The sequence below is a fragment of the Balaenoptera acutorostrata genome, chromosome 20, assembly GCF_949987535.1.
Source record: "Balaenoptera acutorostrata chromosome 20, mBalAcu1.1, whole genome shotgun sequence".
NCBI classification, from domain to species: Eukaryota; Metazoa; Chordata; class Mammalia; order Artiodactyla; family Balaenopteridae; genus Balaenoptera; species Balaenoptera acutorostrata.
The window spans coordinates 41,969,816-42,022,691 of record NC_080083.1 but is presented as its reverse complement, the minus strand read 5'-3'; the positions used below and the strand labels follow the sequence as shown (position 1 = coordinate 42,022,691).

The 52,876-nt window shown below is 45.4% G+C and overlaps 5 protein-coding genes across 8 annotated transcripts; 2 read left to right on the top strand and 3 right to left on the bottom strand.

Moving 5' to 3' along the window:
* Nucleotides 1-11,594: 11,594 nt before the first annotated feature.
* On the bottom strand, nt 11,595-12,071 carry LOC114237111 (60S ribosomal protein L37a-like). The gene is given in 2 exon segments (XM_028165337.1): nt 11,595-11,917; nt 12,059-12,071. Coding segments are annotated over 2 exon segments (336 nt in total).
* A 7,671-nt stretch (nt 12,072-19,742) lies between these two features.
* On the bottom strand, nt 19,743-29,176 carry AARSD1 (alanyl-tRNA synthetase domain containing 1). The gene is made up of 12 exons (XM_007177751.2): nt 29,020-29,176; nt 28,738-28,869; nt 26,797-26,956; nt 25,483-25,540; nt 24,917-25,073; nt 24,704-24,820; nt 24,328-24,458; nt 23,957-24,023; nt 23,669-23,760; nt 23,179-23,233; nt 21,947-22,041; nt 19,743-20,083 (listed from the first exon to the last, which is right to left on the bottom strand). Exons 1-12 carry the CDS (start codon nt 29,056-29,058, stop codon nt 19,948-19,950), a joined length of 1,239 nt encoding a protein of 412 aa, XP_007177813.2. The 5' UTR covers nt 29,059-29,176; the 3' UTR covers nt 19,743-19,947.
* A 3,019-nt stretch (nt 29,177-32,195) lies between these two features.
* Nucleotides 32,196-38,184, bottom strand: PTGES3L (prostaglandin E synthase 3 like). 4 transcript variants are annotated; one of them, XM_007177748.2, is made up of 8 exons: nt 37,836-38,181; nt 37,350-37,463; nt 37,169-37,235; nt 36,966-37,064; nt 34,097-34,186; nt 33,121-33,174; nt 32,589-32,616; nt 32,196-32,402 (listed from the first exon to the last, which is right to left on the bottom strand). In XM_007177748.2, the coding sequence occupies exons 2-8, from the start codon at nt 37,415-37,417 to the stop codon at nt 32,395-32,397; spliced, it is 414 nt and encodes a 137-aa protein (XP_007177810.2). In that variant the 5' UTR covers nt 37,418-37,463; nt 37,836-38,181; the 3' UTR covers nt 32,196-32,394. The 4 variants fall into 4 exon arrangements, with proteins under 4 accessions (XP_007177810.2, XP_007177811.2, XP_007177812.1 ...); XM_007177749.2 differs by lacking the exon at nt 32,589-32,616 and having other exon boundaries at nt 37,836-38,184; XM_007177750.3 differs by having other exon boundaries at nt 32,196-32,616; nt 37,350-37,642; nt 37,836-38,179.
* A 152-nt stretch (nt 38,185-38,336) lies between these two features.
* On the top strand, nt 38,337-46,717 carry RUNDC1 (RUN domain containing 1). Its single transcript, XM_057535796.1, has 5 exons — nt 38,337-38,876; nt 42,099-42,257; nt 43,252-43,450; nt 43,921-44,040; nt 44,433-46,717. Exons 1-5 carry the CDS (start codon nt 38,379-38,381, stop codon nt 45,296-45,298), a joined length of 1,842 nt encoding a protein of 613 aa, XP_057391779.1. The 5' UTR covers nt 38,337-38,378; the 3' UTR covers nt 45,299-46,717.
* Nucleotides 46,718-50,165: 3,448 nt separating this feature from the next.
* RPL27 (ribosomal protein L27) lies at nt 50,166-52,637 on the top strand. Its single transcript, XM_007177731.3, has 5 exons — nt 50,166-50,243; nt 50,484-50,566; nt 51,535-51,704; nt 52,327-52,437; nt 52,545-52,637. Exons 2-5 carry the CDS (start codon nt 50,486-50,488, stop codon nt 52,591-52,593), a joined length of 411 nt encoding a protein of 136 aa, XP_007177793.1. The 5' UTR covers nt 50,166-50,243; nt 50,484-50,485; the 3' UTR covers nt 52,594-52,637.
* The last annotated feature ends 239 nt before the right edge of the window (nt 52,638-52,876 follow it).

Sequence of the window (52,876 nt, the reverse complement as noted above, 5' to 3'; positions counted from 1 at the left end):
GAAAGAAAAAAATCCACCCCAGGCCAAATAGCCTTCGGATGATGATAAGGTAAAACTTCACTAGAAAAAATGACTTTAAATGATGTGTAGGGCTTCCCTGGTGGTGCAGTGGTTAAGAATCTGCCTGCCAATGCAGGGGACACAGGTTCGAGCCCTGGTCCAGGAAGATCCCACATGCCACAGAGCAACTAAGCCCGTGTGCCACAACTACTGAGCCTGCAATCTAGAGCCTGCAAGCCACAACTACTGAGCCCTTGCGCCTACAGCCCCTGCTCCACAACAAGAGAAGCCACTGCAATGAGAAGCCTGCGCACCGCAATGAAGAGTAGCCCCCACTCGCCACAACTAGAGAAAGCCCACACACAGCAATGAAGAACCAACACAGCCAAAAATAAATAAATAAATAAAATAAAAAATTTTTAAAAATGATGTGTAAACTTTAACTAATAACAATTCATTCCAGTGAACGTGTTTCCTTGTTTTCTAGTTGTTAAAAATTAACTCATACCCAAGATATATTATTAAAAAAATACTCTATACGCCCCTGAACTTGCCACAAACATCTATCCATCGCCTTCCTGTTGTTTACAGCGCCTTGATTTAATGTCCTCTTAGTTTCTTGCTATGACTGTCCAGTTTCCTATTCTGAACTCTTGCATTCCTAGTTTTTAAAAAAAGAAGTGGGAGTCTACTGTAGGCCTGAGTCTGTAAATAGTAATTGAAGAGTCTGTGTTACTTTTTGGTAAATGTTTCTTTGGCATGTCTCATACATTCTGGCCTCTGAAATCTAATTTTCTCCTCTCTCCCTGTTAAAAAAATAAGTCCCCGCCACTTGCCTGGTTATTGGTGAGCCCTCAGCAAGATCTGAGTATTGATCTGCCAGGGGTCTGATTCCAAACAGGTTTTAATACCCAGCATGTCTTTTCTGCAGCTCTTGGTGTCTCTAGATTCTAGAGCAAAGACTTCTGATGCCAGAGTTCATATTTTCCCAGGCCTTGGCACAGAACTATGAAGATGTTGCCTCTTGTGTTTCTACTGCAGGGGCAAAACAAAGCCCACTGGTTGATTTATATTACGATTATCTACCTGCTGTGCTCTTATAGCTGTCAAAAGGGTCAGACCCCAGAAGGTACTGCAATAGATGTTTGCAACTTTATGGCAGTTCACAACTTTCCAGTAATTCACATGCAGCTTTACAGCAGAGGTATCACACTCAACTCTGAACTACATTTTCCTTTCCTCAAAATTCACTTCCAAACTTTTCTGCACAACACACATTTTACACAGTTGCAAACTTTTCATTTGTTGTTCTTTGTCACTTAAAATAATTTAATCTACACATTCCCTAGAGCCAGCAGAGGCTATACTCCTGTCCTTGAAAATCGTTCCCTGGTGTCTCTCTCCTTATGTCCCTATACCATAATTTGCCAAGCCATTCCCTTATTTGGCATTTGGATTATTTCCAATTCTTCACTCTTAAAAATAGCAGCACACAAACATCTTTGCACGAGTTACATTTTTTCCCTTTTAGTTTATTTCTTTGGGGTATATTCCCAAAACTGGTAATACTGGGTCAAAGGTTTGAAAAGTTTCATAGCTGTTGTTACCCACTGCCAGAATATTCTCTAGTCAGATTGTGGTATATTTGGGCATTTCAAATGTCTAACCAGGTTTCCCACGCTATACAGTAAGATTGACTTTTATCTTCTCTTATTCTTCCATGATCTTCAGTAGGGGAGGGCAGTTAAAAAATTTCAAAACAAAACAAAAATAAGGATGGAAGCACTCTTTGTGTAGCCAGAGACGAGCTCTTTTAGGCTAACTTGATAGAATGCTACCCCACAAGTGCTGGAATGAAGCAGCTGTATTCCAGGCAGAATAGAAAATGACACCAAGGTTCTGGGAAGTAATGTCAGCTGACGATATCTGAGGCTGAGATAGTTTTGAGGAGAATTTAAAGCTGGCAAGTGACAAGCGATCAGAAAGACTTGGTAAGGAGGATAAGGAGAGAGGTGGAAAATAAAAAGAAAGGAGGTAAAAAATTTAAAAAAAAAAAAAAAAGGGAATTCCCTGGTGGTCCAGTGTTTAGGACTCCACTCTTCCACTGCGAGGGGCATGGGTTCGATCCTTGGTTGCGGCCAAAAATAAAAAAAAAGGAAGGACTTGCTCTCTTGTCTTTGCTGCCTTTGGGGTGATGGCACCAGCAGAGAGAGAAATAAGCTGATTCTGTGCCTTTGAGATTCAGATTAATCACTATCTGTAGGTGACTTCTAAGGATTGTGAATTCTTGAGGACCTTGGTCTCTTTGGTTTAAGAATCAAAACCAAAACAAAACAAAAAATAACTTACTGAGTCATCCTTACCACCTGGTTCCTTGAGCTAATAATAGTGATGATGATGATGATGATGGTGGTGATAGTGATGGTGGTGGTGATGATGATGATGGTGGTGGTGATGATCATAATGGTGATGGTGATGATGGTGGTGATGATGGTGGTGATGGTGAGATGCCTGTCACTTTTCTAAAGACTTTGCACATATAACTTGCTTCATCCTCCCAACGCGAATTATTATCACCACTTTACAGAGGAGGAAGCAGAATCAGAAAGCTAAGAAACTTCCTCAAGGTCACAGAGCTAGTCTGAGCCAGATTCAAACCCAGGCAATTGACCACCATGCCTGGGCTCTGACCACCGTACCATACTGCCTGAGGTACTGCAATAGAAAAATGGCTCATACATGGTTAAATGATGCACTAGAATATCGAATTTTTTAGGTTCCTTTTTTTTTTTTTAGTATTTATTTATTTACTTTATTTACTTGGCTGTGTTGGATCTTAGTTGCCACGTGCAAGGTCTTTGCTGTGGCGTGCAGGATCTTTAGTTGGGGCATGTGGGATCTTAGCTGCTGCATGCAGGATCTAGTTCCCTGACCAGGGATCGAACCCAGGCCCCCTGCATTGGGAGTGCGGAGTCTCAACCTGTGGACCACCAGGGAAGTCCCCAATTTTAGGTTCTTTTAAAAACTTCTGAATATTTAGAATTATTTCTGTTCCCTTCTACTCATCTAAGTTGAAACAATGTGTTATTCAAACATGTCTTATTTAAATTTAAACTATCAGTGGGTCTGTGTGTATATATACTAACATCAAATACAGTTTTTAAGTGCCTAAGAAAAATGAAAGGAAATACACCAAAATGTCAACATTGACTATCTTTAGGTGGTGGAATCATGGGTATTTTCTTCTTTCCGTGTTTCTATTTTTTCTCAGTTGTTCTATACTAAGGTGTTAGTTTTTTCCCTACTTTTTATTTTGAAAATTTTTTAAAATAAAAAATAAAGTGCAGGGCTTCCCTGGTGGCGCAGTGGTTGAGAGTCTGCCTGCTAATGCAGGGGACACGGGTTCGAGCCCTGGTCTGGGAAGATCCCACATGCCACGGAGCAGCTGGGCCCGTGAGCCACAATTGCTGAGCCTGCGCGTCTGGAGCCTGTGCCCCGCGACGGGAGGGGCCGCGATAGAGAAAGGCCCGCGCACCGCGATGAAGAGCGGTCCCCGCACCGCGATGAAGAGTGGCCCCCGCTTGCCGCAACTGGAGAAAGCCCTCGCACGAACCGAAGACCCAACACAGCCAAAAATAAATAAATAAATAAATAAATAAATAAGAAAATCCTTAAAAAAAAAAAAATAAATAAAGTGCAATGAACTTTTATACGCCCTGTGTCTAAATCACCAACTAGTCACATTTTGTCTTACTTGCCTTATCACTCTCTCTCACTAGATATATATACATATTCTTATTTTTTGGTCATTCATTTAAGAGTAATTTTCAGACATCAGGACTCCTTCACTTCTAAGTACTTCACATAGCTCCTAAGAATAAGGACATTCTCTCTTTTTTTTTTTTAAATATTTACTTTCTGTTCTGCAAATATAATCCCTCCAGTTATGTACTTTTTTTTTAAAACATGCCACATTAGGGCTTCCCTGGTGGCGCAGTGGTTGAGAATCTGCCTGCTAATGCAGGGGACACGGGTTCGAGCCCTGGTCTGGGAAGATCCCACATGCCACGGAGCAGCTGGGCCCGTGAGCCACAACTACTGAGCCTGCGCGTCTGGAGCCTGTGCCCCGCAACGGGAGGGGCCGCGATAGTGAAAGGCCCGCGCACCGCGATGAAGAGCGGTCCCCGCACCGCGATGAAGAGTGGCCCCCACTTGCCGTAACTAGAGAAAGCCCTCGCACGAACCGAAGACCCAACACAGCCAAAAATAAATAAATAAATAAATAAAGTAGCTATAAAAAAAAAAAAAATTAAAAAAAAAAACAAAAAACAAAAAAAACATGCCACATTAAAATTTTTTTTTATTTGTTTATTTTTGGCTGCATTGGGTCTTCATTGCAGCGAGTGGGAGCTACTCTTCGATGTGGTTCTCGGGCTTCTCATTGCGGTGGCTCTAGGCACACGGGCCCAGTAGTTGTGACGCACAAGCTTAGTTGCTCCGCGACATGTGGGATCTACCCGGACCAGGGCTCGAACCCGTGTCCCCTGCATTGGCAGGAGGATTCTTAACCACTGCACCACCAGGAACGTCCCTGCTCTCTTTTTTAATTGATTTCCTTCAACCCTACAACAGCCCCTTTCTTAAACTCTCCTCAAAGCAAGCAGTTGGAGCATACATCTGTTTCCTGCAGGGCCTCTGCCTGTCTCCCAGTGACTGTCAAATTATCTCCTTCCAGACCAGTCTCCACTGCTTTCTAGAGCTGTTCATTCAACTACCCATTTAACCTGTATTTCTTACAGTGCCTCAAACTCAAAACATACCAGCCTAGTATATGATGTAATAAAAAATATACGTGGTGTTAGTCCCTGGTTTTTGGCACAGAGTTCCTGAAACCCTTGGAGTTTCTAAGTGATAAGAGCAATAAAGGTGTCTTGATATTCATAACAAATCTCTTTCAACCACACCCGAGTTTATGTTAATGAGGTGACATTTGGAAAGCACCTAAGGATGGGGGCTGGTTGCTAGGGAACCAACCACGTGACGAGAAGGTTGGAACTTTCAGTCGCACCCTCCTGACCTCCGGGGAGGGGCTAGGGACTGGAGGTTGAATCAACTGCCAATGGCCAATTATGTAATCCGTCATGCCTATGTAATGAAGCCTCCCTAAAAACCCAGAAGGGTGGGGTTTGGAGAGCTTCCGGGTTGGCGAACACAAAGAGATTTGGGGAGAGTGGGGTGTGTGGAGAGAGCATGGAAGCTCCATGACTTTTCCCCATACATTGCCCTAGGCATCTCTTCTGTCTGGCTGTTTCTCAGTTTATATCCTCTTATAATAAATCGGTAATTTAGTTAAGTAAAATGTTTCTCTGAGTTCTCTGAGCCACTTAGCAAGTTAGTCGAACCCAAGGAGGGGGTCGATGGAACCTCTGATCTATAGTCAGTGGGTCAGAGGCACAGGTGACAACCCGGGCTTAAGACTACCCTCTGGGGACTTCCCTGGTGGTGCAGTGGTTAAGAATCTGCTCACCAGTGCAGGGGACAGGGGTTCGAGCCCTGGTCAGGGAAGATCCCGCATGATGCGCCGCCAAAAAAAAAAAAAAAAAAGACTGGCCTCTGAATGGAGGGTTGGAGGGGAGGGCAGTCTTGGAGAACTGAGCCCTTAACCTCAATGTCCAGGTAGACGGTGTCAGAATTGAGTTGAATTGTAGGACACCCAGGCTGTGTCCCCATAATTGCTTGTTGGATGTTTGGGGAAACACCCACATACACACATTGAAACTGGGTCCAGAACCCAAATGGGGAGAATGGGGATTACTGCCAAAGGGTATAAAGTTTCCTTGGGGGTGGTGGGAGGGTGATGAAAATGTTTTAAAATTGGTTGTAGTGATTATTTAACTTTGTGGATCTACTAAAAACCAATGAACTGTACAAGTTAAATAAATAAATTCTATGGTATGTGAATGATCTCAATAAAGCTCTTACCACAAAAAAAGAAAAAAATCTTTATATGGCCTCCAGGAGTCAGCTTGATCTGCACCTTGGGTGGTGTCTCGCCACCTTCGCCTTGGTCTGTGTACTACAGCCTGGTTCCTCGGGGCTTTTGCACAGCCCTCTTCTCAGAACACTCTTCCCCCACTTCACAAGAAAATTCCTTCCCATTCCATATCAGTTTCTCAAGGAAACCACCCCACACCCCCAGGCTAGATCAAGAGCCCCTGATAAGCCCATGCATAGCTCCCCCTTTACCCTTCCTCTCTAGCAAGTGTCAGGTGTGTGATTTATTGAGCCACGTCTGTCTTCCCCACTAGACCCTTACAAGCCCCGTGAGGGCAGCTCGTGCCTGCTCTGATCACCACCATGCCTCAGGGCCTAACACAGAGGTGGCCTCCGAAAGTCTCTGTTGACTGATACATGAAAAATAGACAGCTATTTGCTGGAAAATAGTTGGAAAAACCAGCTAACAAATTATAAATTCGAGTAGCTTCGAGTTCCACAAATGACTCAATAAAAAGACATTCTTAGGCTCCCAACGGAAAATTAGAAAGAGGTTGAAAACCCAAAGGCCAGGGTAGGCTATGGAGAAACTTTGGCCTCTGGGTTCCCAGGAGAGGTTTACTCCCCAGTAGGCGGGGAACAAACTCTTGAAGCAGCTGATGATGAGAAAGTCATGACTAAGACTTGCCTTTATTTTTCAAGATAGATTGACTCCCAAAGGTTCTAGGGTGAGGCAGAAAGTGTGAACTGAATCCTGCTTCAACCCCAGGGCTTTCAGGGTGGGACTTTATCTTTTCATTGAAGGTCACAGACCTCTTAGTGTCTTAACAGCAGTCACCACATTGCCTCAGCCCCTGTGACACTCCAGTTCCCTGTCCCCTTTATGATGCTTTGAATATCATAAAAGCAGAGAAAACATCCACAGAACGCCACAGAGATAGCAGAACTCATTATTAGGCAGTTACACTTAAGTGGTTACATAAGTCATAACACTGTGGGTGTCAATGTTCACCTTCATCATCGCTGTATATATTATTCTTACTTTCTTGGGTTCCCTTTCTAGGATTATTTGGCACTCTCGTACGCTCACAGCAATTTTTTTTCCCTATGTCTTCGTAGGGTTACAGTAATCTTCAGAACCAAGAGAAAAAAAAAAATACTATCTCTGACCAGCCAAGATTAGGTTTCCACATTCTAAACCTTCTGGATCAGGATATGGATCTGGTCGTACTTTCCAACCCAAGATCCCGTTTTCTACTTAAACTTGACTTGCTACATCAATAGATTGTACTAATTCATCCCTTGGAACCTGGTGTCTCTCACCAAAATAGTGCATTCTACAATCTTGCTTAGCCAAATCCCACTGTCTCATCATTTGGATGATATGCAGTACTGACCGGGTCTGTTGTAATTATATTTAAAATGTATGTGTGCTTTGTCATATCTCATTATGATTAACAGTGAGCTCTGGAAGTGTCCCCTCTCCCCTTTAGAATATTCGGGTAATTCTTCATCTTGGAAAACTTTGGAGTTGCTCCACTGTGAGACCCCCACACATATACTTTCTGTTTATTATGTGTGACCACTAGTCTTGATCAGTCTTTCCTGTTCTTGGTACAATTTCTACCTTTTTCCAGAACTATCTGTCTCACATTAATTTCTTGTAGTCACACTTTCCTGATTACACAGTAACAAATGTATGAGGCTACTAATTTAATTTTTAAAATCCAGATTTATTGACACTCTATTGATTAAAGTTAACATATTTTGGTATATTTATCCTTTTAAGAAATCATATATCAACTTCTTTATCTTGAGGTTTTTCACACACTCTACCCATTTCAGTCAATCATAATTGTTTTTTCTCTTTTGGTGTCAAAATTGTTGCATTTTGGTCCATGGCTTCCTTATCCTTCCACCATTACCTGTCTGAAACCCTTGTTTTCTAAGCCCATCCTAAATTTTCCTTGCTCCAAGATGCAGAATCCTCCTTCAAGAAGTCTCAATTCCTTTCAGTGAGAGTCAGGGGTTGGCAGAAGTGCTGATATTAATGGTCAGTCAGAAAAACATATTTCTGTTAAAGGTCATGAGTTCACAATGATTTTTCCAATTAAAATTACATTTTTTCTAATATAAAATCTTTTATCTTATTTTATTTTACCTACAATATTTCTGCTTAAAGTTTTATTCCTTCACCCACAATATAATCGTACTTCCTTCTTCTTTTTATTCCTCATATTCCTTGGCAACTACCGTCATGCTGTCTCTTTGTTGACAGTGATGTCCATTGGGTTGGTCTCTTTGTTCTAGTTGATCAACCTGTCCTCTTTCCATTAACAGCAGGAAACACAACCTCCCAATGCACACACATGCACACACATGCGCACATGAGCGTGTGCATTCACTGGCCAGGGCCAGAATTCTTGTTGGAGGCAGCCTCCTGAAGCCAGCCATTCTTTTTTTTTTTTTTTTTTTTTAATTTATTTTTGGCTGTGTTGGGTCTTCGTTGCTGCGTGCAGGCTTTCTCTAGTTGCAGTGAGCAGGGGCTACTCTTTGTTGTGGAGCACGGACTCTAGGCTCACGGGCTTCAGTAGTTGTGGCACGAGGGCTCAGTAGTTGCGGCTCGAGGGCTCTAGAGCGCAGGCTCAGTAGTTGTGGCGCACGGGCTTAGTTGCTCCGCGGCATGTGGGATCTTCCTGGACCAGGGCTCGAACCCGTGTCCCCTGCACTGGCAGGCGGATTCTTAACAACTGCACCACCAGGGAAGTCCCAAAGTATGTACTTTTGTGAGAAAATGTCTCCTGAGTTACAACACCCTTCCAATCAAAATGTCAGGATAAAAACTGTGGTGTCCACCAAGGGGGGAAAGTGGCGGGGCGGCGGGGGGGGGCAGGTGGGATGAATTGGGAGATTGGGACTGACAAAAATAAACTAATATGTATAAAATAGATAACTAATAAGAACCTGCTGTATAAAAAAATAAATAAAATTAAAAAATTAAAAAAAAAGAAAACTGTGGTGTCCAAAGGTTTCAGGCTTTCCCTAATTTTTTTCTTTTTTGTTTAGTATACTTTCGGTATTTTTTTTTAATTAACTAATGTCTCTTAATGAGTAACATTTGTTTTCAGGTAGTTAAACTTAGTCAACTGTCCCCTAAAAATCAGAAGACCTTGCTGATATCTGACTGGAGAATCAAAAACCTATTTTTTAATTTAAAATAAGTTTAAGATCTAAGCCTACTTTTAGGTTCATTCTCCAAGAGAAAAGAATGAGGAAAAGCTGAGCCATAAGCACAACATCCAGGGCTGCCAACAGCGGGTAAGCACGGAAACAGACATGCTGTGCGGAACTCCCCAAGCGCCCCTGCTGTCCTGGCACCTCCTGCCTCCCGGGGGGCTCCCCTAACACCGCCACAGCATTGAAGGGCCAGCAAGGGGCTCCCAGGGTCCTGCTCCAGCCCCTCCTGGATCGACACCATCCTCCAAGCCCAGGAGTGGTCCTTCACCCCTCTCCCCCCCTCACTCCCACATCCAGTTGGTCAGGAAATCCCAACGGCTCTAACTTTCAAGTATATCCAGAACCCACCACTGCCCATCTGGATCCAAGGTGCCATCTTCTCTCACCTGGATGGCAGCATCAGCCTCCTGACAGACGCCCTGCTTCCTCCCATGCCTCCTACAGTCTTTTTTCATCAGTACAACCATTGTGATCATTTTAAAATGAAAGTCAGACCCTGGCCTTTGTGCTTAAGATGCTTCAGTGGGTGAGATGTCATTCAGAGTAAGAGCTGCACGCCTCCCCGGCTGGTGGAGGGATGGAGGGACAAGGACACTGATCTCGCTCCTCTCCTTCCACTGCAGCCCCCACTCCAGCCACCGTGGCTCCTTGCGGTCCCTGCAGCAGACTAGGCGCACTCCAGCCTGAGGGCTTGGCACCAGCTGCTCCTCTGCCCCCACGCTCTGCCCTCAGATACCCGCTTGCCTGATGTCCTCATCTCTGTCAAGTCTTTGCTTGAGTCTCATCTTCTCAATGAAGCCTTCCATGACCACCCGATTTTAAATTTCCATCCACGCTACTACTTTCCTCGCCCTGTTCCTACCCTCTGCATTCCCAATCCTCCTTCTCTTTCCTGCTCCCTTTCTTTTGTCTTCTCTTACTGATTTATTGTTTCTGATGTGTCTGCATCACTATAAGGTAAGCTCTACTTGGGCAGGAATTGTTTTGTTCACTGATGTATTCCAAGCACCTAGAGTAATGTCTGGCACATGGAGGCACTCAATAAATATTTGTTGAAATTGGTCAGGGCTCATGCCATAGCAATTGGTAAATAATTTGAATACATCACCTAAAAAGATCCTATAAAACTATTCTATAAAAGGCAGTCAAAGTTAAAAGAAACAACAAAGTGCATCATGGGGAAACAATTGTGGTTAGCAACTTTTATAAATCCAAAATGATGGTTCACAAAATTAGAGCATCCGTCAATCCCACTCCCCACTCCCCACTCCCACCCCGAATTACCTAGCTAAAGGAGGCACGGCCTTCATAGTCTGGAAGATGCTGCTCCTTTTGCTTCTTCAGTTCTCAGAGTCATTTAAAAACTATAGTTTGCTTTATTTTCAGATCGTGACTTTCTTGAACAGTGTGCCTTTTGTGATTGTTTAGATGTTTCTAATCAGCTCTTCAATGTTTGTTGCCCCGTAAAGCAGCTTTTCTTTCCCTGCAGTTCTCAGTTTCAGTTTCTTATATCCTATGTTTTCCTCTTTGTTGAATTCTTCTCTTGTTTGGCTGGAGTTTATCCAACACATCAAATCAAATATTGTTTGTTTGTCCGGAAAGGGAGCACAGGCAATAACCTTTCGGAGTCCTTGTCTGTCTAGCAGTATCTTTGCTTTGCTCAGGTCTGAATCTTGACAAGTTTATATTCCGGGTGACTGCTGATGCCATCAGAGGCCAGTCTGCCACCACAACTTTTCTCACACATTGCCCAAGTTCCCTCCGCATCCCCATAGCCCCTTCTCTCACTGTGGTTGTGAAATCACATAGAAACAGTTGAAGCCAGCTCTCCGAGATAGATATATTCTACACTTGTCAGAAATAGCAAATTGAGTGTGTCCATCAGGTTATTTTATGAACTTAGCCTATCTTGCCATGAAAGCCTGGTGTGAAGGATTTTATAAAAATATATCTTATAAAGCAAATTTGCTTAGAGCAAAGGTAACTGAAATAGCCAGAAATACAAAACGTTGCTATTGCTTTCTGTCAATAATCAAGACATGAAAAACGTTGTAGGAAGTCAAGAAGCTGGAAAAAAAAAAAAAAAGAGTTAAAGATGCAGAATTTCAGGAAGACTGAGAAAAATTGAGAGATAACCTGGAGGTAGCATTCAAGTCTCAGCTTACAAAAAGATGAAAAAAAGAAAGAAATGTTCCCTGTTGTCTTACTGCAGCCATTGATAGCATCAGTATAGAGGAATTCAGGGGGAGTTTCCAGGGGGTCCTGGAAAATGGGAATAATGAATGCTGTTTTCTGTTTTGTGTGTTTGTTACATAAATCAAGCTATTTATTATGGGCTAGCAATGTTTCAAATGGTGGAGCTTCTACTGGCCTTTGCATGCCTTCAGTCTTCTGAGGGCAGACGTTACTGTGACTGCAGAAGTGGGCTGGGAGGTTCCGACACCACCAGCTACAATTTTCGTGCAGGAACCCCAGTGCCTGGTCCCCACAACTCAGCTCTTCATTTTGGTTTCACCTCAGAAGGAACAAGTGTACTTGGAGTGCTGGCGGATTTCAATTTTCTTCACCATTCTCCTGAGGGAGGCATCAAAACAGGTCCCATATTTACTGATGATTCTGACCTTCTTAGTGCATTTAGCCTTGTCGCTGCAAACTAAGGCTGAGCCCAGAAAGCAGATGCTGTTTTCTGAATTAAGTTAGGATTCAGCACTATTCAGAATCTCTGGTCTTCATGAAGGTAAGGGCATAAAATATCAAGCATCAATTTGACCAGAGAAGGGTTAAAACTCAAAAACACAAATGACAAATCATTTCCAGAAGGCCACACCTTGTCTCTTCATTCCCTGCTGGCTTTTTGAGAAACGTCTCACTACTCCACGTCTCCCAGGCAAGATCTTCAGTAGCCACAAGGGGCCAAGACAATGAGAAGCCCTCTTTCAGGCTGGCTGAATCAGCGGAGGCTCTTTTATCTTCTTTTTCTGGCGGAGGCCTGGGCAACCACAGGCTCACAGCACCCTCTGCTGTTAAATTACAGAGGACAGTGCCTTGGTGTTGGGACTGAGACCACTAGAGAATTCTGGTCTGGGGCAAGAAGCAAATGACAAGAGCAAAAGAAACTCAAAATTAGTTTTCATGCAAAACTTCAGGATGAGTTAATCTTGCTGGTAACAGGCAGCAAAGATACAGCCAAGGAAAATGGGACAGTGGAAATTTTCCAGCAAGACAGCTTTTCAGTCTTTTCCAAAGCTGAATGGAAATCCCTGACTCAACCCACACCAAGGATCCAAAACAGGCAAAGTACACTTTTTCAAGCACCATTTGTAAAACACATGGAACATTGTCTTCATAGAAATACAGCCCAGAGTAACAGAAAAGGGGAGACAAACAGGCTTAGAATTAAATGTAGGGAATTAGGGGCTTCTCTTCTGGGCCCTCTGGCTTTCAGCATGATAAGGTATGTACCTGCCCTAACAGAGGTAAAATTAGGAGCTACATGGCAACATTGTAATGGAAGGTTTTCACTTCTCTTTATAACTTGCTTATTTGATCCTTTTTCCTTGCCAAAAGCACCAGACAGCGTTAAGATCCTTAAATGCCCCCGTCCTGAAATCACTTATTTAACCATGAGAGAGATGCTAGTTTATAAAAGAAAAGATGTTGGTCATATATATATATATATATATATGACAGATATATATATATATAATTTGTGTGCTCTTTTAAAGTATATTACGAATACTTACGTAACTACTTAAATATACTAGCTATGCTACTCAGAGGCCACACAACATGATGGTTAGGCAGATGGGCTCGGGAGCCAGATTGCTGGTTCAAAGTTGTGCCCTGCCATTTACTAGCTGTGTGACCCCGGCAATCTCCTTATCTCTCTGTGCCTCAGTATCCTCATCTGTAAAATGGGGGTGACAATGGAATCCATCTCATGGGGTTGTTCGGAGAATTAAATGAGTTGATATTTATAAAGTGCTTAGAACAACGCCTGGCAGAACTATATATGTTTAACACCAACCGATAATTAAGCAATACCAAACAATAATAAAATAAAAATTAGGCAGTGGCACTGAAGTCTGCTTTTCACTATTTGGAACTGAAATTAGCAGAGGGTTTTATCAAGTGTAACTTCCTTGTGTTTGTGAGGTGTTTTTCAGACTATGTTTTTGTCACCCTCTTTTTGCTGGGGTATAACACAGGATTTACCTTCTGTTAATGGGGAGGGAGGTGGGCCTCTGGGGACCAGAAGAAATGGCCTAAAATTGGTGGGAGAGGCTCATTTGGGTGAAGAGCAACACAAGCTTCATGTCTGTCTTATTCTTTGCCTCCTTGTAACAGCCAAGTAAAAGGTGCCCAAAATATACGACTCAGTCCTTCAGCCTTTTTAAGACCCTGTCACCTTCTGGGGCTGAGGACAATTCGCAGTCCAGAATTTCTATAAAGAAGGGGCTCAGCGATGACCATCTGGTTGGAAGGGAAACCAGCAGTTGTCTTAGAATAAACTAGTTTTGTTTGCCTATTAAGCGCACTGCTGTGTTTGAGATGGCCTCGATACTGGAGCCCAGGAGCGACTAAATTCTACTCAGGCCTCTGTTGTCTCTGCCACAATCCTCCTCTGCTCTCCTCCCCCCATTATTCTCTCATGTCACCCTGTTCTTTTCCTGTTTGACTTAACAGAATGTATAATTTTACATTTATTTGCTTCTCTCTCCCCTTTCTTCTCCAGGACCTCAAATACCATTGAAAACAGTGACCACAGCTGTATTATCCACCAGTGTGGCCCAGTTCTTAGAACAGTGTCTGACACACACTACACTCTCAATAAATACCTGCTGAATACATGAACAAATGAATTCCGTGATGGTTTATTACATACCCAAGTCAACAATAACAACAAAAACAAGTTAGGTGACACGGAAGAAAGAGGAACTTTTATTTTCACAGAAGAAAAGGTTGATTCTGAAACACTTGGCTTTGAGGATGTTTGAGGATGAGCAGGGATATTTACAGGAGGCCTCGGCTGCAGGTGGCTTCTGCAGGGAGTTCACGGAAGGGCTCAGCAAAAGAGAGAGAAGGCTCTCACTATCAGCGCATCTTCTGCTCTGGACACCGGCCAGTTCACCAAGACCCACTTTTGTTCCTTGACATTGAGAGTCTGGCACTCTGCTAGCAGTAGTCTTCACAGAAGGGGCAGACCTTTCTGGGAAAAAGAAGAAAACTTTCCATCACTCTTTCCCAAATAGCCCTGGTTGCCCTCCGTCGAAGGAACTTTAGTCATAGTTTGGATCCAATTCAGGAAGGGAATGGGAGACACAGAAGCTTTCTGCAAGAGTATTTCATTAGGGTATGTTGAGCTGTCTGTTTTCTCAGCAGGGCTCTGCAGTTTATTTAAGTTCTTATGAAGGAAAAGACCTGGCATTCTAGCATAACTTGGCTGGCTCTCTTGTTTCCACTCAGGACTAAAGGGAGGGGTGGAGCTACAGGACATTGAGGCACGATGCCTGCCTGAATTCAGGCTGTCTCCTGCTCTGTGTCCAGCTTTCATCTGATGTCTTTTGTCTTTCATACTGATCTGATCCAGCATCTACATGTGCACGCATAGTTACAAAGGAGACCCTCACCTTGGTGTGAGCCACGGCATCTGTCTTCAGCAATTTATGGGTACTTAAGTCATAAAACTTTCTTAGCCAAGAGGGAGCCCTTTCTCACTATTTCTATGCTGTAAAAGTGGATTCTAGCAATGTTCCAGAATATGCAATCTATGTGTGTATATGTGTACCTAAAACTCTACCACGTTTTGTGCTAATTAATACCTATTATTCTCTTGGTCCTCATTTACTGTTACTCTAGTAAATGATCAAACTCACTCTGCTTGATTTTCTGGTGAACCTCACAAAAGATAATCTACCCCATCCTTTGAATACAAACTGTACCTCTCCCCAGGGCATTGGATTAGGGCCTCTTTGACAGGTGTGAATGACATCACCAGTTCAAAATGTGCTGCTTTATTTTCCCTTCCTTTACACAACTAGTTATTGTTTTCACATAATTAGCTCAAATGTTGATGCATTTTCCTAATTGAGTTATTTCAGAAAATTCCTTCTTTCTTAGGACACTGTGTTCACATCCCCACTTGCAGGTCAAGAAATTGAAGGTAAGGGAGAGTCTCAGCAGGGAAACCATACACTCTGGGTTTGCCCGAGACCAACCTGGTTTGTGGTTCTGGAGAGATGTGTGGAGCACCCCTTTCACTCTTAGAAGTCCCCAAGTTTGGATAGTAAATGATATGGTCATTCTAAGCCTATGTGACCAGAACCCACCTGAGTGGTGGCAAGCAAGGGTAGCCCCAGTCCACTGCTTTTTTTTTTTTTTTAATAAATTTTATTCATTTTTGTCTGCGTTGGGTCTTCATTGCTGCGTGCAGTCTATCTCTAGTTGCGGCGAGCGGGGGCTACTGTTCGTTGCGGTGCGTTGGCTTCGCATTGCGGTGGCTTCTGTTGTTGCGGAGCACGAGCTCTAGGCGCGTCGGCTTCAGTAGTTGTGGTGCACAGGCTTAGTTGCTCCGCAGCACGTGGGATCTTCTTGGACCAGGGATCGAACTCGTGTCCCCTGCATTGGCAGGCGGATCCTTAACCACTGCGTCAGCAGGGAAGCCCAGTTCACTGCTATTTTTATTACACCCCGATGAAACAGAAACACAGAGGGAGAGAGGGAGATAACACACACAAGAAAATGAACTCATGGGAATTCCTTGGTGGTCCAGTGGTTAGGGCTCCACGCTTCCACTGCAGGGGGCCCGGGTTTGATCCCTGGTCGGGGAACTAAGATCCCACAAGCCATGCGGCCAAAAAACAAACAAACAACTCCCCCCCACAAAAAAAAAAAAGAATTCCCTTGGGTCTCTGTTCAAGGGAACCCTGCCTGAGTCCTTCTGTAAGTAGGAACCCTTCTGTGAAGCAAGTAATACTTCCCCGTCTCTCATCAACGATTCCATTTTGTACTGCATAACTTTTACACTACGGTTTTGTTTTAAAACACGATACTTATTTAACTGAGAAAAGCAAGATGCAGAGGAGTGTACATTATGTTTCAAAAGAGGGGAGATTTATACACATCTATGAAAAAAATACTGCCAGAGGATATATAAGAAATTAGTGGTTGTCTCTGGCAAGGAAAATTGGGCAGGGGCAGGGCTGGAGAAAAATTTTTTTAAAATACGTTTTTTAGGGACTTCCGTGGCAGTCCAGTGGTTAAGACTCCCTGCTTCCACTGCAGGGGGCGCAGGTTTGATCCCTGGTCGGGGAACTAAGATCCCGCATGCTGTGTGGTGTGGCCAAAAATTTTTTTAAATATAAAAATAAATAAAAATACATTTTAAAAAAATCTCTTGATGCCTTTCATACCCCCTCCGCAGCCTACTGATGCCACATCAATGCCTAAATTTTGCCTCAGAAACTCAAATTTCTCTTCCTTCTGGCCACCTGCCTGCAGCCCAGCTCTCCCACTCATCCTCCTCCTGGCTCCAGCTGAAGTCTCAGCCTCTGGACTTCTGTCCCTGCCAAGTAGGCTGCTTTGTGGCTTTCAGTCTTACCAGACAAGCTGTTTTAGCTTCTTTCACTTTGGGAGAAAACTAACTGGACACCGTCATTCTCTCCTTAGGGGCTCTTGACACAGGAGGAGAAAATGATTCCCCACCAGAGCTGTATCCACCCTGAACTTCCTAGAGGTATATCACATGCACATGTAAGCACATAACCTCATCCGGAGACCCAGGGTTCAACCATAAGTTTGATTTATAGGACCAGCACAAACATCAAAGCTGACATGCCCTGTGAGGGCAAACACAGGGGCTGTTTGGGAGGACTGGTCTATGCTTTGAAATGGAATGGCACATGAAAAAATACTGGTTAAATGTGAAGCTAATCTTTTTAACTACCTTGGATGCTTATTGCCCTACGGTACTATTACTAATTATATACCCATTGGCACCTAACTTCCCTGAACCTTCTCATCTATAAAATAAGGTAGGGCTTCCCTGGTGGCGCAGTGGTTGGGAGTCTGCCTGCCGATGCAGGGGACGCGGGTTCGAGCCCTGGTCTGGGAGGATCCCACATGCCGCAGAGCAACTAAGCCCGTGGGCCACAATTGCTGGGCCTGCGCGTCTGGAGCCTGTGCTCCGCAACAAGAGAGGCCGCGATAGTGAGAGGCCCGCGCACTGCGATGAAGGGTGGACCCCGCTTGCCGCAGCTGGAGAAAGCCCTCGCACAGAAACGAAGACCCAACACAGGCATAAATCAATCAATCAATCAATCAATAAAAGAATCAGCTGGCCATGATATCCTCTATTTAAAAATAAATAAAATAAAATTTTAAAAAATAAGGTAGTTACACTAAATCAATGGTTTCCAAATGGTGCCCTGTGTCTCCATGGGGGTACCTCAGGGCCCTCCTAAGCGCCTGCAAAACTCCAAGCCTCCACTCCTTTTTCCAACCAGATCAACACAGTTTTCATCCATTTCCAAATTGGGCTGTTGTATGTAAGACTCATGAAGAAAAGCTTCCTTTAAATTGAAGACAAAAGTTTGAAAGCCACTGCACTAGGTAACCACTCAATTCCATCCAGCCAAATTCTATGAAGCCATGCTCCCTGCCTGCCTCAGTTTCTCTAGCAGGAACGCAGCAGAAAGTCCTCATGTGGGAATTTTACCTGAATAAAGTCCTTGTGTGAACAAGGAGACAGACATCTAATCTGAAGCTATTCACCGGTAGCTGCTGGGTTCAAAAGACGCCTCCCTCGGCCTCAATCATAGCTCCAAAATAACCTGGGAAAGCACAGGAGGTGCCTGCACCCACGTCCATCCACAGGGGCACTGCCCAGGGATGCAGCTCACCTGGAGGTGGCGGAAGTGCAGCTGCTCCTGCTGTTACAACCAATCCTCGATTTGCAGGTAAGGAGGAACTGAACATTAGGTAATCAAAAATACCCATTCTAGGTCATCTCCGGGAATCCAGTGTTTCCTTGAGCACTTACAACTGAATATGTTACTTCCCAACACCACAGAGATCGAGGCACTCCCATTACTGCCACGTCACCAGTGAGGAAAGTGAAGGTTGAAAAGGCAAGATAACTTTACCGAGTAAACAACAGAACCAGATTTTTTTTAAGTTGTATTCTTAAATTGTGAAATTTAACCTCATGGAATAAATCATAAATGTAGACAACAATGCATAATTATAAAGCAAAGCCCTATGTTTAACTGTCACCCAAGTCAAGAAACAAAACACTGCCAGCACCCCAGAAACCACCCTCCCACCCCCACCTTGGGTCCCTTCTTCGTCCTGCTTCACTCCCTCCCCAGAAGTATCAATAAATGCTGTCCTGACTTTTAAAATCAATTCCTTGCTTTTCGTTATAGTTCTACCACCTATAGATGCACGAAGCCAAGACTACTCAGGTCTGTGAAACTCCAAAGTCTATGCTCTTAACCTTGAGATAATGCTTCCTCTTGTTCTATCAGCTGCTGAAAGATGACTTTAAATCTTCCACCAACTATGGATTTGTTTCTCCTTTTAGATCTGTCAATGTCTGCTTTATGTATTTTGAGGCTGTTATTAGGTAACTATAAATTTAGAACTTTTTTTTTTTTTTTTTTTTGGCCACACTGTGCAGCTTGCGGGATCTTACTTCCCCCACCAGGGATTGAACCCAGGCCACAGCAGTGAAAGCGCCGAGTCCTAACCACTGGACCGCCAAGGAATTCCTTTTTCTTTTTTTTTTTCTGGGGGGGCGGGGCCAATAATGATTCTTAAAGTGTTATAGCCTTAAAGTCTCATTTACCTCATATTAATAATGCCCCCAGCTTTCTCTGGGTTACTCTTGCCTGGTATCTTTTTCCATCCTTTTCCTGCCTCAATAGCAGACTTGGAACATCTTTCTACTATATATTTTTGTGCCCTCTTGACCTATTTACAAAGTCACTGATACCTTTTAATTCTGAAACACAAGACTAGGAAAAGAAATAAGGAAAAAATAAGAGAAAACAAGGAGATGTGAGTCTAAGCCCTAAGCCGAGCCTCTGGCCTGACTCACATCTTAGGCAGCTGCATTTCTACATGAAGAAAGACTGCAGCTGGGTTTAGATAAATTACTACAGTTCATCAACATAACACTCACGGATAGGGTGTGCCTAACAGGAGCTGAATTAGAAAGCTGTTTAAGACTCACAGACATAGAGAACAGACTTGTGGATGCCATAGTAGGGGTGGGGGGGGGGGTAGGTAGGGATGGATTGGGAGTTTGGGATGAGCAGATGCAAACTATTATATATAGAATGGATAAACAACAAGGTCCTACTGTACAGCACAGGGAACTATATTCAATATCTTGTGATAAACCATAATGGAAAAATTATGAAAAAGAATGTATATATATGTATAGCTGAATCACTCTACTGTACAGCAGAAATTAACACATTGTATATATCAACTATACTTCAATAAAATAAATTAAAAAAAATAAAGCTGTTTATTCACAAAGACACTGATCACATAAGCACACTGGAATATACTGTATAAATTCATATCCATCATGTAAATATACATGGTACCACAATCATTTCAAGTCAAACTATTTTATTGTCCAAGAGACTCCTTCTGTGGTCACAGGAGGCCGGCTGTCAACGGACAACCAGGGAGGCACCCGAGCCCTCACTCCTCTGCCCTCTGCGTGCTGACGTAGTCCTGGAGAAGCGCCTGCACCTCTGCCCGACGGCTCATCTTGGTGGCCTTGCCCTGAAAGCGGCCTTTCTTCCCCGCTCCCTTGCCTTCCAGCACCTCAGCCACCCTGGGGAGCAGAGAGACAGTCAGGGAGGGGGTCTTTGAGGGAAAAGTCACAGGAAAACCAAGGGCAGCCCTGAGGCTTTCCCCTTGGGCTGGGGGGAGAGAAAAAGTAAATGGCTTCTAGAAATACTTGTACATGTGCACAAAGATATGGGTACTATGTTTATTTAAGAGCAAATAACTGGGGGCTTCCTGGTGGCACACTGATTAAGAATCCGCCTGCCAATGCAGGGGACACGGGTTCAAGCCCTGGTCCGGGAAGATCCCACACGCCACGGAGCAACTAAGCCCGTGCGCCACAACTACTGAGCCTGCATGCCTAGAGCCCGTGCTCCGCAACGAGAAGCCACCGCAATGAGAAGCCTGCGCACCGCAACAAAAGAGTAGCCCCGGCTTGCCGCAACTAGAGAAAGCCCGCGCGCAGCAACGTAGACCCAACGCAGCCAAAAATAATTAATGATTATTTTTTTAAAAAATGTGAATAACTGGAAACAATAGAAGTGTCTAGAAACGGGCTAAATTATGGCAACTTCCAAGGAGCAGGACGAGCGTAATTAGGAGTAAAGAGCTGTAGACACAAAGGCCTGTGGGAACAGCAGGGAAGGAACTGGGGCTGAGCGAGAAAGGTGGGCTTATGGCACTGGCCGGGCCTGTGCTGTGTGAAGAGGCAGCCCCCGCTCACGTCCTCGTAGATACTAACCTGCAGGAACGTTGAGTCCAGTGTTGCAAGAGTGTGCCTTTTTTTCTTCCTTTTTTGAGAAAAGCTAGAACTCTCTATTTTTAAGTAAAAATCTCCTAATTTTAAAATGTAGCAACTAATTTTGAAAATTTAAAGTAGTACACAGGCCAAACCAGTCTATAGGCCACAGCTGGCTGCCTGTCGGGAACCTCTGCTCTAAATACTTATGTTTTCCTTCAGTGTTTTACAATGAACACATATTCATCAGAGCCAATCAGGACTTCAAAAACCCTAAATGCCAGAAAGAATATGGGGCACTCCACCTCCATATCTAATTTAAAATAAGAAAATATAAACAATGTAAGAGTAAAAAAGTCCAACACAATTCTAATTTTTCTATAATAACTACATCAATACCTTTTTTGATTCAGTCTCAAAACCCTAATTTTTTTCCCCAAGTTTGTCTGTGCCTCTGCTTTGCTGATGCCTTAAGCAGGTGCTTCATCTGCCTAGTGAGAATCCAGCACCTGTATTCATGTATCACTTATGAATCTCAATCTCTAAAAGAAAAAACATAAAGCACGTGAGATTTGGAGCCGAAAGCCCTGGGCTCGAGTCTCAGTTCTGCCACTTTAACCGTGAGATCTCAGGCACACAATGTGCTGTCCCTCATCTGTAAAACTGGGAATGATGGTGGTGATCATTATTTCTGCTCAGGCAACATCACATGGCTGTGATGTGAATGAAAATGGGATGCAGGGGCTTCCCTGGTGGCGCAGTAGTTAAGAATCTGCCTGCCAATGCAGGCGACACGGGTTCGTGTCCCGGTCCGGGAAGATCTCACATGCCACGGAGCGGCTAGGCCCGTGAGCCACAACTACTGAGCCTGCGCGTCTGCAGCCTGTGCTCCACAACGGGAGAGGCCGCGACAGTGAGAGGTCCGCACACCGCGATGAGGAGTGGCCCCCGCTTGCCGCAACTGGAGAAAGCCCTCGCACAGAAACGAAGACCCAACACAGCCAAAAATAAATAAATAAATAAATAAATAAATAAATAAATAAATTTATTTATTAAAAAAAAAAAAAATGAGATGCAGATGTGGTGGCCCTTTGCATCCGACAAGGGTGCTATTAGTAGGTTAGGCTTACAGGCTCTTCCACCCGTGCAAAGCAGTCCACGGAAGATTACCTGGGCGCCAGGGTCTCCACAGCCTCAGCTGGCCCTGCCAGTAAGAAGAGTCCAGCACCTTTCTCTTCGCCCACAGTTAAGAACAGGAGGGTCTCCTAGGACGGAAGACAAGAAGATGAGCCCTGACACTTAAAAGACGTGCAGTCAATCCCCCCTAAACTGCACTCTCTTCAGTCTCAAGAACACACTTTTATCATATTGCAATATATAAAGATACCAAATCAACACAGTGTACACCTTATACAATATTACATACCAATTATATCTCAATTAAAAGAAACACAGGTTTTCCCTCCTAAACCACAAGCGATGTTCCTGATGAATGTAAGGCAGCCCCTCCACTCTGGGGCCCACTAGGGACAAGAAACTTTGAGAGTGGCTACAGGAACTTAGGTTGAATATTAAGAAGGGGGCAGAAGGCTGCTGACCATGACCAAGCATAAAATGCCTTTCATGATCTGACTCCCGCCAAACTTTGCAGCCTGGTCACCCCACTCCCCCACCGCCCCTTGCACCCTGTGTCTGCTATCGCCGAAACCTCCGTGTTTCCCTCTGCCTGGCCATCTCGGCTCCCCTGTCTGCCGATGACCGCTAAGCAGTCTTCTAGGCCCCTCCCCTGAAGCCTCCCCCGCCTTTCAGGGAATGCGCTCCTCTGCCTCTAGCACTGACCACCCTAAATTATAAATGTCGGCATACACGGTTGTCTCCCAGACTCAAGAGTGAGCTCCTTGAGAATCAGTACTCTCTACACAGAAATAAGAAGAGAGATACACACACGCTGCTTGGCCCAGAGTAGATATTCCCAAAAGTGTTTCCAGAGTGAATGCAAAAGAGAGACCTGGAAACCACTAAGCTCTGGTCAGGACCGGGACGGGTGGCTGAAGCCAGAGGCAAAGGAAAACTGAAGGGATGGCCTTCTAAGGAACTAGCCAACCCCCGTATTTCTGAAATCAGCCCTCGGCACATATAAACGTGGGTGGCATGGAGGAGTTCCAGTTCTGATAAAAGGAGCTCTGAAGCTGGTAAATGTCACAGCCCCAGAAACGTCAATACCATTGACCGGGCTTGGCACGTAAAACAGAGCCTGGCTCAGAGTCAGTGCTGAGAAAATAGCGTTGAATGAATTTCTGTTCCCTGTTCTTCATGTGTTCATGCGGAGGGACCTCAGCTAACCTGACGCCCCTCATTAGGTCTCCACCCGGGGCGGGCAGAGAACCTCATGCTCCTCTTACCTCTGACCCAATCTCATTGGCGATGATATTCATGAACTCAGAATCACCCTCCTTCCTAAAACAAAGGGCAAAGACATCAGATCCAAGTTGCAAGGGGAGCTAGGAAACTGCAGGAAGCCCAGCTCCTCCTCGTGAGGCTGGCCACACTGCTGCCTTTTGTGCAAAGTCCCAGAGAAAGAGAGTGCTCTCTGAGGGCCAGCCTGGCATCTTTCTAAGCCTCGGCACATTATAACAAGTTTTGCGTTTGTTTCTGTCTCCCTTAAACAGGATTCACCCGGGTAAGTGGAGACCTGTTACAAGGCAAAGGAGATGAGGGAAGGCTCTAATGAAAGTTATAGTGAAGATGTTTAAATCAAACCCAGGAAATCTGCAAGGCAACACACTTCTTCGGGTCTTCTCAGCCTTAAGAACAACAGGGGCGACCCGCCTCCCACTCTGCACTGCGTACAGGGGAGAGGCTGAGCCCTAAGCCTGGCACCCCTGGCCTCACCTGTGTAATGTGACCACACCTCCCCAGTCTGGGCTGTTCCTGAGGCTGTGGGCAACGTGCACAGCCAGGTCTCTGAGCAGATTCAGGTTGTTCTGAAAAGGATGCCATAACTCAGTTGACAGGTGGGGAAAGGGTAACCAGAGAGACCACCATCTCTCCACCCCTCCCCTCCCCTCCCCACTCACTGCCCACTAACATGCTGCACATCCAGTTAGGTGGAGGGGCTGAGTCTGGGGAGCCTATTCCAGGCAGAGCCCACACCCTCGCCACCCTCCATGGATAAATCACCTTCTGCAGGAGCTTGCTGGAATTCTGTAGCTTTTTCACTGCTTCCACGTGATCCTCCGCTCCACACCTGCAAGAGAAAGGTTCGTGGAGGCCTGCCCAGTTTTCCAACTGCTTTTGCTGTCAGGCATAAATCAGTGGTGCCCTTCTTGATGGGACCCAGGGACATTCCAAGGAAGCCTCAGGCTGTTGGGGAAGAGGATGTAAAGGAAAAAACCATTCTGTGTGCATCGGATTGACTATCCAAAGCACTTTAGCATTTATGCCTGCATCCTACCCCTAAAGATAGAGTATTCTGTCTGCTGTACAGGTGGGAAGGCTAAGCTCCGGGCTGCCCAGGCGCTGAGAAAAGGAGGCAGTGGAAGGGGGCATACTTCAGCAGAGCTGTCAGTGCTTTCTCAGTGCTGTGACTCTTCTCCATCCACTTCAGCACCCGGTTCCCAGCCAGAAAGGTCACGTTGGTTTTGTTCTTTTTCCCCTTCTCAGAGCCCAGGATTTTAATGACCTACATGAGGCAAGGAAGTAAAACACACACAAACACACACACACACACACACACACATATAAACCGCAGCAGGTGCTGGACCCAAGGGTAGGAGAGATCAAGACCTCCCCCCTGGCTCGGGAGCAATAAGGAGTGATTTCACTCAGGACCCCTCAGGTGTCCCCCTCTACCACTCCCAGCCCTGCTGTGATCCCCGACCTCCGACACCCTCTCTCCCACCCACTCAAGAGCCCTTCCTCACCTACCTGAAGGTCACTGAGATTGCTCACATGGGTCCCACAGCACATGTTGGAATCAACGCTCTTGATGGTAACAACTCGAATAGGCCCAGCATGATCATCCGGCAAACCCCGGCCCCTCACCTGGAACGCAAGGGAGGGAGGAGGGCTGTCTGAATTTTGATGAGGAGCCCTTGGAGGGCCACTCTACAGAAGCCACCCTGCTGGCCCTCCCCTCACCTGCTCCACACCGGGATCATCCAGGCTCAGTTCTCGCACATACACAGGCAGCCGATCTCTGATTTTTTCATTGACACTCTGCTCAATGGCAGCTACTTGCTCCGCAGTCACAGAGGGGCTGTCCAGCTCGATGACACTCCGGAGTCGCCCTAACTCCCTGCAAGAAGTAATAGAGTGGTCACAGGATGCTGATGGGGACAATTAATAATAGAAGGAAGTTTATCGTTTACAAAGCATGTTCATGTAAATGCTGTTATTTAATCCTCACAAAAATGGCACAAAGTAAGGACTGTCATTTCCACTTTACAGGTGAGGGGTGATAAGGAACATGATCAAGGTCATGCAAGGGATTCACCCCCTAGGTCACTGAGCTCCAAAGTCCATGTTCTTTTTTAAGCAAAGGGAGATGTTTCTCAGGGAAAACACAAAGTCATCCACCACCCCATCTTCGAGGGGAACAGGTGAGCACAACGGATTTTTATCCTCCTACCCCTGACTCACTACTAGGAAAGGAACCAGCAGTCAGGGACCCATGCCTGACAGTTAGTCTTATGCCTCTTGCTCACCATGATGTTGTCTTCAGCCCAAACAGATGATCAGCAACCGCAGTGATGAGATGCTGCCCTGAGCAGAAAGAGGAGATGGGAGAAGCAGTGAGAAGTGATCATGAGTGACACGATCCCACTGTCAATGTCATCACAGAAATTCTCCTGCTGAAGACCTGCCTGGCACTGGGTAATACTCTTGAGAGATACTTTATTGAAAATCCTCAGGAGAATTCTGCAAGAGGTTTTATGATGCCATTTCTTGAATGAGGAAACCAAGGTCTAGAGAAAACAAATAACTTGCCAAGGCAACAGTAGCTCGTCAGAGGCAGGATTTGAACTCGAGTTCTAATTGTGCCAGATTCATTCACTCAACAAAAATTTATCAAGTGCCTACCACGTGCAAGGCATGGGGCTTGGCACTAGAGATATAGTGCTATCCCTGATCGATGACAGCGAGGAGGAGGAGGAGGAGAAGGAATCAACTGTGAAGGCAAAGGGAACAAGACAGCCAAAGGCCCTGAAGGAGGAAAGAAGCAGGATATGTTCAAGGAATGGAGAGAAGGCCAGCATGGCCAGGATGCAGAGAGCGGGAGGCAGGAGCACCAGGTGAGGTTGGAGTGGTAGATGAGCGCCAGCCCAGGCAGGCCTTGTGCCCCATGGCAAGACGTTTGGCTTCATCATGAGCTACAGGTAGCCTTTGAAAAGCTTTACAGCAGGGGAGTGGCCTGACCAGACTTTCATTTTTAAAAAATATTCTGGTTGCTTTGTGGAGAATGGGTTGCAAAGAGACAAGAATGAACATGGGGAGACTAGCCGGGACGCTATTACAGAGGGCTGGGGAGAGACAATGAGAGCTGACTGTGTTGACAGTGGAAGCAGATAGAGAAGTATTTAGCAAATAAACCGACATGACTCAGATTGACTGGCTATCCCTAAAGAAGTGTCTGAACTGACTTCCAGGATTTGAGCAACTGGGTGGATGCCGAGGCCATGCACTGAACATAGTGAAGGCGAAGAGGAGACCAGATCTGGGGGAGGGGGTGGCTTTTTAATTCCATTCTGGACATTTTGAGTTTAAGAAGGCTATGAGACATATACAGATATAGATATCAAATGGGAAGTTAGTAATACTTAAATCCAGCAGTTATTCTAATACTTTTACTTTAACTGCTCATTTTGCTTTTATAACATTTATCACATCTTGCCTGAACTGGAGCTGATTCTGAATATGTCTGTCTCTTCCAAAAGGTTAACTCCTAGAGGACCCAAAGCACGTCTCAAACATCCGTGACATTCCCACACGCAGCAACTGCCCCATCCCACCCCACCTACCTGAATGCTGCTGCATGTGGTCAAACCTCCGTTCCCAGTCTACCCGGACCTGTACCTCAGTCCCAGGGGTCAGAGGTGTCTGGGTGAAATGATCAGCCTGGGCGCCCCGGCGGGTCACTCTCAGCACAGAGATGTCATTGATTGTACCATGGTCGTCAGGCTGGGGAAAGAAGTAAAAATAATCGGTGGTAGCAGGCAGGGCTCACCCTAACTCCTGGATACAAAGACCCTCTAGCAAAAGTTTGTGAGAAACACACCCAGAATTTGAGATTCCCTAAGGGAGAAGAAGCAATGCCAAGTGAGGTGGTCCACTTTGTTCATGAGGGGACTCTCTCTATCCTCTTCACTTGGAACACCTTTTGTTCTTCAGAACAAAATAACAGACTGAATACAAAAATTGTAACTACAGCATAAAATAGATAACTAATGAGAACCTACTGTATAGCACATGGAACTCGAAAACAAATAAATAAATAAAATTTGAAAAAAAAACGTAACTACAGCAACGAAAATTTTAGTAAAACCCAAAGAAACTTAATTCTCACTCTCATTGCCTTGGATTAGATTTTTATCTTTCAATAGTTTCCAAACTGACCTGAATTTTTCTCCCTTCTTCCACTCTAGCTTCTACACTGCTACTAGAATTAAATTCAAAAATATTCATTAAAAATATCAAATATTACAAAATATCAACTGCTTACAAGACACTGTGCCTACGCAAGAATACAATGTAAATAAGACACGGTCCCTCATGGAACTGAAAAGTCTGGAGAAGAACAGAGACATGCTAACATGCAACTGCAATATGATCTACAACATGCCATAGTTCAAAAAAGTACATTGTTTTAGAGGAGCTCAAAGAAAAGGAACCTAACAGTCTTGGGGAATCAGGGAAGACTTCCTGGAAGAGGTGATATATAAAATGAGACCTGCTATGGATACCTGAGGGCACAGGTTTTCCTTCAGCAGATCAGAAAAGCTCCATGCTGGGAAATATTGGAAGTTTCTCACAATCAAGTTTACTGAATATGTTCTCTCACATCATTTCTTTGCCTAAGTACTTCCATGGCTCACCACAGCTTCCTGAATGAAGTCCACACACCTTAACACATCCTTCAAGGCCCTCTGAACTGGCCCCCACTTACCTTTCCAAAGCCATCTCCAGCCTGTCATCAACACACACCAGAGGCTCCAACTATATGGGACTATTTTGCAGTTAACTAGACTTGTCAGATTCTTACAGGCTTCCCTGCCTTTGTGCTATTCTTTCGGCTGGGAGAGCCTCTCCCACAATGCCCACCTTTGGTGTTATTATTCTCCTTTCCCATGTTCTCATTGGACCTTGCCCCTACCCCATCACAGCACTGATAAATCTGCCCTCTGTTGTGCTCCTTCAGGGGAAACTTTTTCAGTCCATGCCAAACACCCTAATCGAATTCCTACCTCAGGTCCTTTGCACTTATTCTCCCTCCCCGGAATACCCCCCCCCCCACCAGCACCACTAGATAATGGCAATGGCTTACCCCCTCACCTCACTTAGTTCTCGACTGAAATAACTTGCCCCCTACCTAGGAGGCCATCCCATCACTCTCTTTCCCTCGACCTTTAATTTTCTTTATAGCATTTATCATACCGGCATACTACTTATCTATTCACCATTTTGTCTATTTTCTCCAAAAAATATTCTACGCATGCAGAGACACTTTCTTGTTCAGCTTTTATCCTTAGAGCTTTAATTAGTACCTAGCATTTGTTACGGACAGATAACTATTTGTTGATAAATACCTGCTGAATGAACAAATGAACTGAATTGAGCTACTTTCCATCTGTATTCATTACAGCTGGGACTGAGGACCAGGAGAGCATTTCCGACCTGCTCAGAAAGAATTAGGGGCTTCCTGGGAAGGGGGAGGAGGAAAGGGGAAGGGACGGGCCTGGTACCTGTCCCCCGCCCTCGGGGAAAAGCAGCGTGTCTTCCAGCACCACGTGGAAACCGCTCAGCACTTCCTTCTTGCCGTTGCTTCCTTCGGTCTGCAGCTCCGCGGGACTGCAGGAGACCACGGTGGTGGTGAACTGGGTAGAGAGGGATGCGAGAGTAAGCCCCGACCCCAACCCTCAGCGCACCGGGACTGAATCCAGCTCGGTGCCCCCTCCACGCGGCGCCCTCTTCCCCGCACCGCCACACCCGCTCGGGGCATCAGGTTTCCCGCCCGCCGGCCGCACCTCCCTGGCGTAGCTGTCCCGCTGACACCGGAACGCCATCGCTGCTCTCCCAGGACGCTGTTAATCTTGCACACTGAAACGCCTGGCGCCGGACGGAGAGCGAAGCGGGACAATCTTCATTCCGGGCGCGTCTCTGCGCAGAAGCAAAAGGGCAAAGAACGGGGTGTGGTTTGGGCAAATTTATTGAAAACGCGAAATGCAGGCGCTCAGGGTTGTTGAGGGACTATTTTAAGACTTTGAAGAAAACCAGAAGACAAGACAGAACAAAACTGCGGCCTGAACTTGTCATAGCACTTTGGCCCCGTTGGACCCCAGGTATGTACGTAATTCGGCCCCGCGGAAGCCCGCCTGATCGAAGTGGGGATGGTACTGGCTTGGATAGACAGCAACGCCGCCCAATGGAAATGTAATGCAAGCCACATATGTTAATTTTTCTTTAAAGCTCTTTTTTTTTTTTTAATTAATTATTTATTTGGTTGCACTCGGTCTTAGTTGCGGCAGGCGGCCTCCTTAGCTGTGGCATGCGAACTCTTAGTTGCAGCATGCGTGTGGGATCTAGTTCCCTGACAAGGGATCGAACCCGGCCCCCTGCATTGGGAGCACTGAGATCTTATCCACTGCGCCACCAGGGAAGTCCCTTAATAATGTTTTTATTTAAATCACCATATCCAAAATATTATTTTATCATGTAATGTGTATTTTAAAATAAGTGAGTTTTTTTCCCCCCCGTACAAGATTTTCGAAACCTGGTATGTATTTTACACTTACAGCACATCTCAGTTCGGACTAGCAACATTTCAAGTACTCAATAATCACGTGTGACCATTGCTACGGGATTGGACAGTGCAAATAAAGAGGTTAACAGAAGTTAACAGAAGTTTAACTGCAATCGGTGCCTTAAAACGTTAAATGGATTAAAACTTAAGATTAACTTTCTGCTCTTTTAAATCAAGTAATAAAAAGCTTGAAGTTCCCAGATGTTTCAGAATTTAGGGTTTTTCTGATTTTAGGCAGTAATGCGGACCATACCCATGTGTTACGTAATGTGTTCCATTTGGAACTCTGGAGCAACTCCATGTGATCAAACGTATTAATATTTATGCTGAGAAATAAATACGCTAAATGGAATAAACAAAGACTATAAATAGCCTCACATCATTTTAGGTCATGTTTTGCTGCCGGATGAGTTTTGGTGTTAATTTTTTTTTTTTAAGTCAGTTTTTAGAAATTTTCAGTTTTCAGAATTGTGGGCAAGGGGACATATGCTATACAAGTTCAAGTCTCAGCTTTGCCACTTATTGTGACCTGTTTGAGCACCTATTAAGAGAAGACTTAATTATTTTACAAGGTTGATATGAAGTTCAAAATTTTTAATGAGGTGATATTAAAATACTTAGTAAATTGTAAAGCATGATACAAATACAGATTTTCATTATGTTATTTTTTAAGTTTAAGAACTAATGTCAATATCAAAATGGGCAAAAGACATGGACAGAGCACATTAAAGGAAATATTAATCACTAATAAACAATGAGCAATCTCATAATTTAAAGTAAATTAAACCAGGGAATTCCCTGGCGGTCCAGTGGTTAGGATTCTGTACTTTCACTGCTGAGGGCCCGGGTTCAATCCCTGGTCGGGGAACTAAGATCCCTCAAGTCCCTCGTCGTGGCCAGAAAGAAAAAAATGAAGCAAATTAAACCAAGTATAATTTTATCTTGGCAAATATCTAAAAGGTTTTGGAGAATGGATCACTCTTGGTGGAAGTGAAAATTGGTATTTCATCTAAAAGCAACTTGGCAACAGCTTTCAAAATGTTTATCTGCTCTTTGACCTAGCAATTCTACTTCTAGAAATTTACCCTATAGGAATTCCCTGGTGGTCCAGCAGTTAGGACTTGGTGCTTCCACTGCCAGGGCCCAGGTTCAGTCCCTGGTTGGGGAACTAAGATCCTGCAAGTCGCGTGGTGTGGCCGGGAGAAAAAAAAAAAGAAATTTACCCTACAGATATTCTTGCCAAATATGTAAGGACCTACTTTTTAAACTGTTCCTTGCAGCCTTGTTTGAAAACTGAAAAAGACTAACAACAACCTAAATATCCCTTGATAAGGAACCAGTTAAATTATGGAAAATATATTCAACTGAATACCATGTAGCCATAAAGAAGAGTCAGATCTATGTATACTGATTTAGAAAGAGCTCCAATACATATTAAGTGAAAAAAAGCAGGGTACGAGATGTATATTAATAGTATGATTCCCATTGTGTACACACAGACACATTGCATTTGCCTATATGTGTTAAATTTTAATATATTGATATATTGTACTGTATATAAACAATACATGATATTGTGTATATTTATGTTCCAGATATGTTGTATGTTTTATATATAACTATATAATTATATAACATAAATTATAGGTATTATAGAATTTATAACAGGTATAATATATAGATATAAAGATATAGACATAAATATATAAATTTATTGAAGAAACTGTTAACAGTGGTTACAGCTATTGAGGGAGTGCAAATTCTACTTTAAATTTTACACCCTTCTATACTATTTAATTTTTTAAACTATGTCCATATATTACTGAAATAAACTTTAGATTTTAATTTTTTTTAACAAATCTCAGTACTTTACCATGAATTCAAGGGCAAAGCCTGAGTATTGCATTTTGTTTAAGTCACAGTTTAAGTACACACTGGGCCCTCAGAAAATGTTTGTGGATGAATGGGGTAGCTGATGAATAGAGTAGTAAACAGACATAGGCATTAACTAATGTAACAATTAGCTTTAAAAGTGTAAAGATATTTAAAGGAATGCTCTCCTAGTGCCAATAAATGGCCTAACTGCTTTTTAAGTACAAAAAAAAAAAAAAAACATGTAAAGATATTTCTGGAGTATGCAGGAAGCTAAGGTGGGTTTCTGGCTGGTTCTAGAGGTGGCAGTATTAGCTATACAATGAAAGGCTGGTTTCTGCTCTGAAGATCTGGGCATGACAAAGTTCCCCAGCTTGGTTACAGGTCTGCTCCCAACATGTTTCTTCTTCCAATCTTGACAGTAAGGGCCAGGATCTCTGACACCCACCTCTCCACTGGAGAGGAGCTATAGACAGGAAGAGGCTTGCCTCTAGGAGGAAGAAGTACAAAAAGGAAAGAGACACGGAATAGTTCCTACAGATTTATTATAATCTATATGCTGCTTCTATGGCTTTTGCTCTTACACATACACACACACAGAGGCTCAAATACTCCAGAAAGCCCTGATGAGTGGCCCAAACACAAAGATTACAGCCAACTGGTAGGAAGTCAGAAGCCCCACCTGTCTACTCCTCTCCTATCCTGTCATCTGACGCAGCAGCCATAGTCAAGTGCCTAGGAAATAGAAATAAAGCATGAAGGAGGACCCTTAATAAAGAGCTTCTAGGAAAGTTCGGAGATCCCAGAGGACCCTGGCACACAGCCAAAGAGCTGAGAAAGACCCAGGCCCTAGCTTGTTAGAGTGACTGGAAGATAGCCACAGCTTCCTCCCCAGCTCTGCTGTCACAGAAAGTTAATTACTTGTTGCGTCCGCACTGTCAGAATCATCCTGGGGGAAAAAAAAAGACAAAAGCACCTGTAGAGTCTGCAAAGAGTGGACATTTATGTTCACAAATGCTGCTCACTCCCTCCAGCTCTCCAGGTTTTCTTTGGTAATTTTCTGAATCACACAACTTCTTGGGAGCCTAACACGGAAGGATTTAAATTTTGTCTGATAAAATAAGACACTTGTACTCAGTAAACAGCACTGTGCCATGCATCATTTAATGCCAGAATTTCAGCGAATGCTACTGGTCCTGACAGCTATAAAGATAGTCAACAGGGCCAGGTCTGCCCTAGATTGGAGAAGCAGAAGGGGAGATGGAAGGGACAAGGGTCTTACTGGGGTTTCCTAGAGCATGAAGAAGAACATTTGACCTCCTGTGTCAAATTCAGATTTGGCTAACATGCACTGAGAACCACTATGTGCTAGAGACTGGGACAGGAGCTTTCTCGTATCTTATTTTTAAGGGCTAAAAGGAAAGGGAAAGGTTAAGGAGCAGGCTTTACTTACATCCAGGTCGTCCATTGCAGGGGGAGGTCTCTTGGTGCTGACCTTCTCCAAAAGCTGGTGGGAAGAGAAAAGTAGTCACAAGAGAGAAGAGGGGCAAAGGAAGAGCAACCTGCATATCGACGGACCACAGGAAAATGGTCCCAGGCAAACAACTGCCCCAGCTTTAAAGCCCCTAATACATCACTGGAATGAACTGGAGAAAAGTAAATTGATACCCCCCTTTTTAAAAAATTTTATTTTATATTGTAGTACAGTTGATTAACAATGTTGTGTTAGTTTCAGGTGTACACCAAAGTGATTCAGTTATACCTATACATGCATCTATTCTTTTTCAAGTTCTTTTCCCATTTAGGTTATTACAGAATATTGAGCAGAGTTCCCTGTGCTATATGGTAGGTCCTTGTTGGTTATCTATTTTAATTATAGTAGTGTGTATATGAAATTGACCCCCTTTTTAAAAGGAAATTTAGACACACACACCTCCTTACTAATCCGGGTTACTATTAGTGTTTTTGCAACTTGAATAAATAGCTGAAATTCGGAAACCAAATATCGTATAGCACGGTGCAATTTATTGGGGACTGGTGATTTATTTTGTGATGTGAATTTTTATACTGCATAGTTTGAGCTTCCCATGAAGCTATCTGGCTCCGGAAAAACACACACACATACACAAAGAAAATAGAAGAGAGAACAAGAATTACAGAAAAGTAGGAAAAGCTTTTGCCAAACTTTTTCAGAACACAGGCTCTACTCTAAACAGTGAATGAATCTATGTATACAATTTCACTAACAGAATATTCACTTCTCTCATCCCTACTAAATAAACATTGCACAAAACATAAAGACTATCACACCATTGAGCAACCTGCCTGGGGAGATCATATCCCTCTGCCTAGCCCTGACGACAATCCTCCAGAGCAATGTGTGCAGAGAGTCACAGAGAATGATTGAGATAGGCAGAAAACGGCATTACCTCTGCATAATGGTCCACCTGAGCCAGCTCCACTTCTTCATCCCCTTCCCAGTCTCTCCAGTTATCAAAATCCACACACAACCACACTGGCTGCAGGAGGAAAGCACAGAGAGTCACAGGCCAGGAAGGCAGCAGCAGAAGTGCATAGATGAGTGTGGGTATGTGTGTGGGAGCATGCTTGGGGAAAAGAGGGTCAATGGGGGTATCGTCTTCCAACAGCACCCCTTTAGTTAACCCCCCTCCAGGCTGCCACGTCATCAGCAGCAGCAGCAGCAAAGATTTACCAAGAACTTACTAAGTGCCAGGCACAATGCCAGGCATTGTAGGGGATGGAAAAGCATAGAAACTCTGTCCTCCAGGAGACAACTGACTAGAAAGGTAACACATCTAGAAAGATAACTGTATCATATAGCATCCTAGGAGTCAACCAAGCAGCATTCTCTGGAATCAGAGACAACCCTTTGAGGCCCATATTCCAAGTCCCCACATTTAGACAAGGAAAGAAGTTATTTACTTGTTCATTTAACAGGTATTTATTGAACACATACTGTGGTTGGCACTGGGATTTTTAAAATGTTCACTACACAGTCCCAGCCATCAAGAAGCAAGTAGGGGACTTCCCTGGTGGTGCAGTGGTTAAGAATCCGCCTGCCAGTGCAGGGGATACGGGTTCAAGCCCTGGTCCAGGAAGATCCCACATGCCACGGAGCAGCTAAGCCCGAGTGCCACAACTACTGAAGCCCGCGCGCCTAGAGCCTGTGCCCTGCAACAAGAGACGCCACTGTAATGAGAAGCCCGCGCACCACAACGAAGAGCGGCCACCGCTCGCCACAACTAGAGAAAGCCCGCGCAGCAATGAAGACCCAATGCAGCCAAAAATAAATAAATAAATAAATAAATTTATTTTTTAAAAAAAGAAGTAGGGAAGAGAAATGTAAAGAAATCATTATAATACAGTGTGGAAAGTATGACGGTGGGTTCTGTAGGGGATATTATAGGAAGCCAGCCTTCTTGGAGTAGCAGGACCTTGAAGGATAAGCAGGGGTTAGGTGGGCAAAGGTAGTGGTGATGGAGACTTTCCAGGAAGAAGGCATAGCTTGAGCAAAGGTATTGAGGTGCATAATAGCCTGGTGTGTGGAAGACAGCTGCAAGCAGTTTGCTGTGGCTGGAATGTGACATTTGAGGCAGAGAGTTAAAGGGGTGTGAGGCTGCAGAAGGAAAGAACAGCCAAGTCATCAGCTTATATGCCATGCTATACAGGTGCTTAGACTCTAACCCAAATGGCAGAAGCTACAAGTTCAAATGCCTGAGAGTGTCAGGGAGATAACGAAAAGGAGTGAAGTGAAATGGAATGCATGCCCTATTTCAAGCTCCAACTCTAGGCATTTGGGAATTTAGACCAGTGTGCCCAGAGTCTCCAGTTTCCAAGAGAAGCTGAGAATCTGGATTTTTAGGTGAAATCTCTACGTTTTTATTTTTTTAATTTTTATTTATGTATTTATTTATTTATTTTTACAATCTAGATCTTTTATTTTCTTTATAGCTATCATGCCATGAATTCATAGGGAATGAGTTCCAACAGTTCACGCTCCTTTCCATTGGTTCTCACGAAGTGTGCTTCTCTGGGTGGAGCAGGCTGGTGCTTCAGCTGAACCCAAGTACCTTTCTCTTTGGCTTCCTTCTTTTTCTGATCATTTTCCTTCACACATTTCAGGAAACTATCTCTGCTCTCAGAGTGCTTAATATGCTCAATGTGCACATTAATTCTCTTGGCAATAATCTTGCCCTTAACTTGTTTGTTTACAGCGATGCCAACAGCATCCTGGGTAATGTTGTAGACTTGCAATTTTGCCATGGTAACATTTGTGGGGCATCCCTTTTTGAACAGAGCCCATTTGCTTGATATCTACAATACCATCTTTCTTGTAGATTCGCATGGAAGGAACAACTCCAAGTTTTTTAAAAGCCCTAGAGAACATATAGTGGGTGGCCTCCTCTTTCCCTTTGTGTTGGTCATTTTGGTGAGTTCCTGGAAAATGGCGGTTCCGGCTGAAAGGTGAAATCTCCACATTTTTTTAAAATAAATAAATAAATTAATTAATTAATTAACTAATGGCTGCCTTGGGTCTTTGTTACTGCGCACAGGCTTTCTCTAGTTGCAGCAAGCGGGGGCTACTCTTCATTGCGGTGCACGGGCTCTAGGCTTCAGTAGTTGTGGCACGTGGGCTCCATAGTTGTGGCTCATGGTCTCTAGAGCACAGGCTCAGTAGTTGTGGCTCACGGGCTCCAGACGCACAGGCTCAGTAGTTGTGGCGCACAGGCTTAGCTGCTCTACGGCATGTGGGATCTTCCAGGACCAGGGCTCCAACCCGTGTCCTCTGCATTGGCAGGTGGATTCTTAACCACTGAGCCATCAGGGATGTCTGAAATCTCCACATTTTTAAATGTCAGTAGCCCATCAAAATAATTTTTAACACTTTGAAGACTGCTAAAACAAATTTGAGAGGCAGGTCCAGCCAGCATGCAGCCAATTTTCAACTTTTAGGGGAAAAGAAGCCACTGGAGGGTCTTAAGAGGAAAAGTGACAGGGTCAAATGTGTGTTTTAAACAGACCATCCTGCGAGGAATGCAGAGGATGGATTGAGGGTGGTGCTGAAAATATGCAACAAACCTCACCCAGTAATGGATAAGGCCTGAATTAGGAAGAGATTAAATCATGGATTCTATTTAGGAGGTCAAATAGGCAGGACCTGGTGAGTAACTGAATGTTGGTGGGAAAGGAGCCAAGGGTGAGTCCCAGACCTAACTTGCCTACCTGGGTACACAGATAGAGCACAAGAGAAAAAGCGGCCACTTCCTGCACACCCACCTTGATATCCTCCTTAGTGAGTCGGGGCCAGGCCACCTTCTCCTTCCATTTCCTCACAAAGCAAGTAATGGAGCGGCCAAAGCGCTTATCCTGGGAGTCCTGCCACATAGAGAGCATCATTCTTAGGGTCTGAGGTTTAGAATGAATCTCCGTTTCCCAAGCAGCCTTCCCATCCAGCCCTTACTGCCCCACCCCACCCTTACCTTGCAGTTCACCTTGGCATAGAACTCAATCTCATTATAAAACTCCACTCCATCGGCATTCTTGCAGCTGAGGAGACAATGCAGCTAAGGAGACGAGGAGGCTGAGTGTGGAGTGTGGGGGCATTAGGAGAAGGGAAAGGTTCCCAAGAAGCCAGGCCCTGGCGGTGGGGGAGGGGATTACCTGAACACAATGCGGTGGTCTTCGATGAGCACGTGGACATCGGTGCTGTCCTCAACACAAAACTCCATGAACACATACTTGGGCCTGTCTTACCACAGGGTCCGAGCATGCTGCCTGAAGAGGAGTTGAGGTGGGGCTTCATAGGGGTGCGAGAGGGAAGACTGAGGGCATTTGGGAAAGGTCGAGGAAAATACAGGGTCGTTTTATGCTACAGCACGGTCAAAGCGGAGCTAAATAAGACAGAAGGGGGTGGAAGGGGAGGGACGAGACTGGGGTGTACGGTGAAGATGAACCTGAGGAGAACCGAAAGTGCGAGAGTAGAGAGGTAGGGAGTTATGGAGAACATTCAGGTCACACTTCCCCTCACCACCCCAAGGGTACAGAGACCTGGGGTCCGGGGTTCCCATGGGACCTCGCAGAACCTGGAGCGCCCAGAAAACGTGGGGAAAGGAATCTCTAGCGAAAGAGGCGGCCAGAAGCACTTACCGTGCCATGGCAGCTCCCGCTGCCCCGAGGCGTTTGGAATCCGAGGCAGGGGCCGCTATCTTTAGATCCTGGGAACGCCCCCAACAGCTGCCTCTCCTTACATGGTTGCGGAAAGGGTTTAGAGGAACGGGGAACGTGGCCTAAGCCAAGGGATCCGCACTCCGAAGAGATTCTGGGAGAGCATAGTCCCTGCAGCCCTTCACGTCTTGGGGTCTCCAGAAATACACACATTAGGAATAGACGACCCGCCCGCCGGACCAGGGCAAGGATTAGAGGTCGATACACACGGAAGGACTAGTCCCGGCTTCGTTCACCTGTTTCTCCAATGCTTAGTACACTCAGTGCCCGACACACAGCAGGCGCTCAGTAAAAAGAAAAAAACCACTGACCAGAATTAAATCCTGAGGGAAGGCCGGCCCTGGATGACGTCTGAACTAGGTGACGTCTGGGCCCCGCCCATCCGCTCCTCTGGGTTTCCCAGCCAGCGCACCGTTGCCATGGCAGCAGGGGGCGTGGCTGACGTGCGGCGGTGCTTCCTGAAACATGGCGGCTCTCGAAGCGGCTGCGGAGCCGGTAACGGGGGTGGCGGCCGTTGGATCAAAGGCGAAGGACGAAGAGGAGGAGGAAGAGGAGTCGCTTCCGCCGTGCGAGGCAGTGCGCTGGGCGCCGGTGGGGGCGGTGGCAGAGGCCGGGCCCGGGGCGGCGGCGTTCTCGGAAGAGGCGGCGGCCGAGGAGCCCGGAGCGGCCCCGGGCTCCCCGCCGGACTCGCCGGGCCGGACGCTGCGGCGGCTGCGGGCCGAGCGGCGGCGGCTGGACTCGGCGCTGCTCGCGCTGTCCTCGCATTTCGCGCAGGTGCAGTTCCGCCTGCGGCAGGTGGTGCGCGGGGCGCCGGCGGAGCAGCAGCGCCTCCTGAGCGAGCTCGAGGACTTCGCTTTCCGCGGCTGCCCTCACGTCCTGGGTTACGGGAGCCCAGAGGACCCCGCCAGCGATGATGGCGACGGGATGCCGGGGGACCGGCCACGGTTGCGGGGCGAGGACCAGGTGAACAGCTGGGGCCGGGCCCCGAGGGATATGGGAATAGAGGGTTGGGTGGGTGGCGATGCTAACGCGGACGGAGGTAGCACTGGTGAGAAGCCGGCTCGTCTAGGTGGCTATGCGTGTCCCAGAAGAGGAGACCAGACAGGTGTTCGGGGCCTGCTGAAAGGCAAGAGGACAGAGAGGCCTGGGAAGCTGATGGTGAGAGGTGTTCACCAAAGGTGTGGGAAGAGATGCAGGTGTGATGGGGTGAGAGGCAGAAGAGGGATGAGCGAGGAGAGTATTCAGAGGGCAACAGAGCAGCCGACTGAAACGGTGCTGCTCCCACTCACCTTGCCGTCGCCTCAAGAACCTAAGTCCTCAGCACATTTGCTGATAGAGTCCTCCGACCCTGGAGATTGAGAAAATTGCTTAGAGAAGAGCAAATGAATTGAAATCCGTGGAAATTGAGATCTACTCCCTGTCCGTGCTTTTCTAGAATCTAGAGAATGTCTTTAATCTTCAGACTCTTGTCTGGGTGAGAGCTTTGGTGAACAGCAAGGTCTCTTAGTAATTGTAAGAAACACAAGTCCTAATCATGTGAATTTCCTAATGTTGGTATTTTAAAACTCCTTCCCCATCCTACTTAATAACTAGGTATTCTAAAGGAAGCCCCTTTGGTAACTGTGACAAGATTCATTCAGTTAGTCAACACTAAATGCCGAGAATTTGTATGACAGCCCCAGGGCACGTTTCCTTACAGTCTTTGAACCTCTGGAAGTGCACAGTTGTAGATAGCTTGTTGGAAGAGACTCGCTGTTTTTCCTCCACCTTCTTATTGTTTAGGTTACAACCCATATGTGACTTTCTTCCCACTTAAATTGGTTTTAATCAAGGAGACTTATCAGTAGCAGATATTGACTTGCTTATATTAATCTGAAATGTTTCCAGTGCAGTTCTGTGTTTACTGTTCCACCCTTCTCTCCGTATACCCACAGCTCCTTGCACATGTCCTCAGATTGTCAGACTTTTAAGGAACAGGTAGGATAGAAAGAATTTCTGTGGTCAGGCCCTGTTCAAGAGTGAGGAGCACCAAAGGTTTGGTGTGGATGTGGTGCTCTTTTGGTTGTCCGTTTTTACTTTTAGAAACAGTGTACAACTTAAAAAACAAAAAACTGTAGCGCTCAAAACACCTAATAAGCAGCTGTAATCTTGTGTGTATATATTGACACATGAACAGGTGGTGCCAAAGTGGAGACCTGTTTGAACCAAACGATTTACTACTTATCACTTCCAGTTTTTTGTTTTTTTAACCAGTATTTTCTCTCGCTTCATACTGGAAATTATTTCTGTTATTTCCTGCCTTGCACCAGAGCTCATTGTTCTCACCTAGTAAACATGTTTGCCCACACTCCCATAAATCACATACTCAGTAATTACCATGGCAGGTAACAGCGTTCAGCAGACACACTCATGAAAATGGAATCAGGATCTATGGCTGGTTTCTTTCTTCTTTGGCTTCATAATGTTGGGATGGGATACAATGAAAACAAAAACAAAGTTTCCCTAGTCCTTTCCCTTTGGGCTGGTTAGACAACTTTTTCCATAACAGTTCATTATTTGGAATGTGTCCTTCTGGACCTGATTGCGTTCAGTAACATACAGCAAATGTGTACTGAGAGCTTACCCTGTGCCAGACACAGTGCTAGGCCCTGGGGGTAGTCAGGGCCTTTGCCCTTAAGGAGTTCATAGACTTGGGGAGACAGAATCCTAAACAAATCATTATAATGTGACATGAGCTAGAGTAGAAGAGTGTACAAAATACAGAGGAAGTGACTGGTTCTGCCTGGGGAAATCGAGGAAACCTCTTAAAGAATAGCTAGGCCTTCACTAAGTGGGGGAGAAGAACAGGGTTCTAAGAAAAAACCAGGACACTGGGAAAGCTTTGGAGAGGCAGTATCCCCTGAGAAAAGGCTTGCTTTCATATTGAGCAAAGCTAAAGCAAGAGGATTGCTTTTTAAATAGCTAAACAAAAAGTTAACTTGTTGTTTCTCATTTGTTCTCTCTCATACCTTACTTCTGGAGGCCTTGGTAAGTACCATTTTAAGATTAAATTTAATATCCTATAGACATCTAGTTTAAAATGCAGCCTTACACCTGTAAATGATTTCCTAGTCTTGCTTTGTTTTGTTTTTGATACTCAAAAAAGGCAAGGAAGAACCAGTTTTTGAGAATACATTGGCAAGACCTTACCTCTCCGAAGGGTTTTTCATCATTTAAATGCAGAAACTACCTGGTGGCCAACAGGGAGAAAAGGCGTCACTGGTCAGGGAACCTACCGAACTTTTTTTTTTTTTTTTTTTTTAAACCCAATTACCTTCTCACCCCTATTACTTGGCTTTGAATTTTTTTCACTGCCCCAGGTACCTGTGTTTGTTTGATTTTGCAATACATTGGAGGCGCTTTGGACCTTAAGAAAACTGGTTATGGGTTATAAAGCCTCTCTCTACACCCTTACCTCCAGATTCTCTCGCAAAATTTGGTTGTAGCAAGTATTCAGGACTTGTTCTGTGGTAATTGGCCCTGGAGGATGGCATGTTTAATTCCAGGGAGGCTGTCTTGGCTGAGATAAATTGTGTCAATCTTAACTAGACCTGAGGGGGTGGGAAGCAGTCTTAACAAAAGGCCCCATTGTATTCATATCCTATTTCCAATGAAGGACAAATACTTTCTTTTTTTTTTTTTTTATAAATTTATTTATTTATTTATTTTTGGCTGTGTTGGGTCTTCGTTTCTGTGCGAGGGCTTTCTCTACTTGTGGCAAGTGGGGGCCACTCTTCATCGCGGTGCACGGGCCTCTCACTATCGTGGCCTCTCTTGTTGCGGAGCACAGGCTCCAGACGCGCAGGCTCAGTAGTTGTGGCTCACGGGCCTAGTTGCTCCGCGGCATGTGGGATCTTCCCAGACCAGGGCTCGAACCCATGTCCCCTGCATTGGCAGGCAGCTTCTCAACCACTGCGCCACCAGGGAAGCCCACAAATACTTTCTTAAAGAAAACACGCATTTGATAAATTGCCCCGATGAAATAATTATTCTCATTTTTGAACCTGTCCCATGAATTCTGTATTTCATTCGGGTTACTTGGAAACATTTTATGTTTTACTAGTCATTATTGGCTTAAGAGAATTCATAATGTGTCCTGACTTTTTCTTTTCCTGTGAAATCAACCCAAATCTTTTCCCATCTTAGAGTGAGCAGGAGAAACGGGAACATCTGGAAACCCAAAGGGAGAAGCAGAAGGAACTGATACTGCAGCTCAAAACCCAGCTCGATGACCTGGAGACGTTTGCCTATCAGGAAGGCAGTTACGACTCCCTGCCACAGTCGGTGGTCTTGGAAAGGCAGCGGGTGAGCAGATCCAGAGACACCTCCTCCACTGCCTCGGGTTACCTTGTCCCTTCCAGCGTTCACAGGACAGCCTTGTCCAGCTTGTTCACCCTCAGCCTCACTGCTGGCCCATATCAAAGGGAAATTTTGCTGCTACCTGGGACCAGTCTTTATTCACACGTGGAAACACGTGCCAAAGCTTTCTAATATGATGATTGAGCTCTTTTTTTTTTTGGTCGCTATTATTATTAATAATAGTAGTAATATATAATAATAACAGCAATAATTTCTTTCATTTGATCATTGAAACCGTTCTACTTGGGCACTTCATACGATGTAAACTAGTTTTCTCCCCCAGCACCAGTCAATAAATATTCCAGGAATCCTGACTTTAATGCTGTATTTATTAAAGCAACACCTGGGCAGACAGGTAAATCTGCTAGTCAAAACAGTCTCCTTTACACGTTTGTCTCTCTGGAGCTGTGATGTGGCTGTTTTTCTGGCAGGGCTGGAGTTATACATTATCTGGTTTTCAAATTGTTCTTCATATTGTCACTAGGATATTTTGGCTGTAACGTGCCTGGATGTTTCGTAGAGCTTTTCCTTTAGTTGCCTAGAGTAGTAAGGCAAGAAGGGATGAGAAGGGCTAGAAACTAAGGGAAATCAGTATCTATTCTTTTGGAGGCCATGGGGGAAGCTAACTATGGGGCTTTTGGGATCATCAGCCACTTTGAATCGTTCACACTGTTGTTCTCTTGAGTGAAATTTACCTGGCCTGGTAGAAAATTTGCAGTGAGAGGAGCCATTTCTGTCAGAGAGGAACCAGGGGTCCTTGTTTCTATAAGAGAAGTAAGAGGCCTGTGCCCTTACCTTGATCAGCAGTTGCACCATTTTTCTCACAAGTTTGATTTCCATTTAAGGGTAGGAGGGAGGCACACTAGTAAAGATTCTCCTTCTTCCTAACCCTCTCCCTGAAAATTCCAAAGGGTGTGCTCATGGCTTGTAGTCTTGATAGGTGATCATCGATGAGTTAATAAAGAAACTGGACATGAACCTGAATGAGGACCTCAGTTCACTGTCCACCGAGGAGCTTCGGCAGCGTGTGGATGTAGCTGTAGCTCAGATCGTCAACCCAGCCCGAGTGAAAGAACAGCTGGTTGAGCAGCTGAAAACTCAGATCCGAGACCTCGAGATGTTCATCAGCTTCATCCAAGGTCAGAGGAGGGATGGAAAGAGAAGGGTGGCTGGATGTCATCATAATTATATGTATTCTGAGTACTAACATCTAAAGGTGCCAGTCCTTGATGTATATGTAAGAGGTTTGATCACTCGGTAAGGGAGCCAGCATGGTGGAGTAGAAAGGACATGGATTGTAAAACCAGAGAGTTAAAATCTCAGCCCTGCCCCTTACTGGCTTCGTGTCCTTTGTAGACTAATGAGGTTAGGCAGGTTCCTAACCTCTTCAGTCCCGCTCTCCTTCTCCATAAAATGATGATTCATGCTTCCTACACTCAGCAGATATTTATTGAGCCAGCTAGTATATGCCGGTCACTGTTCCACACGATGAAATACTATTTGTAAAAGTCTTGTCACGTGGTAGGCACTAGTAAATAGTATTTCTCCTTTAAAAATCTGCCAAAAAGAGGCTAAATAAATGTCTCCTCTTTGTAACTTCTGATTGCAGATGAAGTAGGAAGCCCATTACAGACAGGTAGTGGACACTGTGAGTGCAAGGCCAGTGGGAAGACAGGAAACGGCTCCTGCAGAACTGGCAGCAGCAGACCACCTCCAGGAAACAGCAGAAGTAAGTACAGCTTCCAGAATGCGCAAATCTGTAGAGACGGAAAGTAGATTACGGGTTGCCTAGGCTGAGGGATCGGGGAGAAGTAGGGAGTGGGAAATACCAACGGTACACGGTTTCTTTGCGGGATGATGGTTGCCCAACTCTGTGAATATACGAAAAACCACTGAAGTATACACTTTTAATGGGTAAGTGGAGTGTTATGTGAATCATATCTCAAAATAGTTACTACTAACCAAAAAAAGTAAGCCCAGCGACATCCTAGGTGGCTCTTGGCTTCATGTGGGACCCATGCTGTGGCTCAGAAGCAAGACTGGATCTCAGCTTGTGACTTGTTGACTGTCCCTCTGACCACTGTGGCCTCTCACTGATGAGTCGTTGTGTTTTCTACGCAGCGAAGGCAGAAGACATGAAGAGAGTTCGGGAGACAGGGCTGCACCTGATGCGGCGAGTGCTGGCAGTGCTCCAGATCTTTGCTGTCAGCCAGTTCGGTTGCGCCACGGGCCAGATCCCGCAGACCCTGTGGCAGAGGGACCAGGCTGACAGGGACTACTCCCCCTTACTGAAGAGGCTGGAGGTGTCAGTAGACAGGGTGAAGCAGCTGGCCTTGAGGCACCAGGCGCACGACCACTTCATCAGCTCCGCCGGCCTCCAGGACCTCTCTCTGGGAGGCAAGGACGAGCTGACCGCGGCTGTGCGGAAGGAGCTGACTGTGGCCGTGAGGGACCTGCTGGCCCATGGACTGTACGCCTCCTCACCGGGGATGAGCCTCGTCATGGCCCCCATCGCCTGTCTGCTGCCGGCCTTCTCCTCGGCCCCCGAGGCCATGCACCCCTGGGAGCTCTTTGTAAAGTACTACCACGCTAAGAACGGCCGTGCTTACGTGGAATCCCCCGCCCGGAAGCTCTCACAGTCCTTCGCCCTGCCTGTCATGGGAGGCACTGTGGTGACGCCCAAGCAGAGCCTGCTGACAGCCATCCACGTGGTGCTGACGGAGCACGACCCTTTTAAGCGCAGTGCAGACTCGGAGCTGAAGGCCTTGGTGTGCATGGCGCTGAATGAGCAGCGTCTCGTGTCCTGGGTGAACCTCATCTGCAAGTCGGGGTCGCTCATCGAGCCCCACTACCAGCCCTGGAGCTACATGGCACACACAGGCTTTGAGAGCGCCCTCAACCTGCTTAGCCGCCTCAGCAGCCTCAAGTTCAGCCTCCCTGTAGACCTGGCTGTGCGCCAGCTCAAGAACATCAAAGATGCCTTTTGATGAGGATGCCCTGGCCCCAGACCAGCATCTTGCTCAGTAAGGATAGATGGTTAGTCTTCTAGGATAAGAGCAAGAATTAGGAGGAGGGGCTAAAGACATTTTCCCTAGCCAGATGATGCAAAGTCTCTCTCCCCCATCAACTTAGCATCTCAGAAAGATATGCTGGAGACCCTCTTGTTAAAAGGTTCTGCCCTGGCGTGTAACCACGGTGTACATGGGAGCACATATACTTGAGCCTGTTGGAAAGAAGTCAGTCATGGCACTCACTCATCATGCCACGTCTGATTTGTAGAAAATCCGGGTTGCTGTAACCATGCTCTTCACGGTGGTGAGGGACAGCGTGAGTGAGTTGTTGGTCCTGGAAGACATTCAACTTAGGGCTCCTGTCAGTCAAGTTGCGAGCCATCTTCCTTCACTTGAAGCAGGTTTGAGAGAGTCCTAGGTCAGAATTCACATTCCTTTTGTGAATACTGTTGCCTCTTTCTTCCTGACCCCAAGGTCAGGGGAGGCAATGTGTGTTCCATAGCTGCCTCTAAAACCGGGAGTGGGAATATCTGAGAACAGCATTTCTAAGGGTGTTTACCACAGTTGATTTTTTTTTTTTTTTGGCTGCACCGAGCAGCTTGCGGGATCTTAGTTCCCCGGCCAGGGATTGAACCCTGGGCCCACAGCAGTGAAAGCGCCGAGTCTTAGCCACTGGACCGCCAGGGAATTCCCCACAGTTGATTTTAATATGAACCCTTTTTCGTGTAGAGGTAAGAACTGAAATCTGTCACTGACCACGTGGTCCTTGCCTCACAGCCCAGATGATGGTCTTTCGGTTTTGGAGCAGGTTTACCAGGACAACCACCATCGGGTACCATGTCCTCTGGCGAGTAACCTTTCCTCTGCGCACCTCCCAGCCCCTCAGAAGGAAACGTGTCCAAGGTGTGTTCCACGTGTCCTGGAGGCTGGATGGTAGAGGAGGTCTGACCACATGATCATACTACAGTGGGGGTAGGAACTGTGGCAGATGACTGGTGACAGAGAAGGGGCTCGGCATTTCCTTGTAAAACTGACTCTAGACTGGTCCGATTGGGTCTCTTTTAGCCTTTTTAGTTCGTGTTTGCCATTCAGCTTGCATCCTGATCTGGGACTGACCAAAGATGAGCAAAGTGTATCACCTTCCGGAAAGCCAAATGGGTTCCCAACACTAATGATTCAGCATCGTTTCATGTATTAAATTGCCAGCTGCACTTTGTGTCTGCACTATTATGTAGTGCATTTTAACTTAATTTTTTCAGTAAGATATTATTTAAGATATATTCTTGATAATTCATTAGAATTAGTCCTTCATGTGAAACAGGATAAGTGTAAAATGTTGTGAAAAATGGTATCTGTGGTTGCTAATAAAATCAGTATTTTGTGTAGCTTCTCTGCAAAGACCTTAGAGACTGTTGGCTTTGGTTTATAAGTCTGAGCATTGTCAGTGTATCTGATCCAGATCAGTATTTCCTTGAGCAATGCCTGGCTCCTGGCCTTTCTGCCTCTTCTCTGCCCCCTGCGCTGGATCAACTCAGCTTTGGTGGTGTTTCCCCCCCTACCCCCCTTGAACAAATTCGTGAGAAAGTGTCGTTGGCATTATCATCCTATCTTGCCCAGGCCTGCAGTCCTATCCCCACAACAGATCTCACCACACATGCCACTTTAGGAATTGGCGCTTTTAAATTCACTTGTCTGGATACCATTTAGGGTGGGTGATAAGTGCTATAGTCATATGGCATAGCCCTGGATCACCCCAGTATTACCTTTTTCCAGTCCTCACAAAAACTGGTATTAAGGCTTTTATGCTAACATCATGAGAAGCATTTTGTGTGTGTGCCATCCTAATTTAATTCTCACTACATGTAAGGCAGGACAATATTATCAGCATTTTATAGCTGAGGAAACTGAACTGCAGAGGTTAAATATTTTGTCCACGTTTACATGTTGGAAGAGCTGGGATTTGAACCCAAGTTGCCTGAATCCAAATCCTATGGTCTTTATACTGTTATGTTACCTCATTGTATCATGCTGCTTCTAGATATTTTGTTCCTCTCTCTCCTTTATCCACCCCCTCACTTCACCATCACTGTGGATGAACAGGTATTTTCCACATGCCTGCCAGAAATTTCAGCTGCCAAAGGACTATGCTGCAGGGAGATGGGCAGACAGCCATTGCTCTGCCAAGTTCTTCATGAAACTTAAAGACATGTAGAGACAGAGACAAGCCTGCCAGCAGGCCAGCAGTCACATGCCTCCTAGTCACTGATAACATCTGCTGTATAACTGAGGACAGAGGTCTGTGCTTGGCTTGGGGTGAGGCAGACAGGATGAAGGAGGAGAGGAGGGACTGTCAGCCAAGGTCTAAGGCTATGCAAGAACAGAATGAAAGAGAGCCATGGATATGTATCCAATGAAAGTGCAGGGTCCATTGTATGATCTGCAAGGCATCGTTAAAGATTCCCAAGGTGCTCTGCCTTCATTCATTCACTGTTGAGCACCCACCAACTGCTTGGGCCAGGCTAGGTGCTCAGAACTTATCTCTCCCTGCCTTCAAGGAACACAAGATTTAGCAAAGGAGGTAGCAAGCCAATTGGAGATTTGAGTAGCTTGTTAAAACACAAATTGCTGGGTTCCATCCCCAGAGTTTTTTATTCAGTAGCTCTGAGAATTTGCATTTCTAACAAGTTCCCATGCTTGTTATGCTGATGCTGCTGGTCTGGGGACCACACTTTGACAACCACTGATCCAAACCAACTGAAGTATGTTCTATAGTAAAATTAAGTATGGGTTGGATTGCTGAGGGAGCATAGAGAAGGAAGAGATGAATTCTGCCTGGGAGAATTCTAGAGTGGCCTTGAAGGATGGATAGGATTTTGCCCAGCTACAGTGGAGGAGAAGAATAACGAAACGTGGAACAGCTTGCATGAAGACCCTGGCGCTCAGAAGGGGTCGGATCTTTGAGTAGTTGAGCTGGCTGGAACCCAGGTGGTATGTGAAGGGTGTGGAGGAGACAGGAACTTATACTGCACGGAAGATAGAGAGGAAGGGAGTGAGAGTTCAAACTTTGGTACAGAGAGCCAACGAAGGATTTCAGGTAAGTGACGGACTTAAGAGTTGTGTTTAGAGAACTTTCTAAAAATAAGATCTATAGCTCATGGCTCCACACCAGACCTGAATTGGAATCTCTTCAGTTGGCAATGCATATTTAATAAGCGTCCCAAGCAATTTTTGACCCACCCTAAGTTTTGAGGAGGGACTGGAGAAAACAAAGAACTGAAGCTGGATCAGTTAGGGAGCAGGTGTAAAAGGATAGAAAAGATTTAAAAGACATGAGGCAAAATTCACAGGATTTAGTTACTAATTTGATTTGGAGAGTTTTAGTATGTGATAAGAGTTCAAGGCAATAAGATTTCAGGGTTTGGTTTCTGTTTTCCAAGAGAGAAACAACAAAAGAGACAGAAGCAGATAAGGAGGCTGAAAGAAGACCATGGAGCTGGAAATGGACAGGGTCGTGTGGTGCCGTGGCAAGAGCACAGGCTTGGGAACGGGGGAACCTTGATCTGCGCCACCAACTCCATGACTTTGCTGCTCTAGAACTGTCCTCTCATCTTTGAGATGACAGAGTAGACGATCTCTGAGTTCCTTTCCAACTCTACAATGTCATTACAAATTAAAACAAAACATTTTCATTAAATATAGAAATATAAGTACATAATTAGTGTGATAAACTATTGGAATGAAGTCCTGAGGGCTGCAGGGGAAATTGGTCCCTGGAGAGCCTGAAGAAGAGAAATGATGAAACCCTGATTGTTCCCACGTCTTGCCCAAGACTAACCCTATAGATTCGTCAGTGTTCAAATGAGCAAAAACTATAAGATGGTTTCTCTTTCTCTTGAACTCGCAAGACACCTAAGGAACCATCTAAAAACACTCTTCCAGTAAGTGATGGGAAATAATTCAGTTTGAGAGCCAATTAGACCTGGGTTCAAACCTAGATTTGATGATCAGAGCCTTAGGCTCTCTAAATCTCAATTTCCTCATGTCTAAATGGGAGGAAAATACCCAAGATGCAGATTCCTGAGAATTAAATAGCAGTTGACTTACCTAAAGTGCCTAGCATATTGCCTGGCACAGAGTGGGTACTCAATTTGGTGACTGGGTAAACAGTATGGGCTCAGGAGGACTGCTTGAATCTGAGTTCCCAGCTTGATCACGTACTAGCTGTGGATTTGGGGCAAATTACTTAACCTCCCCAAACCACAGTATCTTCAACTGTGGAATGGAGATAACATTACTTATCTCTTAGTGTCGTTATGAGGATCAAAAGAGATAATACATGTAAATAGATTAACTTGGCCTGACACAGGGTACGCGGCTGCTAGTATCGCCATAATCGTCCTTCATCTCCCTCCTTTATTCTGGTCGGAAATGTCTCTGACATCATTAGACTCTAAATGTTGAGGGCAAGTTCCCTTGTTTGATTGATCTTCGTCTCTTCCTTATGCGTAACTGTACATAGTTGGTACTAATAAATGTCCTATCTTGTTTCTTACTGTTCCAAAGCAAAAAAAGTAAATTTCAAACTGTGCCTCCCCAACTCGCTAGCGCCAGAGAAAGGAACTACAACCAAGGGGGCAGAAGAGCAGCTGCGTCCACGTAAAAGCCTTCCGGGGGAGGCAGAACTCCTTTGCCCTGACTACTGCTGGAGCTGCTCATAAAGTTTGACTTGAATAAAAAAGCTGCCAGGCCTTCCTTGCCCTTCAAGAGCTTCTTCCGCCCTCAACACAGATTCTGAGCGCCACGCAAGAGGCGGGGAAAAGCCCGAGGGGGCGGGACAGGAAGTGAGGTCACCCTCCCCGGGGTGAAAGGTAAGCGGAAGTGCCCTTTCTTTCTCTGTTGTAGTCCGGAGAGGTTGCTGCCGGTGAGTAGAGGCTGGAGCAGGGTATTACAATCCGCAGCCATCCGCGGCCTGGGGGTCGAGTTGCGGGGTGGTGCCGGGTGCTTTTCATTCCTCGGTCTCTGACGGGTTCGTAGCGGATCCTGTCCTGCGAGCAGGACCTGCGGGCGGCCTGAGCCGAGACGGCAGTGAACGCCGCTGAAGTTTCGGGCCCACAGCCTGAGCTGGCGGGTTTCTGAGCGGCCCCTTCTCTTTCCTCTGCAGAAATGGGCAAGTTCATGAAACCCGGGAAGGTGGTGCTGGTCCTGGCCGGTCGCTACTCCGGACGCAAAGCGGTCATCGTGAAGGTACCAGCCTCGCGAACCTGTGCCCCTTTGTATCCCGTGAATGGGGCGGGCGGGCAACTTGGAATTCAAGACCTAGTTTGGGGGCATTACCCACTGAGCATTGCGAATGGTGGTGGGGGTGGTGAATGCACGAGAGCTTTTGAGAGAGAAAGACGCAAAATAACAAATGGGAGTTGAATTGGACAGCTAACACCCAATGCGTTCTCTATCAAAGAGGTTTTAAATAATACTGATGACTGACGTTTATTGAACGCTTGCTTGGTGCCTGGCACTGTCTTATAGGTGTCGTCATGTGCAATCCTTGCTGTAACCATAAGGTTACTTTCTACTGCAAAGGTTTAGAGATGTTAAGTTTCACCTGAGGTCAAACAGGTAGTAAGTGCTGCAACTGGGACTCCGTAAAAAGAGGAGAAATTGTTTCTAGTTAAAATGGTCACTTAGCATAATCTAGCCGTTCACTGTTTGCCTTTTACCTACGTTTTTAGCCTTTTATGAGATTTTCCTAAGCTCTGGCCACATACACCACTGCTGTTGACTGTTGGGGACACCGGGGCACCCTTGGTTCCCTTTCCTCCGTCTCCCTGAGGCTGGTTTTGGAGTTAGGCAGCCAGGTTTGGAATCCTGCCTCTAACCCTTCCTAGCAGTGCAATCCTGGAGGAAGTTAAGAGATGTAAAGTCCTGAGAACTAGTGCTTGGCATATGGCAATCACTTCATAATTGTTAACTGTTGTTACATTTTAAATCTCTTACCTCCTAGGAACCCTTCCGGATTTTTCCTGGTGGGAAGGATACCACCCTTTTCCCTGTTACTCTTTGGGCATCTAGCATAGCACTTAGAATGTCTGCTTTGTGTGGTTTTTATAATAGTGGGTCTCAGAGGCCTAGGGGTTGAGGGTGTTCTTTCTACACACGCCCTACATCTAGCAAAGGGCCTAAACAGCAATAACATGTAATTCTTGCTCATTCAGAACATTGATGATGGCACTTCAGACCGACCCTACAGCCATGCTCTGGTGGCTGGAATTGATCGCTATCCCCGCAAAGTGACAGCTGCCATGGGCAAGAAGAAAATTGCCAAGAGGTCAAAGATCAAGTCTTTCGTGAAAGTTTATAATTATAATCACCTCATGCCCACAAGGTGAGCCTTTCAAGAATGGGAATGAAAGTGACTTTTTCTAACTTTTTCCTCTCTCTGCCCTGCTGAATACGGAGACAACCTTGTAGCCACTCCAGTGGAAGAGACATCATTTTCAATTTGTCATTTGGCCGTGGTTTCCAGTGTTGCCTCTTTAATCCATCTTGGAAGTGTTCACTTTCCTGTCATTTTCTGTTGATTTCCCTGACTTGGCAGAGCCGGATTGAAAAATCTCTTCCAAACTTGCTCTCGATCTGTCTCTCTCCTCACCTGAAAATTATTTGAAGTGTTGAGTAAAGGTTGTTCCATTTGTTTCCAGCCACAGTAAACACAGGCATAAAATCTGGCCTGCCTTCTTCCACTCTCAAGGATAATAGTTATTATAGAGTAGGGTAATTGTGGGAAACTGAGAATGAATTGTGAAGTTTTTCAGTGGCTTGAATCTATGTAAATGAGTTTGTTAAAACTGGGCATTTCCAAAGAATATCATCAGGACTTTAGCACAGTTTTGATGATAGCTCCTATGGAGTCAGACCTTAACATGCCAATGTCCCAGGAGTGGGGCGGAGGGGTGAAGGCCCTGGCAGCATGTGGGCTGCTCCTACCTTCCTGCCATTGTCCCCAGGTACTCTGTGGATATCCCCTTGGACAAAACTGTTGTCAACAAGGATGTCTTCAGAGACCCTGCTCTCAAACGCAAGGCCCGACGAGAGGCCAAGGTCAAGTTTGAGGAGAGGTAAGTAGGCTTTGGTAGTCTGGAGTATGGTTTCACTGTTCTCCATGAAGACAGTTTTGTCTTCTGGGATTCCTCCCCTCATTAGTGTCCTTTTTTCCCCCCTCTAGGTACAAGACCGGCAAGAACAAATGGTTCTTTCAGAAGCTGCGGTTTTAGGTCTGTCTTGTTTCAGTCATTAAAAATACAAAAAAAAAAAAAAATCCATGTGTCTGCCTGCTTCTTGTTATTAGACTGGGAAAGAACATTCATACGATGAGAGACACTGGGTGGTGGATGAGGTACTGTGGGAAAATATAAAATAAAAGGTAAATCTGCCTTTGTGAGACATGGGCTACTTCTGTCCATAGCCTCATAATCCTTTAATGGTCTAGCTCAATGGGTAAAATGTGATATTGAACTGTTTCCCCAAAAGAGCTACTCTGGACATTTTTAGGTGTGG

What these genes read in the sequence shown, in the direction of transcription:
- PTGES3L (XM_007177748.2), bottom strand. Translation starts at nt 37,417, where the DNA reads ATGGAGTTTTGTGTTGAGGACAGCACCGATGTCCACGTGCTCATCGAA. An exon ending in GACCACCGCATTGTGTTCAG is followed by an intron (nt 37,236 to 37,349) that starts GTAATCCCCTCC and finishes TTGTCTCCTCAG; the next exon opens with CTGCAAGAATGCCGATGGAG. An exon ending in AGGTGGACCATTATGCAGAG is followed by an intron (nt 33,175 to 34,096) that starts GTAATGCCGTTT and finishes TCTTCCCACCAG; the next exon opens with CTTTTGGAGAAGGTCAGCAC.
- RPL27 (XM_007177731.3), top strand. Translation starts at nt 50,486, where the DNA reads ATGGGCAAGTTCATGAAACCCGGGAAGGTGGTGCTGGTCCTGGCCGGT. An exon ending in GCAAAGCGGTCATCGTGAAG is followed by an intron (nt 50,567 to 51,534) that starts GTACCAGCCTCG and finishes TTGCTCATTCAG; the next exon opens with AACATTGATGATGGCACTTC. An exon ending in AATCACCTCATGCCCACAAG is followed by an intron (nt 51,705 to 52,326) that starts GTGAGCCTTTCA and finishes CATTGTCCCCAG; the next exon opens with GTACTCTGTGGATATCCCCT.
- RUNDC1 (XM_057535796.1), top strand. Translation starts at nt 38,379, where the DNA reads ATGGCGGCTCTCGAAGCGGCTGCGGAGCCGGTAACGGGGGTGGCGGCC. An exon ending in GGTTGCGGGGCGAGGACCAG is followed by an intron (nt 38,877 to 42,098) that starts GTGAACAGCTGG and finishes TTCCCATCTTAG; the next exon opens with AGTGAGCAGGAGAAACGGGA. An exon ending in ACCTCCAGGAAACAGCAGAA is followed by an intron (nt 44,041 to 44,432) that starts GTAAGTACAGCT and finishes TTTTCTACGCAG; the next exon opens with CGAAGGCAGAAGACATGAAG.
- AARSD1 (XM_007177751.2), bottom strand. Translation starts at nt 29,058, where the DNA reads ATGGCGTTCCGGTGTCAGCGGGACAGCTACGCCAGGGAG. An exon ending in CCACATGCAGCAGCATTCAG is followed by an intron (nt 25,541 to 26,796) that starts GTAGGTGGGGTG and finishes CTTTCTGCTCAG; the next exon opens with GGCAGCATCTCATCACTGCG. An exon ending in GGTGTGGTCACATTACACAG is followed by an intron (nt 23,234 to 23,668) that starts GTGAGGCCAGGG and finishes CCTTTGTTTTAG; the next exon opens with GAAGGAGGGTGATTCTGAGT.